The 60,948-nt window shown below is 43.8% G+C and overlaps 1 protein-coding gene across 1 annotated transcript; it reads left to right on the top strand.

The window, feature by feature from the left end:
- Positions 1–256: 256 nt before the first annotated feature.
- On the top strand, positions 257–32,472 carry LOC134402965 (lipase member M-like). The gene is made up of 9 exons (XM_063132940.1): positions 257–361; positions 10,045–10,162; positions 13,320–13,518; positions 14,128–14,237; positions 21,179–21,315; positions 23,454–23,600; positions 24,191–24,262; positions 27,012–27,083; positions 32,175–32,472. Exons 1-9 carry the CDS (start codon positions 257–259, stop codon positions 32,406–32,408), a joined length of 1,194 nt encoding a protein of 397 aa, XP_062989010.1. The 3' UTR covers positions 32,409–32,472.
- The last annotated feature ends 28,476 nt before the right edge of the window (positions 32,473–60,948 follow it).

Raw genomic sequence — 60,948 nt, 5'->3', positions numbered from 1 at the left:
CACATGATAGAAATTCCTGGGCTCAATATTCTTTAATTGTAAGTATATGTCTTTTGGACCAGGTGCCAGTTGGTGGTTCTCTGGGTTCTAATAGAAGTAGTTACTGCAAACCTGAGGTCCACCTAGCTCTGCTTTAAACAGTCACCACTGGAATGGTTCCCTTCTGTACAACTTATTAACATGCAAATTACATTTCATTATGTTGCACAGAACATCATCATTACTTTATCTATATACTATGTTACCGAGGGAGAGGATGTGGCCATTTATTGTTGTGATATGTCTGTTCCAAGGATTGGTCCATTCAAAGGAACCAAGGAAAACAAAAAGAGCTACAACTCCAGAAGCTTTTATGAGTATTGTAAGTTGCCTATTGATGTTTGTTTAAATTACGTGGGACAACTTGTCATTTCATTAGCACAGTTCTTTAACCCCAAAGCGTTTTCACACAAAAGTTTCACAAAAGCATTTTCAAGCCCCCACTCCTAAATTTATTCTATCTCTTAGGTTCTCCAAACCAAATACCACCCACCCATTTTGCACACAAGTGCAAACCCTCATGCACCATTGTGTACAGAGACCTACAAATAAAAGTACAACCGTATTCAAGATTGTTTTGACAGTTGTATCCCTACTATGTTCTATGACCCATCTTTTTTTTTTTGCCTGGCTGAGATAGATGTTTATCTAAGAAATTTGTACCCTGCTTTTCTCCTCCCAAAGAGGCTTACAAAATAGAAAATAGTAAAAACGATAATGCATTAACAAGCAAAATCAGCAAAAACAGAAAAAGCCAAAACTAACCATCAACAAATAAAAATAAGCAACAGCAGAGGTATTTGCTTATTTAAAGGGAATTGTCTTCACTTGTTGGCAGGACACAGATAAAAAGGAAGATGAACCAATCCAGCCTTCCCAGTCTGTACCCTGCCCTCCACCCCCAGCTAGCACAGCCAATGCTGAGGGAGGATTGGACTTGTAGGTCATCACATCTGGAGGACCACTAGTTGCCCACCCCTGGGCTAAGCCAAGCTTGGTGCATCTCATGCATGTTTTTGTTGTTGTTGGCATCAGCAAGTGAAGGTTTTGTACAGCAGGATATATACAAAAAAATGCAGAAGGAAAAACAATAAGCAGGAAAGGAATGTATTCATCTTCTGAAGTGACATGGGCTGGAATGCTTTCATGAGCATATGCAGGTAGTACAAAAAAATGCAGACATTTCTGGGGGCACAAGGAAATGCGGCAAGGATGGCTTGTTTCTTTCTAAGCCAGCAGTAACACATTGCAAACCATCCCTGCAAGGCGGGCGCAAGGAGTGAGCAAAGGATGGCTTGTTTCTTTCTAATATGAAGAAAAAAAAGAAGGCTGTGGTTTGGAAACAATAACAGTATAATAAGAGTGATAACACTCAAACCACAAAAACATCAAAACAACTTTCATAGACGAATAATTCAAAAACTTTACAAATGTACAAAGAACAGGCACATCAACAATATTTCTAGGATGTTCACACCAACATTCACAACTAAGCCTGCAATATAAACTCCTAGTATATATATAATGAACTATTCACATAAAACGTATATATATATATATATATATATATATATATATATATATATAGTAGTCCGGTACAAATAGCTGTTTCGAAGATTCTTCCTCAGTATGACACTGAAAGATAATTCAAAAACACCATACTCAACATTTATAAAACAATCACATACATCATTATGCAATGCAAGTAAAACAGAAAAATTTTGGCCTCACCAACTGGTTTACAAAAGGAGCCACGGCTACACAATTAGAAAGGAACCCACCAGGGTTTATCTAAGAGAAAGATAGTGAGATTTATCATTTGTAAAGAATTCACAAACTCAGTAAATGATGCACAGGTATGCTAAAAAACTATCTAAGCTTACCACCATATCATTCTTACATCCTCCAAACCAACAGAAATGCTCTCAGATCTTTAAAGAGATTTTGAAAAAGCTCCCAGTTCTTATAGTATAGTTAAAATGACTTAATTGGCTAATAAATCACCTCAAGGGAGGAAAGCTTTGAGAGCTAAAGTAGCATTTAATCCAAAAGGTTGAATACAATTAAGTCGATGTATTCACTCAGCTTCTCTTTGGAGAAGCTCCTTATTCAAATCACGATGATTATACTGAAGGGGAAAGATCCTGTCAATAACAAAAACCTGGAACTCGTTATAATGATGATGGTGCTCAATAAAATGTTGAACTAGTGGTGCCTCCTATATACCATTTCTAAGTTAGGAACGATGTTCAATAATTCGTGCCCGTACACTCCGCATAGTGTTGCCCACATAAATTAAACGACAAGGACAGATGATGATATAGACCACCTTCTCTGTAGAACAATTGGAAAAGTATTTTAAATTAGGGGTGTGATCCGCTCCGATTAGGAGCGTAGAAGCAGTAGCGGATTGGCCTGCTCCGCCTTACCCAGAGGCGGAGTAGGAGCGGACCGCGGACCCCTAGAAGCAAGGCGAAGAGAAGCGACCATTTTTTGGAGCTCCTAGTTCAGGCGGAGCGCTCCGGTCGCCATCTTGAAAACATTTCACCATAGGATTGCATTGCGGCAAATAATCGCGCATAACTACGCTCTTTTTGAAGCTATCGTTCTAGAAATTCTTGTGCTCAGAGAGTCGTGGATGGGGGTCATTTTGAGACCACTCTCACCTCTCTGCGTCGTGCGGGTCACGTGCTATATTTTTTTGAAAATCGGGTCAACCGCGCGGCTCAAACGGCGTTTTCGGCTTTTCGCCCATAGGATTGCATTGAGGGAAAGACTCGGGCATAACTGGGTTGGTTTTTAAGCTATCGTTCTGAAAATTCTTGTGCACAGAGAGTCATGGATGGGGGTCATTTTGAGACTGCTCTCAACTTTCTGCGTCGTGCGGGTCGCGCGCTAGAAGTTTTTAAAAAATCAGCGGGAAAAATACCTTTTTCAAAGGGCTGAGGGGCAGAGTCAGCTCCCGGTCATGATCAAATGATCCCAAAGTTAGAGGAGGGCATAGGCAAAACGGGTAACTTGGGATTCTGGGAAACTTCTCTTTCTTCATCTGAACGGGCTTTTCCCAGTGTTTTTTAAAACAGTAGCCCCACCAAATGCACAAACACAACCTGAAATCATATACTAAGCCAAGAATAAGAGATAGAAACACAGCACTGCTACCCACCCTAACTTTGGGGAACAACTGAAAAGATGTGGTGCAAGGGGATGAGCTCCCCTAGGGCATCTCATCGTGGACGTGCCCCCACTCTCTCCTGCACTGGAAGGCCATTAGAGCCTTCCAAAGAGAGTAAAACGGTGGAGCAATGCCTATTATGAGTCGAAGTGAGCGTTTACTTCTTAGTGGTGGAGCGATGCCTGTTATGAGTTGAAGTGAGCGTTTACTTCTTAATCTCAGAGCTGTTGGTGGCTGTCTTGAGTTGAACTGGCAGCTGCTTCCCCTTCCCCCGGGCACGTCCCCCTATTGCTGGTAAAAGACAGATATAGCCTTTTTAAAAAAGTTCTTCTTTCTGTTTATTGAGCAACACTGCTGCTTTTAATTCCACCCCTCCTTTGTTTATTTATTGATTTATTCCATTTTATATGCATTACTGGCTTATCCTTGGCTCACTTCCTTATGCCCCCAGAAATGCCAGCTGCATGCCTGCCTGCCTTCCCTCCCTCCTCCCCTGCCCACCTCGCAGGGATGTTGTGTGTGTGTGGCTTTGACTCAGGGGAGAAGTCCTTCCTGCGCTCACTTGGAGTTTTGGAAGTTCCAAATTTTGCAGGTTTAAGCCCCGCCAAAAAACAGGGGATGATGGGACTGCCTTGGATAAGCTGTCATGGTGGTGAGTTTGAGGGTTTTTTTTAACGTGCAAAATTGACGGAGCTATGGAAAGGGGTGTTGGATTTTCATAAATTCCCCAAAAATCAGGGGATGATGGGACTGCCTTGAGTCTCGGCGTGCGTATGTATCCCTGGATAAGCTTTCATGGTGGCGTGTTTGAGGTTTCTAACGTGCAAATTGACGGAGCTATGGAAAGGGGTGTAAATGGGGTGCCCGATTTTCAAAAATTCCCCAAAAATCAGGGGATGATGGGATTGCTTTGAAACTTGGCGTGCGTGTGTATACCCCCATGAGGTGTCATGGTGCCAAACGTGAGGTTTCTAACTTGAACCAAAAAAAAGTTGTATAATTTTTTAGCTTTCAATGCAAGCCTATGGGGGGGGAAAACGGAGCTCCGGATCCGGATCCGGAGCTTCGAGCGGAGCGGAGCGGAAGTGGGTGGGGCGGGGGCGGGGCGGAGCGGCCCGATCCGGAAAATGGCGGATCTGCAAGTGAAGCGGAGCGGGGGGTCCATGCACACCCCTTTTTTAAATCAAAGGTGCGATTTTCTGTAGGATGTTGAAAGTTCTTAATTTGTAATGCCAAATCGCATACTGAACAGCCCCCACACCTATAATGTCCTTTTATACTATGTGTGATGTTCCTTGGTGGATCTATAACTGAACGTATTAAATAATCTTTAAGATTCTTAGTTCTTTTTCAACCAATCCGTGGTGGTACCGCACATCCTGGAAGATGGTTAATAATATGCCAATGACTATTAATAATTCTCATAATAACATTTGCGGATGGTGAATACTCAAATGCACATGATAGTCGGTCAGTGATTGCACGTGGAGATCTGGTCAAAAGAGAGTTCCTGGAAATGGCATTCACGCGTCGTTCAGCCTCATTAATCACCCTATGAGGGTATCCCCTATCTCGTAGTGATTGGCGAAATGTTACTTTTTGATCATTGAAATTTGAGTGATCCGTTGAAATGCGTTTAAAGCGAAAAAGTTGACCCACCAGAAGATTATTTCGTAAATGACGAGGATGGAAAGATGAAAAATTAAGGAGAGAATTTCTATCCGTAGGTTTTACAAAGGTCTTAAAGCATAACGCATTATTTTTCCGATATGTAATTGTATCCAAAAAAGATATTGACCTAATATCACTCTGAAAGGTAAATTTAATATGATCATGTAGGCTTCAAACGAGTTTGGGTTTTTATAAATCAAAAAGATATCATCTATAAAACGTTTATAGACAATTATCTCTTTATAGAAGGGATTTGTTGTAGGATGGCAGATATATAATTCCTCCAAATTAGCCATAAATAAATTTGCAATGTGAGGTGCAAATGGGCTCCCCATCGCTGCTCCCTTTACTTGGAAGAAAAATTTATCAGCAAACCTGAAATAGTTTTTTTCCAAAATGATGTCAATTAATTGTAACAAGAATTAAGTCAGTGGAACATTATTACTGCGCTTATTTAGATAAATTTCTGCAACAACGCAGGCTTCATCATATGGGATGCTGGTATACAAAGCTTGCATGTCCATGGTGACCAATAAAGATTGAGATGGAACATGTAGTCCCTCGAGCTTATTGATAAAGTCAGTAGTATCTCTTAAGAATGTAGGCGTAGCTGCCACCAAAGGGTTATTGTCATTGCCAAACTTATAGTCAAGATACGGCTGATGATTTGACTGGCACTTCTGGTGATGAGGGTCCGGCAAGAGTCTTAAGGAACAGACCTACACGGACCAGAAGGGATCATTTTTCCTCATTCCGCCCCCAATGCAGGGGACAAAACAGGACCTAGTTGTTAACCTTTCAGATAGGATATTAACACGTGATGAAAGAAGGGTTCTGAATTTGGGTTTGAACTTTGTGCCCACCCCTAGGTATAATACCTTTCGAACAAAGATTAACTTTTTTCGCCTCATACGTCTTATCAAATTAAAAGATAAGTTTGGCAATGACAATCCTGGCATACTGCACATTTTCCATCCCCCTTCGACTTATGTTCTGGCCATCCATAATCCTAATATTCTAGTATTTGAAAGATTAGTTCTGAAAGATTTGGACAGGTTATCATCTAATCCTTCTAAATCTATAAACAAATAAGAGATATTGCTTTCTACGTACCAATTAGGTCTGACCCAACAAACCATATTTCCTTTATTATAAAAACAGTTGTTGAAGAGGCTGTCTTAGCAGGCCATATTGATGATAAAACGGCTGAGTTTCTTCAGAATCGGTTCCCCTGTGTTCCTGTTTTCTACATCCTTCCTAAAATACATAAGCCCATGTTTCCTCCACCTGGACGCCCAATATTGTCAGGGTTAAATTCAATACTTGAACCACTTTCGAAATATGTTGACTCTTTTTTACGACCTTTGGTGGCAGCTACGCCTACATTCTTAAGAGATACTACGGACTTTATCAATAAGCTCGAGGGACTACATGTTCCATCTCAATCTTTATTTATTTATGGCCAATTTGGAGGAATTATATATCTGCCATCCTACAACAAATCCCTTCTATGAAGAGATAATTGTCTATAAACGTTTTATAGATATCTTTTTGATTTATGAAAACCCAAACTCGTTTGAAGCCTTTAAAAATTGGATGAATACACTACATGATCATATTAAATTTACCTTTCAGAGTGATATTAGGTCAATATCTTTTTTGGATACAATTACATATCGGAAAAATAATGCGTTATGCTTTAAGACCTTTGTAAAACCTACGGATAGAAATTCTCTCCTTAATTTTTCATCTTTCCATCCTCGTCATTTACGAAATAATCTTCTGGTGGGTCAACTTTTTCGCTTTAAACACATTTCAACGGATCACTCAAATTTCAATGATCAAAAAGTAACATTTCGCCAATCACTACGAGATAGGGGATACCCTCATAGGGTGATTAATGAGGCTGAATGACGCGTGAATGCCATTTCCAGGAACTCTTTTTTGACCAGATCTCCACGTGCAATCACTGACCGACTATCATGTGCATTTGAGTATTCACCATCTGCAAATGTTATTATGAGAATTATTAATAGTCATTGGCATATTATTAACCATCTTCCAGGATGTGCGGCACCACCACGGATTGGTTGAAAAAGAACTAAGAATCTTAAAGATTATTTAATACGTTCAGTTATAGATCCACCAAGGAACCCCACACATAGTATAAAAGGACATTATAGGTGTGGGGGCTGTTCAGTATGCGATTTGGCATTACAAATTAAGAACTTTCAACATCCTACAGAAAATTGCACCTTTGATTTAAAATACTTTTCCAATTGTTCTACAGAGAAGGTGGTATATCATCATCTGTCCTTGTCGTTTAATTTATGTGGGCAAATTTATGTGGGGAGCCGAGTGGATACATCGACTTAATTGTATTCAACCTTTTGGATTAAACGCTACTTTAGCTCTCACAGCTTTCCTCCCTTGAGGTGATTTATTAGCCAATTAAGTCATTTTAACTATACTATAAGAACTGGGAGCTTTTTCAAAATCTCTTTAAAGATCTGAGAGCATTTCTGTCGGCTTGGAGGACGTAAGAATGATATGGTGGTAAGCTTAGATAGGTTTTTTTTAGCATACCTGTGCATCATTTACTGAGTTTGTGAATTCTTTACAAATGATAAATCTCACTATCTTTCTCTTAGATAAACCCTGGTGGGTTCCTTTCTAATTGTGTAGCTGTGGCTCCTTTTGTAAACCAGTTGGTGAGGCCAAAATTTTTCTGTTTTATTTGCATTGCAAAACAATGTGTGTGATTGGTTTATAAATGTTGAGTATGGTGTTTTTGAATTATCTTTCAGCATCATACTGAGGAAGAATCTTCGAAACAGCTATTTGTACCGGACTACTGTATATATATATGTATAGATGCTTTATGTGAATAGTTCATAATATATATACTAGGAGTTTATATTGCAGGTTTAGTTGTGAATGTTGGTGTGAACATCCTAGAAATATTGTTGATGTGCCTGTTCTTTGTACATTTGTAAAGTTTTTGAATTATTCATCTATGAAAGTTGTTTTGATGTTTTTGTGGTTTGAGTGTTGTTTCTTTCTAAGCCAGCAGTAACGCATTGCAAACCATCCCTGCGAGGCAGGCGTAAGGAGTGAGCAAAGGATGGCTTGTTTCTTTCTAAGCCAGCAGTAACACATTGCAAACCAACCCTGTGAGGCGGGTGCAAGGAGTGAGCAAAGGATGGCTTGTTTCTTTCTAAGCCAGCAGTAACGCATTGCAAACCATCCCTGCGAGGCAGTTACAGAGGAGGAGGACGTGCGGGCAGAGAGCCAGGCACAGTTATGTCATAGATCTAGTATGGGGGAGTCAGTCCAGGCAGATGCCCCACCACAGCAGCACCCTGGGGGGAAGGCAGGCAGCAGACATTGCTGGGGGCACAAGGAAGTGAGCCAAGGATAGTTTCAAAGCCAGTAATGCAAACCATCCCTGTGAGGTGGGAGCAGCATGGAGAGATGCCTTTTCTTTTGCATCCCAGAACTAGGAGGATAAGAGTAAAGCTTTGTGATCTTTGCTTCAGAGTTGATTGACTGCACTGTGATCACAGCCATTATTAAACAACAACAACAACAATAGTAACATCAATAATAGCAGTGCTAATTAATATTAATAGCAATAATAATAATAACAACAACAATGAGGAGTTGAACCACAATGAAAGCCTGCCTGACTTCACTGAAGAGGAAAAGCCAGGAGAGCTTGGGCTATGGGGTGTAAATATAAAATGGAATAAATAAACAAACAAACAAACAAAGGAGGGGTGGAATTAAAAGCAGCAGTGTTGCTGAATAAACAACAAGAAGATTTTTTTAAAAAAAGGCTATGTCTGTCTTTTACCAGTAAGAGGAAAGTGGACGTGCCCAGGGGGAGAGGGATATGCCAATTTTTGACTGGCCCTAAGTAAGTACCAGTCTTAAGAAGCTACCTGTCACTTCAACTCATGATAGGCATTAGTTTCCACTGGTTACTCTTTGGATGGCTCTGATGACCCTCCAAGGGCAGGACACAGTGTGTGTGCACTGGGCACATCCACCTGCCCTAGGGGACCTCATCCCCTTGCACCACATCTATTCAGTTGTTCACCAAGGTTAGGGTGGGTAGCAGTGCTGTGTTTCCTATCTGTTATTTATTTGCTTAGTATATGATTTCAGGTTGTGTTTGTGCATTTGGTGGGGCTACTGTTTTGAAAAACACTGGGAAAAGTCCGTTCAGACTAAGAAAGAGAAGTTTCCCAGTATCCCAAGTTACTAGTATCCTGTTTTGCCTGTCCCCTCCTCCAACTTTGGGATCATGAATCTGCCTCTCAGCACTTCAAAAAGGTACCTCTCCCGCTTTTTTTACCCGATTTAAAAAATATATATAGCAAGCGAACCGCACCACGCAGAGTGCTGAGAGTAGGCTCAAAATGACCCCCAGCCAAAACTCTCTAAGCACAAGAAATTTTAGAAAGATAGCTTTAAAAACAACACAGTTATGCCTTAATCTTTTCCTCAATGCAATCCTATGGGCGAAATTATTCAAAATGGCGGGCGGATCGCACCTCAAAAAAAGAAGCGCTTCTCCTATGGCCGCTTCTCTTTGACATGCTTCTAAGGGTCCGTGGTCCGTTTCTACTCTGCCTCTGGGCAAGGTGGAGCAGGCCAATTCGCTTCTGATTCTCTGATTCTAATCGGAGCGGAGCACGTCCCTACTTTCTATAACACCTGTAGCACCATTCAAAAAAAATACTGCACTTCCCTCAATCTAAAATAAAATACAGTAATCATTGCAAGGAGTGGGAGAAGCCCTGGAGGAGCATGACATCATGTAAAGGACCCACAAACTATCATGAGTGAGCAATCATGAGTGCAAATAAAAGCCTCATGTAGAAAAGATTAGAGTGGGAGTGGCAAACTGTTGCATTTTCTTTAACTAAACATTTCTGGACTGGGGTATAGGAGGAGATGTGGAGCAGTGGTGGCTATTCATTTATGCTAATAGGTAGTGCAGCTCTTATAACCCCAAACTTGCTATTGGTTTTCTTAGACTGTGCCTTTTTCTTTGTCACTATTCAGTACTCAGTCACTTCTGAAGTTGAGATGAAATAGTAACGCTATATAAATCCTTCTGGAAAAACAATTCACTTTTCTCTCTTTTGCAGAATGAACTTATTATCCACAAAGGCTATCCTAGTGAGGAGTATAAAGTGGTAACAGAAGATGGCTATATTCTCAGCATTAACAGAATACCATTTGGTATTAAGAATCAGGGGAATTCAGGTATGATTACTTAACATGATGTAAAATAGAAGGAGGGTACGTGAAATATAAAAATTGAGCTCAGGACACACATTCTCCAAGCCCACCTTCACAGCTGCTGAACTGATGTGCAATGAAACCATGGTTGAAACTCATTGCTCTTGATCCTTTCCAGTAGGGGTATGCACGGACCCCCCGCTCCGCTTCTCTTCCAGATCTGTGATTTGCGGATCGGGCCGCTTCGCTCCACCCCTGCTCCGCCTATGTCCGCTCTGCTCCGCTGCGGAGCTCCGGATCCGGATCAGAGCTCCGTTTCCCCCCCCATAGGCTTGCATTGAAAGCTAAAAAAAATATACAACTTTTTTCTGTTAAAGTTAGAAACCTCAAGTTTGGCACCATGACACTTTATGGAGGTATACACACGCACACCAAGTTTCAAGCCAATCGCATCATCCCCAGATTTTTTGGGAATTTTTGAAAATCGGGCACCCCATTCACACCCCTTTCGATAGCTCCGTCAATTTGCATGTTAGAAACCTCAAACTTGGCACCATGATAGCTTATCTAGGGATACACATGCACGCCAAGACTCAAGGCAATCCCATCATCCCCTGATTTTTGGCGGGGCTCTAACCTCCAACGCACCACCCATAACCCCAATTCACACCCCTTTCGATAGCTCTGTCAATTTGCACGTTAGAAACCTCAAAATCACTACCATGATAGCTTATCCATGTATCCACATGGATGCCAAGTTTCAAGCCAATCCCATCATCCCCTGATTTTTGGGGAATTTTTGAAAATCGGGCACCCCATTCACACCCCTTTCGATAGCTCCGTCAATTTGCATGTTAGAAACCTCAAACTCGGCACCATGATATCTTATCCAGGAATACACATGCACGCCAAGACTCAAGGCAATCCCATCATCCTCTGATTTTTGGCGGGGCTCTAACCTTTTAACTCACCCCAAATCAAGTCCCATTTTACAACTACATCAATTTGCATGTCAGAAACCTCAACTTCAGTCCCATGACAGCTTACCCATGTGTCCACATGGACACCAAGTTTCAAGCCAATCCCATCATCTCCGGATTTTTGGGGAATTTATGAAAGTCGGACACCCCAGTATCTGCAGACAGCTCAATGGGCCCATTTCAAAGGAAATCCCAACATGCCATGAATTGGGGAGTAGAGATAAACCTAAAGATGAATCTTCTTCCACACTTGAAAAATTGATTTGGAATTTGAGCACAGGAAGGACTTCTCCCCTGAGTCAAAGCAAGACACACAAAAACCATCCCTGCGAGGTGTGAAGGGGAGGAGGGAGGGAAGGCAGGCAGGCAGCAGACATTTCTGGGGGCACAAGGAAGTGAGCCAAGGATAGTTTCAAAGCCAGTAATGCATATAAAATGGAATAAATAAATAAATAAACAAAGGAGGGGTGGAATTAAAAGCAGCAGTGCTGCTGAATAAACAAGAAGAATTTTTTAAAAAGGCTATATCTGTCTTTTACCAGTAAGAGGGGAGTGGACGTGCCCAAGGGGAAGGGGAATCATCTGCCAATTTGACTGGTCCTGTCTAGGTACCAGTCTTTAAGAAGCAAACGATCACTTCAACTCATGATAGGCATTCTCTCCAGTGATTTACCTTCGGAGGGCTCTGATGGCCCTCCAAGGACAGGAGAGTGCACAGGGCACGTCCACATGCCCTAGGGGAGCTCATCCCCTTGCACCACATCTATTCAGTTGTTCCCCAAAGTTAGGGTGGGTAGCAGTGCTGTGTTTCTATCTCTTATTATTGGCTTAGTATATGATTTCACAGGTTGTGTTTGTGCATTTGGTGGGGCTACTGTTTTAAAAAACACTGGGAAAAGTCCGTTCAGACTAAGAAAGAGAAGTTCCAAGAATCCCAAGTTACCCATTTTGCCTATCCCTTCCTCCAACTTTGGGATCATGTGATCATGACCGGGAGTTGACTCTGCCCCTCAGCCCTTCAAAGAAGGTACATTTTCCCTCTGTTTTACCCGATTTTTCCAAAAATTCTAGCAAGCGAACCGCAGTACGCAGAGAGCTGAGAGTAGGCTCAAAATGACCCCCAGCCACGACTCTCTAAGCACAAGAAGTTTCAGAAAGATAGCTTAAAAACAACACAGTTATCTCCTATTCTTTTCCGCAATGCAATCCTATGGGCGAAATTTTTCAAAATGGCGATTGGATCGGTCCGCGAAAAGAGAAGCGCGCCGCTTATGGGCGCTTCTCTTCGTCGTGCTTCTACGGGTCCCCGTTCTGCTTCTACTCTGCCTCTGGGCAAGGCGGAGCAGGCCAATTCGCTTCTGATTCTCCGCTTCTAATCGGAGCGGAGCACATCCCTACTTTCCAGGCCTGGAGTCTGCACCTGACAACCTTGGCCAAGCTCCCAGTAAGGCCCTTTCACTCAAGGCCAGAATCAAGGGTTGGGCAGAAGGAAGGAGGGAGGGAAGGGCTTGATAGGGAAGGATCAAGATTTGATGGGCTTCAACCAGAGTTTGATTTCTTGACATGCTTGCCTATCATCTACTTGTAAAGCTGGGCTCAAAGGGTTGTGTGAACACACCTAGGACCAATCTGTTACTCTTTTCTCCCTAGCAGAAATTGGAGCATATTTAAATGTCTAGATGAAATTTACAAAGATATGTCACAAAATGATGACAAAATTAAATTTTAACGCAATTGTAATTTTGATTCTATTCTTAATAGTGCTAGGAGAATCATTTTCTCAGTAAGGTAACAAGTTGGCCAGTACAAAACTTGATCTGGAGGTGGCAGGGAGAGAGAGGAATCACAGAAATCTGAATTCCAGTGTACTTTCAAATGCCAAGTTATTTGATATCAGTATGTAGTATTTCCACATGTAAAATCAATGAGCACAAACCAGCTGAAGTGCCTAACGAAACAATCCTATACACGTATAAACAGAAGTGAAGCCTTTTGAGTTCAATAGAGCAGATTCCAAGGGAAGATGGTGTAGGACTGCAGCTTTTAGCTCCTTTTATTTCAACATTTCAGAATCTGGATTACCTTGGACCAAGTTCCCTCCCCCTTTTTGTCATTTATTTTTGGTATGGCATACTCACAGCCCTAGCTAAATGTTACCCATGAGTTTAATAACTAAAGAAAATACTCTCTTCCTTCTTCAGTTTTGAAACCCGTGGTGTTTCTCCAGCATGGTCTTCTGGGAAATGGAATCAACTGGGTCACTAACTTGGCCCACAACAGTTTGGGCTTCATCCTTGCAGATGCTGGCTATGATGTTTGGATTGGAAACAGCAGAGGAAACACCTGGTCAAGAAGCCATCAGAATCTGTCTATAAACCAAGAAGAATTTTGGGCTTTCAGGTGTAATTTGCAACAAGAATTACAAGTTATTAAGCAGCTCAAGATATTACATGTGCAATACTTAGGGGCTTAAAAATGTGTTTATCTAACAAGCACATTGTTTATCTCATTGGTTCCAATTCAGTATAGGTTGAAAATGTCAATGTTTAATAAGGCTAGTTAGTTTCTATCCCTTTGTTTTTAAGAAGTACTTAATTCACTCCTGATGGAATTTAATACATTTATATTCAAGACATTTATATTATACAGTTCAGAATATGGAATTGACATTCTTGTAATGTGTGCCCCAATAGTTCTTGTCAACCTTAAATCATACTCTACACCAGCAAAGGACTCCCTACCACTCTCCTAATTATTTAACAGTGCCTACTGTAGTTGGTGTGTGGGAGAGGGAGAGGGAGAGGGAAAGGGAGAGATTTCCATTTACCAAAGCAAGAAACAAATGTAAATGACTGAAAATGGCTTCAGAGTTAAAATCAGATCTCACCATGTCATGAAAATGCAAATTCATGTACCATGTATTAGATGGCACCTGTTCTGTATGATGTACATCTTCTAATTAACTTTTCGTGCTTCTGTACTCAGTGTATTTGTTTCTTCCCTCTCTAGTTTTGATGAGATGGCCAAGTACGATCTTCCAGCTGTGCTCAACTTCATTCTGCAGAAAACTGGACAACAACAGTTATACTATGTTGGCTATTCACAGGGTACTACCATAGGTATGTTCCTTGGAATAATGCTCTTATGTAATGATGTTGTTTTGTAATACTAATGACAGTGTAAACGAAAGGCAGAATCCTATGGATGTTTAGGCAAAAAAAAAGTCCTACAACTCCTAGCATTTCTCAGCAAGCATGTCTGGATGGAGCATATAGGGAGAGGTAAGCCTTTTTTCTGCCTAAACATCCATCAGATTGCACTCTAAAGGACTTTGAATAATTATTTTATGTCGAAAGGTTTAAAAAATGGACTTCTTTTATGATACCAAGGGAAAAGATACCAAATTCAGAAACTGCATTTATGCTGGGTTGAGCTTTGTCTGAGGAGTTTGATAGCTTTTACTTGGAGATCAAGAACACCAACAGAAATCTGGAAGAATATAGGAGACACTATAACAGTCCAGGTATGCTCCTAGATTTGAGTTCTGGATTTAAGATTAGCTACAGTCTTTTGGCATCCTTCACCTACAGTGGCTGTGGTTTGGACCCTGGTTTCCAGCTCTGGCTTGTCAAGGGAGAGACAAGGGCTCTTTCTACACCATATGGCTGTAGAGGGAGGGGGGGACGATCCTGGACTTACCTTCTTACAGGATCGTCCCATGTGTCCAAATGGCCAACGTGACATTTGTGTAGGGTTATTGTGCCAGAACTTTTCTCTCTCTGGAACTCTGTTTGTGCTCAGAAACAAACACACATCACGCAGGTCTTACACAGCAGAGCTGGTTTATTTCCTTCAGGCTTCTGTGCAGTTCAGTTCAGATCAGCACACTGAGGCATACACAGAAAGCAGTGATCGTAGAGCAGTGATCAGTAAGCAGTGATCAGTTCCATTTTACAAAGTGAGAAACTATATACACATCTTACACAATTCTTATCTACATTACATACAGCTGTGATGAGGCTAACTTAGAATCTTGGCAAGGTTCCCAGAACAGCCTCTATCTCAAGGTAATTACCCACAGATAGTCTTTCTCTGTTTAACCCTGAGATAGCCATACACACACAATTTTAATGACTAAGCAAGTATTTCTTTCATATACTTAACAGTCCTCCTCTTGCGCATGTTGTTTAAATTGTGTTACAATCTGAGACCCAGCTTTAAAACATCTCTTTGTGTTTTACCATTGAACGTTCCACCTGTCCTTTCTCATTTTGTTTTACTTTGAATACCCATTTACAGGTAATGGCTTTACGACCTTCAGGTAAAGGTACTAGCTCCCACGTTTCATTTTTTTCCATTGCTCTGATTTCCTCTGACATTGCTTCATGCCAGCCCTGAGCTTCTGTAGGTTCCATTTCCTGAATTTCCTCAAATGAAGTAGGTTCATAAGCTATTAGTAAAGCTCTATGAGAAACCTGTTTGCTTTGGTATTCATCTGAATAACGAATTGGAGCTTTGTGTTCCCTTTCTGATCGCTTTGGCATAGTTACAGGCACAGTTTCCTCCTTTACAGTTTCTTCCCCCTCCCTCTCTTGCTGAGATTGTTCAGGAATTTCTTCTGTTTCTACAGCTTTCTGTTCTACAGGCAAACTTACATACTGTTTTGTTTCCTGCATTTGTTCATGAAAAACTACATCTCTGCTCACAATTACACTTTTGTGATATGGAGACCACAAACGATAGCCTTTTGTTTGTGTATCATATCCCAACAGTTTACATTCCAAACCTCTTTGAGCTAGCTTTCCTGGTCTGTTTTCTTTCTGAACATGAGCAAAACATTTACTTCCAAAAACCCTTATATGTGACACTCTAGGTTTTCTTTTGTAAAACATTTCATATGGGTTTTTTTCATGTACAGAGTGGTAAAGCCTGTTTAACAAATAATTTGAGGTGGACAAAGCTTCTGCCCAGAACAGGTTAGACAATCCTGACTCTCTCAATAGAGCTCTTAACATGTTCTGCAAGGTTCTGTTTTTCCTTTCTGCAACTCCATTTTGAAATGGTGAATATGGAGCAGTAAGGTCATGTTTTATACCCTCATCACTGAGGAATTTTTTAAATTGGTTGCTAAGAAATTCACCTCCCCGGTCCGTTCTTAGATTAGCTATAGGTTCTTTAAATCTATTTTTACTCCACTTAACAAAGGCTTTAAACTTTCCAAAAGTTTCACTCTTCTGTTTTAACACATACACAAATCCGAATCTACTGTAATCATCAACAATAGACAAGAAAAATCTGTTTCCTCCTTGACTTGTCTCAAAAGGACCTGCAAGATCTGCATGTATTAATTCAAAAATTCTTTTTGTTATTCTCTCACTATGTTTTGGAATGTTTGACTTATGACACTTGGTTTCACTGCATACATTACATTCTAGATAGTTAGAACATGGTTTGATTTTCACCCCTTCACACAATTCTGGAATCTTAGAAATTGTTTTATAGTTAGCATGACCAAACCTTTTATGAGTTAAATGGATACACTCTTGGTGTGGTTTGCAATTGGCTATTGTTTTTGTTGTGACTTTGCTGGCTACAACTTCATTTTCTGTACAAGTATTAATCACATACAAAGAATCTTTCATTATTCCCTGCACACACACCTTGTTTCCCTGTTTTATAGTACAATTTTCTTCAGTAAAACAAACCTCATACCCCATTTCTGTTAACTGAAACACACTTAGAAGGTTTGTTTCCAATTCTGGTACATATAAAACACTTTGTAGTTCAACTCCCAGACAATCAAAATATACATTACCCACACCACAAATCTGGATTTTTGTTCCATTTGCAAGGGTAACACATTTTTGCTCTGAAGTAGAAGTTTCCAAGGTTACAAATGAAAGTTTGTCTTTTGCCATACTTATTGAAGCCCCAGAGTCCAAAAACCAAGGATTCATTGTCTCTTTGACTCTTGCTAGAAGACACTTCTTTTTTGATTCAGCTTCATTCATGTTGTTTTCTTCTCTCCACTTTGCTGATGACTGCTTTTTCTTCTTGTTGTTGCAATCCCGCCTTAAGTGTCCTGTGGAACCACAGTTAAAGCATTTCCTTTCCTTTAATGCAGCCACCACGTCAGAAGATTTATGGCTTTGTTGAAATTCAGCCACAGGATGTTTAAAACTCTGTTGTTTTGAAGCTTGTCTTCTTTCATAGGTTTCCAGTAGTTTTCCCGCTACATACTCGAGGGTTAAATTTTTCTCCTCTTGACTTTCCATCATGGTGACAACCGCGTCGTACGATGAATCAAGACTTGACAAAATCACATAGACTTGGTGTATAGTTGTAAACTCCATCCCTCGTGCCCTGAGTTGATTGAAGATTTCTCTCATGCTTTTCAAATGGTTTGACATAGACTCCCCTGGTTTCAGCTTCATTCCATACAGTTTCCGGGTTAGAATTACTTTACTGCCCGCTGTTTCTCTTTGATATACAGCTTGTAGCGCATTCCAGCACTCTTTTGATGTATTCAAAAACTGAATGAAGGAAATTTGAGAGTCTTCCACAGCTAATGCAATAACTGCCATTGCTTTTGCATCGTCCTTAAACCATTTAGCATTCTGTAGATCTGCTCTATCTGGTGGATCCTCTGTGACTACATACCACAGTTCAGCCTGAATCAGATACATTTGCATTTTGTAAGACCATAATGCATAGTTAGAGTCATTCAGCTTTTCCAACAATTGATGCAAACCAGACATATTAGCTCCTGCCATTCCCTCTGCTTTAGGAATTGGTATCTCACCGTCCTCCTGCTCAGAGTCCTCCTCAGAGTCAGCCGACTGAGATTTTTCCTCACTTTGCAGCACTGGCTTTAGCTTGATGTCTTCCTTCATCAACAGTTTTCTGTTTTAGCAGACTCCTGGTTCTGGTTCTGATACTGCACCATTCCCATCAAGTTCTGGTTCTTCTGCCTGGGTTAAGCTGGCGTAGGCTTCCTGGACTGGACTGGGCCCATAACCTTTGTTGGGTTATTGTGCCAGAACTTTTCTCTCTCTGGAACTCTGTTTGTGCTCAGAAACAAACACACATCACGCAGGTCTTACACAGCAGAGCTGGTTTATTTCCTTCAGGCTTCTGTGCAGTTCAGTTCAGATCAGCACACTGAGGCATACACAGAAAGCAGTGATCGTAGAGCAGTGATCAGTAAGCAGTGATCAGTTCCATTTTACAAAGTGAGAAACTATATACACATCTTACACAATTCTTATCTACATTACATACAGCTGTGATGAGGCTAACTTAGAATCTTGGCAAGGTTCCCAGAACAGCCTCTATCTCAAGGTAATTACCCACAGATAGTCTTTCTCTGTTTAACCCTGAGATAGCCATACACACACAATTTTAATGACTAAGCAAGTATTTCTTTCATATACTTAACAATTTGGGTGGGAAGAGGAATGTTGCACGAGTCGAAGCAGCCATTTTTTTTAATGGTATAGGAGCTGGAGTGTGCTTGCACACCATCAAAAGGTACGTGAAAGAACAAAACAAAACAAAAACCCGCTCCCCCCCACCCCGATTCCTCCTGGCCCAGCTCCTTCCCTCTACTGATCCCTGCTACTCGTGGGGAGGAGGGAAAAAGCTGGGATGGGTGCCCACACACCTCCAGTGGTCTCGGGTTGGCCTCAAGACTGCAGGAGGAATTGGATTTTCCCAGGGATTATTTATCCTTGGGAAAACCCATGCTTGTCCCTCCTGCCCCTGGGAGTCCGTGTCATTTGGACGCACAGGGACTCGGCCACAACCAGCCCAGATTTTTGGGTTGGTGTAGAAACTAGGGGTGTGCACGGACCCCCCAATCCGCTTCATGGCCCGATCCGGAAAATCCGGATCAGGCCTGATCCTCTTCGCGCCGCTCCGCCCGCCTCCCGCTCCGCTCCGTGGAGCAAGATCCGGCTTTGCCACCGTCACTACATGGATGGCGGCGGCAGCGGCACAAGAGAAACCACCCACCCACCCCGCCCCCTTACCTTCCTCCATCGCGGGATTCAATTGAGGCCCCGGTTGAAGCTGGAAGAGGCCTCGGCCTTCACTTCCAGCTTCAACTGGGGCCTCAATTGAAGCCGGCGACGGAGGAAGGTAAGCGTCCCTCCTCCCTGCTCCTTACCTGGCGCCGCCGCCACTGCATGGATGGCGGCTCCGGCGGTGCCAGGTAAGCCAGCCCCCCGCCCCGGCCCCTGCCCCAGCCCCTGCCCCCTTACCTTCCTCCGTCGCGGGATTCAATTGAGGCCCCGGTTGAAGCTGGAAGAGGCCTTGGCCTTCACTTCCGGCTTCAAACGGGGCCTCAATTGAAGCCGGCGATGGAGGAAGGTAAGCATCCCTCCTCCCTGCTCCCTTACCTGGTGCTGCCGCCGCCGCATGGATGGCGGCGCCAGCAGCGCCAGATTAGTCCCCTCCCCCCACTTACCTTCAGGCGAAGCTCCGGATTGAGGCGATCCTCTTCGCCTCGATCCACAGCCCCCCTAACTCTCTTTGTCTCCACCTTAAGGGTAGGCGAAGCCCCCCGCTCCGCTCCTGCTTCTCCGGTTCGAGGAGAAGTGGAGCACATCCCTAGTAGAAACGGGGAAGGTAGAGCTCTGAGTTTCATGCTCTGATGTCATGCTATACAACCCAGGATAGAGCATCCCTGAGTTCTTTAGCTGTTCCTGCTGGCATGGGAGCTAAGGGGAAAAGATTGAGCAGTGTGAAATAGCATGCTCGCTTGTTCAAGACAACCCTCTGTGTGTGTGTGTGTGTGAGTGTAGCTGGGTTGTCATCATGTGTGAACCAGGCCATATCTTCTCTTTCATAAATTTGTCTAGCCCATTAAAGAAATCAATCTCACTGACTTAATTTACAAGCACACCATAACAATCCATTCATTCAGTATCATCACCAAGTAAAATGGGGAAAGCATTAACCTTTCCCCCTCCCACTGTAGCCCCTTTCTGGAGCCCCCTCCCACACCTACAACATTTGTTGCCAAAACCTATTTGGCAGTATAAATTGCAGGCAAGCCCTCACCCAATCTGAACCCAGTGCAGGGCAAGGGTTAAAGGGTTCCTACCCGCCACCCCACTACACTTACTCTAGAGACATAGTTCTTCACTATGCCTTTAAAGTAATGTATTGAACTTATTTGTTGAATTAGATTGTAAGCCTATGCGGCAGAGTCTTGCTATTTACTGTTTTACTCTGTACAGCACCATGTACATTGATGGTGCTATATAAATAATAATAATAATAATAATAATAATAATAATAATAATAATAAATATGAATTTGAAGCATAAGGAGCTAATCTCTCATCTTTTGTTTGCTGCCATGAAAGTAATAGCATTGCATTGGAAGGATTTAAAATTCACAGATTTAAATGAGTGGTATAAATTGGTGTGGAAGGCAGTAATAATGGGAAAAATTGTCATATAAATTACAGGTCATGAGAGGTCAATGGAAGTATGATTCTTTTGCGACTGTTTGGTTACCATTTATTGAATATACTAATATGGCAAAACATGGCTGGATGGTACCTTCATGTTATAAATCAATATGGTTGTTGTAAATGATTTGATTATTTTCAAAAGTTGAATAAGCTTCCTGAGAGATTCTGTATTTTTGTACTTTGTAATTCAATCTGGGGTGGCGAGGGGAGGGTGGGAAGTGTTGTATGGTATAGTATTTTGTAAAAACACAATAAAAGGCATAATATCTAGACCTCCTACTGTCTTTATTGCATGGTTCTGTGTTGCACCCAAAGGATATCTCCCTATGCATGGAAATGACTGCCGGGACCAGAGAACCCCAACAGCCTATGGAAAATGAGAAAGCATAAAACATGCAGTGGTACAAATAATGACATGGTGTTCCCTAATAAATGACATGTTGAACTAGTTATAATGCATGTGGCCAACATTAAATGTTTGAATGCTGCTATGTAAGTTAAAGGTTGAAGGGAGACAAGGCTCCTGGCCTGTTTTGATTACTGTATTTAACCCTTTTTGTCTCTTTAATTTTTCCTCAGCATTCATAGCATTTTCAACAATGCCAGAGTTGGCTCAAAAGATCAAAATGTATTTTGCCTTAGCTCCTGTGACGAGACTTAAATATGCCAAAAGCCCTGCAATAAAGCTCTTTAGCCTTCCAGAAGGACTCCTCAGGGTATGTTCACCTGCATATTTTGTTGGGTTTATTTATTTATTTATTTATTTATTTATTTAATAATTTTTATTTTCATAGGCCTCTATCGTACCATACGTAATTAAGTTTGCAACCCTATTACACTTCCTGGAGTAAGTCCCATGGAATCTAACAGTTCTTAATTTAGAGTTGACATGTATAGGATTTGTAGTATCACTAGGCTAACCATATGAAAAGGAGGACAGGGCTCCTGTATCTTTAACAGTTGTATTGAAAAGGGAATTTCCGCAGGTGTCATTTATATGCATGCAGAACCTGGTGAAATTCCATTTTCATCGCAACTGTTAAAGCTGCAGGAGCCCTGCCTAGCGTGACCAGATACAAAAGAGGGCAGGGCTCCTACAGCTTTAATGGTTGTGATAAAGAAGGAATTTCACCAGGTTCTGCATGCATATAAATGACACTTGCTGAAATTCCCTTTTCAATACAACTGTTAAAGATACAGGAGCTGTGTCCTCCTCTTCATATGGTCAGCCTAACCTATCTCTATTCTCAGTACTCATATTTGTGCTTAGGGACGTCAGTGGGCATTACAGGCTTATTTAAAGTAATTGTGTATTTATATATTATCTGCAGTATTTTTAGAATGTGATAAAAATCAATTATTATTATTATTATTATTATTATTATTATTATTATTATTAAATTATAAATCAAGACACTTAATTGTATTTTTTGTTGAAAGGGTGGCCATTTAAACATAGCCGAAAAAGAGGACACAAGAGGATACCAATTCATATAAAATATGCATATGATAATTTATAGAATAAATGCACATTTAGAAATACTGTAATTTAAATAGAAATGCAATACATCTCACTCTAGAGGGGAAGACTGTGACCAGATAGCCTGTGTACCTGACAATATTCTGCTGTTCGAGTGCTAGTGGTAGTTGTACATCTTCAAAGCCCCTGCCTTCCCTTGCTAGGGTTCTTTATCATTAAACTGGCATTGGAACTGGACAGTCCTTCAAAAAGAAGGCAGTCCTCTGTAAAGTAGGGCACATGGCCACCCTATGTCCAATGAAAAGAGATTAAATGTAGTTTCAAATGGGTTCATTCTCTGTGCTCAACCACTGCTTTACCAGGCCTAGCATATGAGTTGGTGTAGTGTAGTTGTTAAAAGAGTAAGGCTATAATCCTATATGCACTTATGTGGGAGGAAGCCCCATGGAACACAATCAGATGTATTTTTGAGTAGACATATATTGTCTGGAAGACTCCAGTTAAAACTCACCTAAAATCATGAATTTACTGGTTGGCTTTGAGCAAGTTTTGTTCTTTCAGCCTCAGGTCTCAACTCCATCCTGCTCCAGCTGTTTTATGGGAAAAGTACTTACCCAGTTTAGAACAGCCCACCCAACCTTAGGGTGACCATATGGAAAGGAGGACCGGGCTCCTGTATCTTTAACAGTTGTATTGAAAAAGGAATTTCAGCAGGTGTCATTTGTATATATGGAGAACCTGGTGAAATTTCCTCTTCATCACAACAGTTAAAGCTGCAGGTGCCCTGCCCTCTTTTAAAATGGTCACTCTAGTATAGCTACTGCATCTTTAACTGTTGTGATGAAGAGGGAATTTCACCAGCTTCTCCATATATACAAATGACACCTGCTGAAATTCCCTTTTCTATGCAACTGTTAAAGATACAGGAGCCCTGTCCTCCTTTTCATATGGTCACCCTACCCAACCTGACATGCTGGCTAGGGATGATAGTGGCTGAAATCCAACCGATCTACAGGACATCAAGTAGGGGAAGGCTGTTTTAGAGATGTGATAATGTAGGAAATCTATATTATAAAGAGGACTGTGATTTGTCTGCTAGCAAAAGCTGCAGAGAAGAACAAGTTGGTAATAGCAAAAGTTGCAGAATTTGCTATTATTATTATTTATCTACTGTATTTCTATACCACCCAACAGCTGAAGATCTCTGGGTGGTTCACAAAAAATAGAACAGGTTAAAAGATTAGGATTGAAAAATGTTAAAATACTGCAAAAATAAAAAGGCCCTCACTTTGCATCAGAAAGAATACAATGCAGAACAAGAAACAAGGGAAAGGTCATATAGCTCCAACTGTCAAATCTCTTTGTACTTTACAGGCTATGCTTGGCAAAAGGGAATTCCTTCCCCAGAATCGATTCCTCAAAAAGGTTATTTTTGCCTTCTGCAGCCAACGACTCTTTACTAGCGTTTGTGGAAATGCCTTCTTCTTCCTTAGTGGATATAATACAGAAAATATAAATATGGTAAGCACTGAGTTCAGTTCAGATGTATTGCTAAAGTCATCACAACATAAAACAGGGAAGGTGAACATTATATAACAAGCAAAGAAAAAGAAACAAAAGTGGTCAAACTTAAATGGATAAGAAACCACTTTAGTTAAAACAAGACAGTCAACTTAACACATTAAAATAATGACTGAATCCAGCACTAGAAGTTGTGCTCCTAAATTCAGAATTCGATTTTACCAGGGTGACTTTTGGAGGGTAGGAGCTCTCCACACTGACATCTGTGCATGCAGAGAGCTTACTCTCATGAACATCCATTGGAGGGGCATCAGGGGAAAACTGTGCCCAGCCCCATTACTAGTGGGAAAGAAGGGATGACCTGGGAGCGGCACCCACACTGCCCGCACTCCTCGGGATGGTCCCAGGACCATGGAAAGATCAGGAAATCTACAGTCCCAGATATCCTGGGGAAAGTCCCTGGTCATCCTGGGTTGCCCTGGGATCCCCTGTGCATCATATGGACACACAGGGACAGCCTAGAGATGACTCCAAGATATCTGGCAGGTGTAGACATGCCCTGGCCTGGGTCTCTTCCTTCCTTTTTTCAGAGCCGAGTAAAATTGTATGCCACTCGATCACCAGCTGGAGCATCAACTCAAAATCTATTACATTGGAGCCAGGTATATTTGCTCTTTGTCATGTTATTATTAAGTATTAAAGGGCGATAATTTGGAACAGTGTTATATGTTTGTGCCATTAAGGTATCATCCCCTGATAAGGCAATTATAACAAAGTAAAGTAGCATGTACAGATATGAGGGAAATGGCAATTACCCATTAATATCTATTATGTTAAGCAGTTCACTTTTCACTTTCTGGGACAAGGAGGTGTCCAGGGCTACACTATATGATCCAGCGTCCCTTGGATGAGAGAACACTGTAGATGCCTGGTATCTTTCTAGGATCTAAATGTTTATTTACAAATATGCAAGCAAAACATAGAGGAAGCAAACAGGATGCTAGAAGAGGCAGCACAACCACTGACTGGTGAAGAGCTATTTTATTACAAAGGTGTTTCAGTTTTAGCCAGCTCACTTAAACACACACACACACACACACACTGCTGTGTCTGTTTGTCCACAAGCTGCATTTCTTGTTGTGTTTACCAAATTCTGATAGATGTCCCATCCTAAAGGCTAGATGGAGAATCCAGGTTATTAAAGTTCATCTTCCTATAAGTTGCTACGGGGTTGTCTTCATGGCGCTGAGTTGGCACCGCCCCATCACCAAACCCTGCAGAATCAGTGCTGCAGGGTGGCGGCAAGTTATTTACATGAAGGGAGGCAGCGCAGGCTTTCCGGTGGCAGTTAGGCTCACCAGGCCCACCCCCTCCTCCTCTCATGGCTTCCAGCAACCAATGAGATGTTGCCTTCTGCCTGGGAACGCCCCCGCAGTGCAACGTCCAAGTGAGGACAGATGGAGAACAGCTGTGCTGACCTCATTTGGCCAGGAAAAGCTGGGGTAAGTCCTCAACTTCTCTGCTACATGACTTTGGCTCTTTGGCGTTGGGTGGTCCAAATCAGCAGCAGTGTCATATAACCAATGCAGCACAGATTCAGAACCACCCCGGGGCAAAGACGACGTTAAGACAGCCACTAGGTTGGCAAAAGCTTTCACTATAACCCATAATTCATAGCAATATATGTTGCAACTACTAAATAAATAGAGATGTCATGGGGTTCATCTACGTCAGGCTGGTTTTTGAACCTTGGGAGGCCAGTTTTCCAACTTGGCAATATCCTCTCCCCACTTGGATCAAAACCAGGGTGCTCGGGAGAAGAGACCCAGCACACCCTGCCTGTCTCCACTACCTCAGAGCCATCTCTTCTGCCTTACCAGCATTTGCTAAGAAGTTCAGAACTCCAGGTTTATAGCTCTTTAGTAGGCCGCTTCTTTTCTTTTTTTAACCACTGAACTCAGGAAACATTAATCAAATAAAGGTTTCTTTCAACAGAAATAGCTAAGCAGTTCTGAAGTCTAACTTGAGAGTTGAAGGAATCCTTCTCCAAACAAATTCTGTTTGGCAGACCCTATATTATTTACTTTCAACAAGTCCTAATTGTGTGTTGAGCAAATAATGCTTTCTTCCAAGCAAGCTATCTCTGTATCTCCTGGTCAGAAATCCAGGTAAGAGACTTAGGGCCTTCCTAGACCTGCCGGCTTATGCCGGCAGGGAGGCGGGGCCGAGGCACGCTAATGTTAGCGCGTCTCCCCCACGCTTCCAGACGGTGGAGCCGCAGGGAGGACGCAAGCCCTGCGGCGTCCGCCTTTTTTGTTGTTGTTTAAAGGGGCCGCGGGTGGCCCGAAGACTCCGGGAAGGTAAGGGTCTTTTTTAAAAAAAACGGGGGGGGGGAAGGATGGCAGGGTGGGTGGCAAGGGGGGCGGTGGGTGACAGAGGGAGCACCGCGCACCGCCGCCGCTTGCAAGCAGGCGAGCGGTGCTTGCCCGGGCACTGGGCATTGCCCGGGCAAGCGCCGCTCGCCTGTTTGTGAGTGGTGGCGGCGGCGCGTGGCGCTCCCTCTGTCACCCGCCGCCCCCCTTGCCACCCACCCTGCCATCCTTCCCCCTCCCCTCTCTTTCCCCCCTGCCCCCGGGCCGATGGGCACAACGCTCATACGAGTGCTGTGCCAGGCTGGTCTGCGGCTTTTCGTGGCTCCTCGCGAGTAAGCGAGGAGCCGCGAAACGCTGCGGAAGTCTCCACACTTCCCCCAGCCCCAGCCTGAGGCTGGAGCTGGGGAAAAAGCGCACCATAAGTGACTTTGCTTATGGTGCGCTAGACCAGGCCTCACTGCGGCCTGCCGCTGGATTCCCCTGTGCGTCATCTGGACGCACAGCAGGTAAACCGGGTTGGAAGGCGCGCTAAGGCCTGGTCTAGCAAGGCCCTTATAGTACACAATCCCATACATGTAGACTAAGAAGACCAGTTTGTTTGAGGGATTTATTCTCAGGTAAATTTGTAGGATTACAGACATAATCCAAGTGATGTGAATATAAAGTGTGGGATAAAAATCCAAACCCATGTTCCTACTAATACAGTATTGTAGCATTAACTAGTTTTAATGGAAGAAAGAGTATATAAAGCTTCATCCAACGAGCGTCAACAAGCGGCTCCTGTCGTTTCTTCTGTTGCCGCTGCAACATCTCTTCCTGAAAACAGGAAGTAATTAGCACCATTAGTCAGGTAGGGGAGAGCTCCAACTGGACTTTTACTCGTTCTTTTTGCTGCACGTCTTCCGCCAGAAGGGGCTCAAGATGCGCGAGAGGCGGACGACATCCTGGAAGTATTTTGTGAGTGCCCAATAACAAGCTTGCATTAAAACGCTCGTCAGATGAAGCAATGTAGTCTTTCATTTTTTGTCTTTGCTATTAGGTTTTCCACTGTAGGCTATTTAAAGGTTATGACTGGGGTGACGAGAGCAAAAATAAGGAAAAGCACAACCAGGTAGGGTAATGACTGTACACTTATTGAAAAGCATCGTCTTTGAAAAAGAAAAGCAAGGGGGAAAGGCAGGGAGCAAGGTTCACGTACAGAACTGTGAAATGGAGTTTTAAAAGGATCTCTTGGCACTGATGACCAGTTCACAAGCAACATTCTCAGTGCATATCTCCAAATTCCAATAATCTCATCTGAATCCTGAAACATCCCTGGTGTTACCAAATTGGGTTTAAATTAAACTGGGTTTTTTAAAATATGGTATCTGTAGCAGCTATGGAGTACCAGTATGGAATGCCATTATGGAGCACTATTTACACCATTTTATATCATCACCATCATTCTCATTGTTGTTGTTGCTGCTGCTGCTGCTGTTATTTCCCATCAGGAGGTGTGTGGCCTGTGGAGGAGGGGTGCAGCCCGAGGGAGGGCAACAGTGGGCAATAATTGCTTTTGGATCTCCCACCCCTCTATATGTGATAACGGCTGGAGAACATTTCTTGAAGCACTCGTATGTCTCTTTCCATTCCTTGGCCCCTGGGGAGAAAAGAATCCCCACCACTTCCCGTGTAGGTATTCATAGCAGTTCTTTGTTTTCAGGATGAAATGAATCCAGGAGGTATTGCCTGGACTCATTCCTTGCTTACTATCTCTAGTGCTGTAGTTGTCTTCTTAAAGCGCAGCAATGAGAACTGGGCGCTGCACTTTAGGAAGGATGTAGACAAATGTTGATGTAGTCTCAGAGGAGGACAACAAAGATGGTGAGGTGTATGGAAAAACAAGTCCTATGAGGAAAGGCTGAAGGGTGTTGGGCTTCCAATAATCATTCAGTTCCTGCCACTCTAATGAAAACAAGCAGTACATTGCTTTGTCTGGGGGAGGGAGTCTAAAGCAGGGGTGTGTGTCATGTATATACAATCAGGGCAATAATTTGCATGGGGAGCCTATGTGCATACCAAACAATCAGTGGTTGGGGTTGGGCTGGGAGGAGGCATACAGTACATACATGGCTGAATTGTGGCCCTCTCAGGGGTTGGAGGATGACCATGGGCCTACACTTCCCCATCCCTGATGTGGGGTTGGAGAATTTATCACCAAAAATTAATGGGATCAGAACAGGCATGGAGAGGAAAAAAGTTTTCTAACATAGAAATTGTTTTGATTGCTATATGCTATTTGCTTTTATTGCGCTCCAAGCATGCTTTGTTTCTCATATAGCTAAACAGCAAAACAAGAGAAGTGACGTTAGAGCCTTAATTTAAAGTCGTGGTCAAGATAAAATGCCCAAAAGGAGAGAGTTGTTGAGGAATTGTGTGAATGGGCTGTTTTGTCTGTGCCCACCCTGTTTTGATGTAAGCCCTTTCTATTAGAAATTAAGTTCTATAGCAATTTGATGCAAACTGTAGCTGAAAATATATTGAGCAACACTTGCTCAACCAACAAGAAGTGTTGACACATTAGTCAGAGTGTGAGCCTCCCAGTGAAGACAGGAAGAGTAGTAACCACAAAGGACCAGATGTTCCAGGATTGCAATACCCATCTACGTATTGGTTTTCTAGTCTTAGAATTATCTGCACTTTGCACATGCATAAATGCCATATCACAGGACGGTGTCAACACCAGCAGTTAGAGGGTGGAGTAAGATGTCTGCAAAGCAAGATAACCAAAAAAACCGAAACAGATAGAGATGTATTTCCTGTAACTATTGCAATATCCATATATGTATGGTATTCTAGTCAGAGAAGTTCTTAAACTCTGAACTAGGGGTGTGCATGGACCCCCTGATCCGCTTCTCTTCCAGATCCGCAACTTCCAGATCGGGTCCGCTCTGCTCCACTCCGCCTATAGTCCACTCCGCTTCGCTGCAAAGCTCCGGATCCAGATCGGAGCTCCGCTTTTCCTCCATAGGCTTGCATTGAAATCCAAAAAACCCTACAACTTTTTTTCTGTTAAAGCTAGAAACCTCAAATTCAGCACCATGACACCTCATGGATGTATACACACGCATGCCAAGACTCAAGCATATCCAAGCCTCCCCTGATTTTGGGAGAATTTTTGAAAATCGGACACCTCATTTTCAGACATGGACTTTTCTCCGACATTTTGACAGATAAAAACTTGGAAGCAGGCACATCCACATTCATGGCAAATTTCAAGCAGATTCCATCACCCCCTGATTTGGGGGGGCTTTAACCTCCAACGCAGCACCCCTAACCCCAATTCCAACACCCCTTTCTATATCTCTGTCAATTTTCACATTAGAAACTTCAAGTTCGGCACCATGACACCTCATGGACGTATAAAAACACATGCCAAGACTCAAGCCAATCCAAGCCTCCCCTGATTTTTGGGGAATTTTTGAAAACCGGACATTCCAGTATCTCAGGGATTTAAATCTGTAGACAGTTCAATGGGGCCATTTCAAAGGAAATCTCAACATGCCATGAATTGGGGAGTAGATAAACTTATATGAATCTTTTTCCACACTTGAAAAAATTATTTGGAACTTCAAAAAGTCTAAGTGAGAGCAGGAAGGACTTCTCCCCTAAGTCAAAGCAAAACATACACAAACCATCCCTGCGAGGCGGGCAGGGGAGGAGGGAGGGAAGGCAGGCAGGCAGCAGACATTTCTGGGGGCACAAGGAAGTGCAGCAAGGATGGCTTGTTTCTTTCTAAGCCAGCAGTAACACATTGCAAACCAACCCTGCAAGGCAGGCGCAAGGAGTGAGCAAAGGATGGCTTGTTTCTTTCTAAGCCAGCTGTAACACATTGTAAACCAACCCTGCGAGGCTGGCGCAAGGAGTGAGCAAAGGATGGCTTGTTTCTTCTAAGCCAGCAGTAACGCATTGCAAACCAACCCTTGGAGGCGGGTGCAAGGAGTGAGCAAAGGATGGCTTGCTTCTTTCTAAGCCAGTAGTAATGCATTGCAAACCAACCCTGTGAGGCGGGCGCAAGGAGTGAGCAAAGGTTGACTTGTTTCTTTCTAAGCCAGCAGTAATGCATTGCAAACCATCCCTGCGAGGCGGTCACAGAGGAGGAGGACAGGCGGGCAGAGAGCCAGGCAGAGATACACCATAGATCTAGTATGGGGGAGTCAGTCCCGGCAGATGCCCCACCACGGACTTGCCCGTTTGATTTTCACAGCAGGAGAGGCGGCCTGCTTACTGCCTGAGCCTTCCCTTGACCACCACTGCTTTCAGCACGCCTAGCCAGATGTGTGCCTGCTCCCTCTTCTCATGATGATAATAATATAATACTACTAATAATACTACTAATAATATGTATTTGGGGAAATGGGACAAGTGTGTATGCTTTGACCAAACTGGATTTGAAATGCTCAAACTGTATTGGCTTTTTTTTTTGCACTTCACAAGCAGTGCACACAGCACACTCACACAATAACACACAGTCACACACACAGTCCAAGTAACACACACACACACACACACACACACACACACACACACACAGAATATTTTTTTTGTATTTTTTTGTATTTTTTTTAAATATATATATAGCAGAAAGAAGGAAGATGAAACACAGTCAGGCTTTAAGAGGGGGAAGGGGGGGGGAACCAACCAACCAAACAAACACTCCAAAATTTAAAAATAAAGTTTATATAAAATCAAAGTAAGGGAAAAACACAGAGCAAACTAAGCAAACAGTTAGAAACAAGCAAACAAACACACACACAACCCAAACTAAATCCTAATCTAATCTCCAATTCCAAACACAGCAGCAGCACCTATAACTAACTCCTTTCTCCATGAATGCCAACCCACAAAGTGACACAAAGCAGAAAGCTCTCAGGGTGGCTCTGCCTTAGTCCCCCCTCCAACGCTGGGATTGGAGGATGCTTCATGAGGCCATCACTTCTCATCAGGATTGGGAGTTGAATCTGCCTCTCAGCACTTCAAAAAGGTACCTCTCCCGCTTTTTTTACCCTATTTTTTAGAAAATTATAGCAAGCGAACCGCACCACGCAGAGTGCTGAGAGTAGGCTCAAAATGACCCCCAGCCACGACTCTCTAAGCACATGAACTTTCAGAAAGATAGCTTTAAAAACAACACAGTTATCCCCTATTCTTTTCAGCAATGGAATCCTATGGGCGAAATTATCCAAAATGGCAGGCGGATCGCACCTCAAAAAAGAAGCGCTTCTCCTATGGCCGCTTCTCTTTGCCATGCTTCTAAGGGTCCGTGGTCCGCTTCTACTCTGCCTCTGGGCAAGGCGGAGGAGGCCAATTCGCTTCTGATTCTCTGATTCTAATCGGAGCGGAGCACATCCCTACTCTGTACATGCCTAAATGCTTTGCTTCTCATTGGTTATTGCATTGCAGAGCTGTATTATGATTGGTGAGAAAGTTCTGCCATTGTATCTGAGGAGAACTCACCCTATAGATATGTTAACCTTTCTTGAAATTGTTGGGCAGTTCCTCAAGTCTTTTGGGACTGTCACCTTGCAGCACTGCAGGCTGCTCATAATAAACCTTCTAAAGAGAGAGAAATTGTGTCTTGAGAGTCTGTGACCACCACTCAGTGAACCACGGGAACCCGCCCTTTTGAGTTCCACCGCACCCCCCCCCCCAAGCTAAGCTGATGATATTTGTATTTAAAAATAACAGCAGCAGCAGCAACAACAACAACAACACTGCACATTAAATGCAATCATTCATCTCAGCTGACTTCACTTGTAGTTTGACCCGCTGTCTCAGAGTGTAGCATACCGAAGTATACTCAGTCACAGCAGGAGGATGGGCCAAATGGCACAACTGAAGCTTCTCATTGGCTATACATCTGCAGCCTGAGGGGCATCGTACATCTGATGCCTAGTCCTGTGAAATTTGTTCCCAACATTATTCTGTTTTGGAAAAAAGAGTAATGTCAGGAACAAATTACACCATTGAGCCAGGATAAATTTGCATCCAGGCCTTAGTAAAGATGGAGAATGATATGAGATCAATTCAAAAGAGGTAAGAGATTATTATAATTCAAAAGGGAAAGTATGTGTTAAATATATATCCATTTATTTAAGTTTTTAATTTAAGAACAGGCAATGTCTTCACTAATTTCTTTTCTTTTAATATATGTGTTTTCTAGATCACCCCTCCTTTATATAAAGTGGAAGACATGACTGTACCAACTGCAGTGTGGTCTGGAGGAAATGACCTGTTTTCAGACCCAAAAGATGTTTCTCTATTACTCCCTCAAATCAAAAATCTGGTTTCGTATAAATTAGTCCCAGAATGGGCTCACTTAGATTTCATCTGGGGTCTGGATGCCCCTCAGCGCATGTATAATGAAATAATCTATCTGATGAAGCAACATGCATAATCCAGCACAAAAAGGTGGCAGAATTGAACAGCAGCTGAGTGATCTGCCATACTAGCAGAAGTTTGTTGATTTTTTTTCTTTTTAAAACTATACACGTTTAGGCAGAAAAAAATCCTACGACTCCCAGCATTCCTCGGCTAGCACGGCTGACTGGATAATGCTTGGAGTTGTAGGAATTGCACTCTTACAGCCCAGACTGATCCATGTTTACTTGACTGTATGGCCAATTAAATTCCATGGGACTAAATTGCAAATAAGTCTGCATATGGCTGCAGCCTTAGACATGGGATGGATAAGGAGATTCATTGCTATATACTGCATATTGCTTTGTGGTATTTGTTTTTGAACTGTATTTCCACCATGGTGACAAATTTCTGCAACAACTAAAGAACAATATAAGCAAATGTAAAGCATACCCTTTGGAATAATTGCAAACAAATCTGCTAACTTTTAGAGGTCTAGAATTTCTCCAAAAAATGCAGCTGGTGTTAACTTGTTTCTAAATCATAGAATCATAGAATAGCGGAGTTGGAAGGGACCTACAAGGCCATCAAGTCCAACCCCCTGCTCAATGCAGGAATCCACCCTAAAGCATCCCTGACAGATGGTTGTCCAGCTGCCTCTTGAATGCCTCTAGTGTGGGAGAGCCCACAACCTCCCTAGGTAACTGGTTCCATTGTCGTACTGCTCTAACAGTCAGGAAGTTTTTCCTGATGTCCAGCTGGAATCTGGCTTCCTTTAACTTGAGCCCGTTATTCTGTGTCCTGAACTCTGGGAGGACTGAGAAGAGATCCTTGCCCTCCTCTGTGTGACAACCTTTTAAGTATTTGAAGAGTGCTATCATGTCTCCCATAAATCTTCTCTTCTCCAGGCTAAATATGCCCAGTTCTTTCAGTCTCTCTTCATAAGGCTTTGTTTCCAGACCCCTGATCATCCTGGTTGCCCTCCTCTGAACACGTTCCAGCTTGTCTGAATCCTTCTTGAATTGTGGAGCCCAGAACTGGACGCAATACTCAAGATGAGGCCTAACCAGGGCTGAATGGAGAGGAACCAGTACCTCACGTGATTTGGAAGCTATACTTCTATTAATGCAGCCCAAAATAGCATTTGCCTGTCTTGCAACCATATCGCACTGTTGGCTCATATTCAGTTTGTGATCTACAACAATTCCAAGATCCTTCTCATTTGTAGTATTGCTGAGCCAGGTATCCCCCATCTTGTAACTGTGCATTTCGTTTCTATTTCCTAGATGTAGAACTTGGCATTTATCCCTATTAAATTTCATTCTGTTGTTTACAGCCCAGCACTCCAGCCTATCAAGATCACTTTGAAGTTTGTTTCTGTCTTCCAGGGTATTAGCTATCCCACCCAATTTTGTGTCATCTGCAAATTTGATACGCATTCCCTGCACCTCCTCATCCAAATCATTAATAAAAATGTTGAAGAGCACTGGGCCCAGGACTGATATATGACATCCACAGCATTCCCACAGTCCACAAGGGAGGTTACCCGATCAAAAAATGAGATCAAATTAGTCTGACAGGATTTGTTCCTGACAAATTCATATTGGCTTCTAATAATCACTGCATTGATTTCAAGGTGTTTACAGATTGACTTCTCTATAATCTGCTCCAGAATTTTCCCAGGGATGGATGTCAGACTGACTGGTCTGTAGTTCCCAGGTTCCTCCTTTTTGCCCTTTTTGAAGATGGGGACAACGTTAGCCCTCCTCCAGTTGTCCGGCACCTCCCCCATCTTCCACACCCTTTTCCTGCTTTTAAAACACAATTAAGTTTCAAGATGTTTGAAGACATTAGAGATGTCCATAGTGTTAGACTAGGGTGGGCATCATGCAGCCTGCAAGCTGAATTCAGACCCTGGGGGCAAATTAATCTGACGTATTCTATGGCCCCTGGGACACCCGTGCAGGGCCAGTACAGCAGCTTACTGGATCCAACTCTCTGTAAATACTAAGGCCTTAGCTAGACCTAAGGTTTATCCCAGGATCATCCCGGGGTCATCCCTGTTCATGTAAATGACACACAGGGGATCCCGGGAGCAGGCAGGGATGACCCCGGGAAGATCCCGGGATAAACCTTAGGTTTAGCTAAGGCCTAAGTATCAGTATCATTGACAATAACATTATTCTTCAGTTCTATAACTATGCACTACTTAATTATAGATACATATTGGAAAGGTGTTCTGAGCATATTACCATGGCTCGGAGGAAAAGAATATGGGGAAGGGTGAAGTACAATTGGGTAGGACAGTAAAATAGTTACATTATGTGATCTACACTTGTACGTTTGAAATCAGAATGGCTTTTATGATTGGTGTAATGTCCATGAAAACATTTTTGCTGCCTTATACCAAATCAGACAAATTTTCTTTTCAAAGCCATGACTCTAAAGTCTCAGACGTATTATAATGCCATAACATTAATTGGTATGAAATCACAGTTCCAGGGATGTTTTACCCCTGGGTCAGTGGTCTGGAATGTGTTTGTGGTCTTCTTAAATGTGAGTCTGGGAACTTTTAAATGTGAGTCTGGGGACTTTCTTGAAAGTCTCCCCAAAACCCTCATTCAGACCATTCAATCATTCTAAATCAAATTTGCTATCGGCAGTTTAAAGTAGCTTCTTCAGTCTCTTCTAAGCAAGATTATTTAACACTTCCAGTGCCAAGCTAACAACCATATTGAATTTCTTCAGTTTCCTGGCCAATAGGAAGTTAGGAGCATCCTTTGCAAGACCATGAGTATCATCAGATGAGCGTTTTATAGCACACTCATTACTGATCACTTAGGGATGTTCACTGGTCCTTTTGACGATGCTGTTCGCCATCCACCTCTCACGTCTCCTGCTCCTTCTGCTCTATTTTCCATGACAAAATGAGACCTAGAAAATCCTTTTTTAAAATTGAACTGGAATTTGCTGCCATCTCCTGCTGTGTGCAGGAAAAGTAGCACATTAAAAAAAAAAAAAAAACACTTAATGGGCCATGTGGTCATTGCTGCTTCCTCTTTCTTTCCGATGTGAAGAAAAGAAATCTGTTCATCCCTATTGTGGGACAGAAAAGCGACTGTAGCGAAATGCAATTTCCCCCCATCTGATGACGCTCCATATTTATTGGTAGGAAAGATCTCTGGAGTCTTGAAACACAAATATTACTGTCTGACATTATACCGGACAGCTGGACAGATGCACAAGAAGGTCACTTGCCCACCAAAGTAAAGATTTCCTGCAGATATCTATGGATTTTATATATTGTTCCCAGAGACAGTGAGGCAGCCCATGTTGCAAAGGGATACTTGACTCAGAATGCAAGTTCAGAGCATTGTTTATTCACAGCAAACTTAAGATAAAACGGCGTACACATGATTTATTTATTTATTTATTTATTTATTTATTTATTACATTTATAGACCGCCCCATAGCCAAAGCTCTCTGGCCAGTTTACAAAAGTTGTTTAATGATTCCTAATTATGATATCTTATGGTATCTTACCAATTTCCCAGTTCTTGGTAAGAGAATAGTTGTCTCTCAAAAGCAAGTTGATGGTCTGGTCAGGAACAGACTGATGGGGCCTTGGTTCCCCTCTGACTTATTCTTTTTCTGACTGCCTTTAGAGCAATCATCCAGTGACCAGTTGTTGACCAGACCAGTTCTTTCTTACTAACGAATCAGATGATGTTTCCATTCTGGTACAATGAGGTTGTGGATTCAGTTTGACTTTTGAATTCTCCAACCCACATCTCCACCCATCTGGAAATTCTTCACCCCTGAAAGGCCATCAGGTGGAGCCCAAGTCATGTCATACATTTCAAATGATTAGGATCTGCCCAACTCTCTGATGCAACTTAACTTGTGTGTGTGTGTGTGCGCGTGTGTGTGCGTGCACACATGTATTTCTAACACACAGGATTATTTATATGTGTTCACACTACAGTAAGCTATCATTGTTGTGGATCAGCAGAAACCTAAACCAAGCACAGAGATCTTTCAGTACACAACAAATAATCAATGTTTTCAAATTAAATAGAATGGTGGCCCCCTTTGTTAACCACCCTTTTTACCGTTATAAATCAATCTGGCAAAATCCCTGACAGTTGGAGACATGCAATTGTGGTTCCGATATAGAAAAAGGGACACCCAAAGGACCCTGTGAATTTTAGACCTATTAGCCTGCTCTCAATAATAGGCAAGCTCTATGCTCGATTTCTATCTAATAGACTAACTGACATCCTCGAGGCCAATAATGTTGTCACGGAGGCCCAAGCTGCCTTTAGAAAGAATCACTCCACCTCTGATCATGGTCTGATTCTTTTTAACTTAGAAGAGGAATATCTTAAATTTCTATGTAGCAAACTGTTTGTTGCCTTCATGGATCTGAAGTCCGCTTTCGACTCCATCCCTAGAACCAAACTATGGGAGAAATTAGATAAGATCCTGGTGGACAAAAGACTTCTTAATCTTATAATGGTTCTATACAGCGACAGCAGGATGCGAGTTAGATGTGGCACACAGGGACAGCTTTCAATTGAAATTCTTATGTCTAGAGTAGTAAGGCAGGGCTGTATCCTCGCACCCATGTTATTTAATTTATACATAAACGATATTGAGGAGGCCCTGCCTGACCATGAAGGACACTTTCCCAAACTTGGCACAAAGAAAATTCCTATTTTACTTTACGCAAACGATGCTGTTATTCTCTCCCGTTCTAGACCTGGTTTGAAACATCTTTTAATGAAATTCTCCAACTTTTGCTTGACTAACGATCTGAAAATTAATTTTGAGAAATCTAAAGTCATGGTTTTGAAAATAGATTTTCTCAATGCCGGTAGTCCCTTGATGGGCATATCCTGGAACAGGTGAAAAAAATTATCTTACGGGGGCGGAGCTTGGCAGCCATGGAGTCGGCGAGTTTCTTCTGATGCTCTAACCAGCGTAGCCGGGAAAAACAATTATCTCCTTTTTAATGGGCATAAATCTTTAATCAAATGATGGAAAAGGATTATGAATGCTAATTGTCTAACTTGCCGGTGTTGGAAAAGCTGGGAGAGATAAGGTGAGAGCGTACGGAATGTTTGTATAAGCATCTGTGGAAAGCGAAAGTAAAGTAAAGCTGCCTGCTGCTGTGGCGCAGTGAAGCAGAGAAAGCTTGTTTTTGTTAGATGCTGACTTGATTTATAGCGAATCTCACCTCTTATCTTCTATTTCAAAGTGGAAAAGACTGAAATACTGGCTTTATAAAGAGGAAAGCAGTTTGTTGTAGTTATCGTCGGCTGGCGAGAAGGGGGGTGAGCGGTGGTGGAGAAATAGCAGCGTTCGGTGAGGGGGCGAAGTGCGGCATTGATAGACTGTGTATGGCTAGTTTTGGTCCCCTCTAGTGAATGCTGTTGTGAATCTGATGTATTTCCCCCCCCCCGAGAAGAAGAAAGAGTGTTTAACACACAGAAGATAAGCTAATAAATAAACTGCCAAGAAAGGGAGCTGGACTCAAAGATTTATGCCCTGCCCAGAAGTGTCCTATGTCTAACATTAAAAGGAGAATTAGGTAGGAGTGGAAAAGGTTAAATACACAAAAAAAGAAACCAAGTAACCATAATCTCTCCAACCTGGAAAATCCAGTCCCTGAAGGAGAACAGGAGGACGAAGATACAGGCCCAGTTTTCTTAGATACAGTGCCAAAAAAAGAAAAAAAAATGGCTGAAGGGGGAAAAGCAATTGGCAGCCAGCCACCCTCTTTAGTGGAAATTAAAATGGCAATTGCAGAGAACAATATTGTTATTTTTAAAAAAATGGATCAGCAAATGGATGTTTTTAGGCAACAAATGCTTGTCCTGGCTGATCAGACAGCTGACAACTCAAAAAATATCAAAGATTTGGAGATAAAAGCTGATTTGAACCAGAAGAAGCAAGAGGCTTTTGAAAAATCAACAAATATTCAATTTAATGATAATGAATTAAGACTGATAGCCTTGGAGGATCAATCTCGTCGATCATCGATTCGAATAAAACAGCTAAAGCAGACACAAGGAGAAGATCTAAGAGAAATCATCCTGAATTGGTTCAAGGAGCTGATGCCTGACCTACCAATAGATGGATCGGATTTGGATCGAGTTCACCGTGTGGGGGGGCAAAACTACAAAGGGACTAGAGACATTTTGGTGAAATTTGGTAATTATTACAAAAAAGAGCAAGTTATGAAAGAATTGAGATCTATGGCCCAGTTGCAGTACAAAGGCAAAGCAGTGCAAATTTATAATGATCTCTCTCAACACACATTAAATTGGAGACGAAGTATTAAACCAATAACTGAAACACTAATGAAGAACAAAATCACATACTCGTGGGGTTATCCTGTTTTTCTAAGATTTACACATGGAGGGGGGGAACACAGAGTAACCTCACTGGATCAAGGTAAAGAGTTGCTGAAGAGGCTGGGTCTATATGGGGAAGCAAGTGGGACTGGAATGGATGGGGGGAATGAGGCTGGGACATCTGGGGTGTAATAGAATTGTTAATCATATTTTGAGATAATTGCAGATAGAAATGCTAAACATAGAAACTTTGCCGGCCAGGCGCAGCACTGCCTCCCCCCCTCCCTTTAAAGTAGATGGCTGGAGTACTAGACTCACGGGGATTTGGGGGGGGATCAGAGTGGGGGGTGGGGAGGGGGGGAAGGTAGGAGGGAAGGGGTTGGGGTAAGGGGGGTGGGGGGTAGTTGTATGGAGTTTGTGTTTTTATGTAAGTAAATTTGAGTTGCAGAGCACAAGGGATCGGAAGAGACTTCAAAAGGCTGAATATGGATAAAAAGATAAAAGTATCAACACTCAATGTTAAAGGTTTGGGGGCAGTCGTGAAAAGGAGGAGAATAGAACAAATGTTTAATAAAGAAGGATCGGATATTATAATGGTCCAAGAAACACACCAAGGCTCCGAGAATTCGAATATGATAAAATTAAAGTGGTTAGCCTATTATGAAAAGTCATTAGGGACATCAAAAAAAAAAATGGAGTGGCCACTTTGATCTCAAAAAAAAAGTGGGTTTATATTAGAAGAAACAAAAAAGGATGATAATGGCAGATATCTTATGTTAAAAGGTAAAATTGAAGGAAAGGTATATACGCTAATTAATGTGTATGCCCCAAATGAGAGACATAGAGAGTTTTTTATAAAGTTATTTAAAGAAATAGAAGAATTCAAGGAGGGGTATGTTATATTAGCTGGGGACTTTAATATGGTTATGGATAATAGATGGGACAGGTCAAATCCCACTAATGTTGAAAAGAGGAATAATATAACTATATTGAATAAACTAGTAAAAGAAAATGATTATTCAGATTCGTGGCGTTTACTCAATGGGATTAAGCCTGGATTCTCATATTTTTCCCCAGTTCATCATACATACTCCAGGATAGATTATATATTTGTCTCAAAAGATTTTGCAACGAAGATTTGTAAAATGGAAATGGGGGTAATAAAAGTAACTGATCATGCCTTGTTAAGTTTAGAATTTACAGTCAAGAAGAATTATAAAGAGGCATATAGATGGAAGTTGAATACAAAAATATTGAAATATAATAAAGTGGTAGAGAAAATTCAGAAGGAATTGTCGGAGTCATGGGAAATTAATGAAAAGGGAGGAACAGCTGGGTCAGTCGTTTGGGACACCATGAAGGCTGTAGCAAGAGGAATTTGTATTAGAGAGATGTGTAGCTTAAAAAGACAACAACGTGCAGAGCAGGAAAAGTTAGAGATAGAAATTAGAAATCTTGAGGAAGAATATTGGCGAGGTAAAAATAAATATAAATTAGTAGAAATACAAGCTAAGAAGAAACAATTAGAAAATTTAAATTTAGAGGAGGTTTAAAAGAATTTAATTTATATGAAAAGGGAATATTTCGAAAACAGTAATAAGAATTCTAGGTTGCTTGCCAGACTCACACAAAAAGAAAAAGGGAGGAATGGGATAGAAGCATTGAAGGATAATCAAGGGAATTATTGTCACATAATGAAAGATAAAATAAAAATTTTCCAGGAATTTTATCAGGAACTATATAAGGGTAAAGAAACTCAACAAGAAAAGGTGGAGGAATATATTGGAAGGTTTATAAAGAATGGAATAAAACCAGAATATAAAGAGTTAATGGAGAAGGTAATAACTCAAAGAGAAGTTGAAGATGTCATTGATAATTTGAAACTTGGTAAATCACCGGGAGCAGATGGTTTAGGATCAGAATATTATAAGGTTTTTAAAGAATTTTTAGTTCCAAAGTTATTGAAACTTTATAATAGGATATTATTAGGAGAGAAGATACCTGAATCATGGGAACACTCATTGATAATTCTAATTCCAAAACCAGATAAAGACCTGACTAGTCCTGATTCTTACAGACCTATCTCGTTAATAAATCAGGATGCCAAAATTTTCTCATCTATTATGGCTAAACGGTTAAATAAATTTATATCAGAATATATAGGAGAAGATCAATGTGGGTTTGTGGCAGGAAGGCAGATGCATAGTCTAGTGGGAAGAGTTTTAAATGTAATAAATGTAATAAAAAAATCAAATATCAAGGTAGGAATTATGGCATTGGATATTTTTAAGGCTTTTGACTGTGTGAGCTGGCAGGCATTAAAGATTATTGTAGATAAATTGGGATTTGGAAATAAATTTAAAAACATAATAGAACAGTTATATTCCCAAAATACAGCTGCAGTGGTCGTAAATGATGGACTCACTGAAAAGATACGACTAGCCAGAGGTACAAGACAATATTAAGTGGAGAAAAGGCGTAACTAAAATAAATGAGTTTGAAGGAATCTGGAAACAGTTCCTAATATTTGTGTTTACTAAGGGAAGTGGGAAACCGCCAGCAGAAGAAACGATTAGATTTTGGACTCAGGAATAGATCCCGAGGTGGGGGGTGCACTTTTATGTTAAGAATGAATATGTTGTAGTATGATAATGTATAGGTAATACTTATTCAACATATATGTACTCAACATTTATTCAATATGTATGTAGCAGTTGTTTGATGTTTTTCTTTTTATTATTATTACTATTGTAATGTTGTATGTTTATATAGTGTAGAAAACAAATAAAAATTATTAAAAAAAAAAAGAAAAGAAAAAATTATCTTACCTGGGGCTGTTATTCCATCATACCTTGTCCTGGAGTGCCTATAGATCAGCCACCCTTAATAAAGTTTCAGTCAGTTCAGCCGCAATAACACATTTTTTCTTTACTAAAGGGGGAATGTTTATACTGTCTGCCATCAAAGTGTTTAATGCCAAGCCTGCAGCCCAGCTTTTATATGCCTCCAACATCTGGATAGGGGGATTAACATCTGAGATAGATAGGCTACAGACAAGGTTTTTGAGGACCCTTCTTCAACTCCCAAAGTGTGTCCCTAATTCTGTACTTTTGTGGGAAACCGGGGAAAGCTCTCTTTCGCTTAGGGCTTGGTGGTCTGCCTTAAAATTTTGGATGGAAGTTAGTCTTTTTGGGAGGGGCTCAGGTCTGCTTCCGTGTCTGGCTCAGGACAACTATGTGAACAGCTGGTCCAGGCTTCTTGTCAGGAAGGCAGCTTCAATCGGTCTCTCCTCTTCCCTCCTCCTTAATCTGGGCTTGAATTTTGCTTTTAAATCTGTTAAACAAAGACTGTGGGACATAGCCTTCTGCGACTTACACACTTGCTCTTATGTTTCTTGCTCTCCCAGTGCATTGCATGTTCATTACGTTGGGCCTCTTCAGCTGGCTGACTATTTAAAGAACCTGTCAGTGGCTAAATATCGTATTGCTTTCTCCAAGGCCAGATGCAATGTTTATTCTATTGAATTACTTCGGGGCAGATATGCTGATGTCCCTTATCAGGAACGATGGTGCCCCTGTAGGAATATGGAAGTGGAGCATATCCTTCTGTCCTGTAGCTTTTATAATCAGGCCCATCATCTTATGATCACCCCATTGTTGAGTAAACTGCCCAGAAGTTCAGACAAATTTTATGTTAAGTTTCTATTGGAAGATAAGTCCTCAAAAGTAACTTTGGCTGTTGCTAAATTTCTTACAGTGGTGGCCAGGATTAGAGCTCTCTGTGTATTAGACAAAAGTTGACAATAGCTCTAACTGTCTGATGTTTCATGTTTGATTCTTGTTTTCTCATGGATCTTTGGATCACAATAAAGATGTATGGTATGGTATAATTAAAAAGAATAACTATTATTATTATTATTATTATTATTATTATTATTGCACAATCAATTATTTATTTATATAGTACCAACTTCTAATGCTACAACTTCTCTTCCCCCCCCTTTTTTTTTAAAGTCAGCTCCAGACATTTCTATCAGGAATAATAAAAACTCATGTGAAAATTCCTACATTATCCATTTGCAAATTGAGCATTCTCAACTCTTTTTGTTGTCCCCAGACAACTCCTCCAGTGTACAAGATGGAATATATCTATATCTATATCTATATCTATATCTATATCTATATCTATATCTATATCTATATCTATATCTATATATATATATATCTCCTATTGCTTACTGAACTGGAGAGAGAATCTTTTTTCTGCACCTGAAAGAAGTTGCAATGTTACAGCCATGGATTAGGAATCTCATTTATGAAAACCATATTCCTGAACGGCAACACCAAGACTTCGTTTTGGGGCTTGATGCAACTGAGCGCATGTCCATGAAAATGATTGAGGAAATGAAGAATATTTCATTCTATTAGGATGTGTTTAGAAGTCTTGATTAATGTGTTACATGGGTAGGATTGGAAATCATTTATATAACTGAGTGCTCCTTAGAAGTCTTACTGCAACTGAGCTGATGATTTAAACAAAGAGAATTTCATAAGGCTTCTTTAATGCAACCAAACCCCCCCCCCCCCACACACGGAGATAATGATGAGTATCTGTCATCCAGAAAGTGCTGCTGCTTTGAAGATGAAGAACTGGATCTCTTTTCTGCTGCCTGTTTCTTTTCTACTTTGCAATTGAGTTGTCCTTGTAAGTTTGTTGGTATTTAATAAAGCTATGGATTGGGAAAGGCCCTGTGTGGCATCTTTCATTTTGGGATTTCTTTCTAACTTTCTGTGGTCCCACTGATCAGAAACAGATCTAAAATAACAGCATCCTTGGTTCCTTCTCCAAACTCATTGTGTGGGAGGAGAAAACCAATCACAGATAGGACAGCAAACATTTTTCTAATAGGAAAATATCTACAATAAGAAATATTTAAGACAGGGCTTCTGCCTGTGTTGGATTCCACCATTATAACCAGAAACAGGGACTTAGGTACGATGGCTTATTCTGAGAAAAGAGTTCAATGAACTGACCTGCAACTTGGCAGTGTGTGGTTAATAGACTTTGTGCTATCCGTCAGTACTTTGGGAGCATTTAGCCGCCAGTTTAGCACCTATAGCAGATAGGAATTCAGCTTGTACTGGATGGGGTTACACTCCCCCTGAAGACACAGGTTCGCAGCTTGGGTGTACTTCTGGATTCAGCCCTGAGCCTGGATGTCCAGGTCTTGGCGGTGGCCAAGAGTGCATTTGCACAGATAAAGCGTGTGTGCCTGTACGGCCTAGAGGCTTGCAAACCATGGCTGCCCGCAAAGGCTTCTGGGTGAGTGGCTGCTTCTGCTTCTAAGCTAGCAAACTGTTATTTCAGTCTGTACCAGTCAGCAACATTCCTTTGTGGTATGGGAAAGATGGGTCAAAAGCACAATTACAGTGATCACATCTATGTAGCCTGGTACTGTATGTCTCTGACAAGCTGACTTTCAAGTCTTTCCATCCAATTAACCTGGATTAAGGGGATGCTTATGTGAGCCAAAGAAATGCTAAGTAGTGCCTTGTTTATCATTAGCAATGTAGATTTATGCTATTTGTTCTTATGATGAGAAGAACTGCTTTGTTATTAATCCCATGCAATTAGTCACTTGCTTAACTTGGCAGCAATGCCAAGTTCAGTTATAGTATAATTGTTTTTGTGCCCAGGGGTGGGGGTTCAGACTGCTCGAAGGGTCTTCTGTGCAGAGAGAGCTTTCGCAGTCTGGTCCACTTTATTGGGATATGCTTGAATGTGCTGAAATATGCCAGTAAGCTAGTCTCCTTGTAAGCAAACCTATGAGTCTGGCTACTTTTGTCTCCTTGGTAACCCTGAAAAAAACTGAAAGCCCACTGCCAGGGCATACACTGCCAGCTGCATCCTGACCCACATCTGAAAGGCAGACCAGGCGACATAGAGTGCCCTACTGCTGTTTGCTCTTCCCTGGTGACTTTCCACTGTTGTATGTGGAGTATTCTGTTTAAATTTTAAATGTATTTGTTTCAAGTTTAAAATATTTTCTACAAACAATATGATTTTATTGTAATAAGTGTAGTTATACCAAAATTTGATATATTGTCTTTATCAGTTTCCTTAAAGTTATTTTGTTTTCACGTTTGGTTTTGGTTAGGGTTTGGTTTTTCACATTTCTGTTGATTTTCCACTGCCACCGGGTATAAATCTTTTTTCCCCTTGGCAGATAAGCACCCTCCCAAAATGAAAGCCAGATGTTAATCGGTAATGGACAGGGCCATGGCCAGACTATTTTGCACACACACACACCCAAATTGCGCGGAAGTCCGAACGTGTGTGCTGAGTGGAGAGCTGGGACTGGCTCACTTCGATTTGGGACAGAGCAGTCTGGAATTCACCGAGACTTACTTCTGTGCGAACGCAACCCACTATGCAGCCGAGCATCCTGATCCCCTCCACACGTTTACTCGGGGGAATAAGTAGGGGTGTGCACAGACCACCCACTCCGGTTCACTTTCAGATCCGCCATTTTCGGATCGGGCCGCTCCGCCCCGCCCCCACTCCGCCTGTGTCCACTCCGCTCCGCTCAGAGCTCCGGATCCGGATCAGAGCTCTGTTCCCCCCCCATAGGGGGGGTTACCGGGACCTGCCGCCATCGCCGCCCATGCGGCGACGGCGGCAGAGCCCGGTAAGGGACCAAGGGAGAGGGGGACCTTACCTGCCTCCGTCCGCGGTCCGTCGCCGTCTTCAATTGAGCCCACGGTTCCAAAAGGAAGTCTGGCGGCCCAGACTTCCTGCTGGAACCACGGGCTCAATTGAAGACGCTGATGGACCGTGGACGGAGGCAGGTAAGGGAGAGGAGGGCGGGGGGGGTTACCGGGCCCTGCCGCCATCGCCACCCATGCAGCGATGGCGGCAGAGCCCGGTAAGGGACCAAGGGAGAGGGGGACCTTACTTGCCTCCGTCCGCGGTCCGTCGCCGTCTTCAATTGAGCCCGCGGTTCCACCAGGAAGTCTGGGCCACAAGCGGCCCAGACTTCCTGCTGGAACCACGGGCTCAATTAAAGACGCTGACGGACCGCGGACGGAGGCAGGTAAGGGAGAGGAGGGCGGGGGGGGGGGTTTACCGGGCCCTGCCACCGTCGCCGCATGGGCGACAGCGGCAGGGCCCGGTAAACCCCACTTACCTTTCCGGCGGAGCTCCGAATCGAGGCGAAGGATCTGCCTTCACCTCGATCCTCTTCGCCAAGCTCCGCCGGCCCCCCAATCCTCTTTGCCTCCACCTTAAGGGCAGGCGAAGCCCCCCGCTCCGCTCCTGCTTCTATGGTCCGATTAGAAGCGGAGCACATCCCTAGGAATAAGGCTTCCGAGTAAGAAGGCATAGGCAGATTGGGCCACACTGGTGCCTCCTGGTGCAACGCTTTCTCAGATGCAAGTCCTGTTGATCCACGCGCACAGGATCAGGAAGCAGGAGAGTTTGCCTTGCGAGGAGTCCACAAGTCCCTAGCTTTCCTGGGGAAGGGAGAGGGAGTCCTGCTTGCCCACTTGCCTGGACATCGCGGCCTGTTTGAGGAGAGAGGCGAGGTGACCCAGTGCCCTTTCCTCGGGAGTAAGGCAGAGGCTGGCTTGGGCCAGGGTCGAGCTTGCCACGTGCTTTTTCTTCTTCTGGCGGTGGCAGCCTCCCGGCTCTGGGAGGGCAGCTTATGGGCAGCTAGAGTGGCTCTGGGAGGGCGGCTTCCAGGCGGAAGTCCAAACGTGGAGCCGCCGTCCCCACCCCAGTGTCCCTGGCTTCGCTTCGGCTGGGCGGGAGCAGGGCGCCATCTCGCCCACCCAGGCCCAGCTGAATCCTCAGGCCAGGCTGGGCCAGCTCACAGCCAACAACACGCATGAGTGCTGCATGGCGCCCAGTGCCCCTCTTAGCTTGGTGCTCTAGGCGCTCGCCTGAGTGGCCTCTATGGTAGCACCAGCCCTGGTAATGGAGGAGGGACTTCTCTGCTGGCCTTGGTCCTCTCTCAGTGCAGGAATAGGCACTAAGCCATTAGATGGTTTGGAATGTCCCTACCTGCTCTTCTGGCTACTGCGGTTTCCTGTGGTTGGTTACTGGGATGCATTGGGCTGGGCATATATAATGTTTCTGGTGCAATAGCAACTGATGCCACAGACCAAAAGCCACAGGCTAAGAGTTGAAAGCCTCTTGCTCTTTAGTACCTGCCAAAGGTTTTCATTTCTGCCAAGATGCAGTAAATACCTGGAGGGATGTGGAGAGAGACGAACAGTTTCAACTGGTTTGCCCAGATGGAAAACAGGCCCTTCTCCCAGCAAGAGGATCCATCCCAAACAGCTTGCTGGGACGCTGCCAAGGCAAACTTGCATAGCTCTGTCTCTCCTCAAGGCTGAGGGGCTGTCTTCATCATGACACATTGGCACCACAAGCCCCCAAAACACCTTGCTTGTGCTCCTGTGGGTTGTCCCCATGCTAAGGAGCGAGCATGAGGTTTGCATCAGAGGAGCCACCCCTGTGCCATGCATGGGCGTGCAACTGCACATTACCACACAGGCGCCACTGAGCATCTGCGCGGACCTCCATGTTTTCTTTCTTTTTCTCTTTTTCCCCCTCCTTCTCCCATTTCCATCTCTTTGGCTTTCATCCTGTCACATTGCATTCCTTTTCTCATCCTAACTAAACCCAGGGAGTACCAACAGATCAGGCCAAGCCTTTTCCCCGCATGTATAACTGATACAATTGGCTCGCTTCCTGGTCATTGGTGATTAACAGGTTTGGGAGCCAATGATCAGACAGCAAGAGAGGGGGTGCAAAGCTGGGGTACCATGGTCTACTCAACCACCTCACTCCTAGTAGAAGACCTCCATTTGTTCATGCAATGCCCATTGTTTATGCTGCAACCAGAAGAAGGGGAGATGGAGAAAAGAAAACCTCTCCTTCTCCCCATGCCGGCATGGGGAGTGTGGAAGTGTTCCAGCGACCATTCATCTCATTGGCTCGCCCCCTCCCCCCTGTCCGGGCAGATGGTGATCAATCAGGGGTCACCATCTGCTCAGCCACACCCCTGCCACAAGTACAGAATGGCAACAGATGGCAGATGTGCCATCATCGCTTCAGTGCAGAGGGAAAAGGTCAGGTTAAGTCCCTGAGTTTTTGATTTTGGATCTTCGGGTGGGGTGGGGTGGAGCCAGTGGATGACCCTGCAATGGTTTCTGTGTCTTAGAAACAACACAGCGTCACTGCGGCGCCACCCTGGGGTTTTCCCCTCATATAGATACACCCTGAGACAGTCTGAGAGGGGGGATTAAACCTTTGTCTCATTCTCCCATCCCCCCCCCATTTTTTGTTTTTGCAAAATTCTACATTGTACATACAGAACCACCCAGAGAGCTTTGGCTATTGGATGGTATAAAAATGCAATAAATAAACAAATGAATAATAAAGTTCAGTTTGGCCCTCAGCCTCTGAAATGGAGATTTGCTGTGCATGCACCTAGCCTAAGTTGACAATATAATTTACCTGTGTCAGCCTATAAGCTATCAGAATCCTCTTGTGTGCTATAAGACCTCTAGCACCAGACATGGGAGTCCAATAAATATGTCTGAATAATAAGCTCTATTGTACAGGGGATTATCTTGAAACAGAGTCAGCAATATAGCAAATATGGGTACACTGGCACCTGCCAACACCCAAGCTCCTTTAGTAGAGATGGAGAAAGGTTGACCAGCCAAAAAAAAAAGGCTGAAGGAGGGGGCTGGGAGAAGCACACCAGCACTAACGTCCCATAGGGCAAAAGGGACTGTGACAGTGGTGGGTTTCCTTCTTCCTCCAGCCATTGTTTGACAGCCAATGGAGTGATATTGCTGCATTGACTTTAATAAAGCTGTGAACAGGTGTCTCTTGCCAAAATCTAGCTGAGGAAGGCAAGTCAACAGAGAATCTAGAGAAGGGTGTGGCAAGAAAAGAGAATCCAAGGCATGGGGTAGTTATAATACTTTACTTTGCACTGCAATTTGTGATGGTGCTTGCTATTATCCTGAGAAGCTCAGGATAATAGCGGGCTGAACATAATACAAGTCTCCCTGGCTAGGTCGTTCTCAACCTTTACTATGCCTGAACCTCCTCAGCCCTCTGCGGCTAAACAGCATGCAAAAAAAGTCAAGAAGACCAAGCATCTCGACCCTCAAAAGAAAAAGAGACGTAAGGAGCAGAAATCTCCGTACCGTAGAGAGATAACCCCGGTGCCCTCCACGCCACCGGTGGAGAAAGATGTTAGGAACTGTGAGGTATCTGATGAGGAGGAGTCTGGGGATGAAGAGCCGCAGGCTGGACCCAGTACCAGCATGGCTGGGCAGCAGCCAGCAGAGGCTCCCTCCAGCTCAGCCTTAGAGGAAGAGCAAACAAACATCTTACCGGTGCCATTGTTCAAACAACAAAGGGCGGAGAAGGAGGCGTTACGCAGATCCAAGCGTATTGCTACTAAACGCCAGATAAACAGGGAACAGCTGTGATTCTGGGCCTGGGTATTTAAGTAACAGTGTGCAGGCCAGGATCTTGTCAGACTTAATCTGGTTTGCCTGAGAAAGCTCTGGACCTTGAAACCTTGGCCTTGTCGTGTTTCTGCTATACCGGTTGGACTACGGACTTCGTGGACTCTGTGACTCTCTCCTGCCCTTTGGAACTCGGACTGGCTTTGTGGACTTTCGTGACCCTCTCTCCCGGACCCTTTATGACAACTGGATGGATTTATGGACTGGCTTTGACTTCGGCGTAAGCACAGAAAGACTGTTCTGTTTCTTTATGTTTTGAACTGTGTGAGAAATACAAATTAAGTGTTATCTCTTCATTTGGTGTGTTTGCTGGTACCTGGCGGTCTTCCCAGTCTGGGCACACAGCCCATGTAGATAAGTTTAAAAGTGGCTGGTTGCAAAGCCACTTCCTCAGGACAGAATTAAGTCTGACCAACGATAACCAGCACTTTTTGCTGTTAAGCAAAGTAATAATGGAAAACCTTCTTGAACAGCAGAATCAATTAGCTGCCCAAGTGACCCAACTCACCCAATTAGTAATTACGCTCCAAGCTCAAGTGAATCAGGCAACTACTGTGGCTTCTCAGCCTCCGCCGTTGCCTCCTCGTAGGAGTAAATATTTTGCAGCAATGCCAGAGAGATTTTCAGGAGAAAGGGGAATGCTGGACAGTTTCATTGCAACCTGTAACCTGCATTTCAAAGTCAGACCTGAGGATTTTGCTATAGATGGGCATAAAGTAGCCTTTATTGTTTCCTTGCTGTCTCTGTCTGCGAGCAAATGTGTTACGCCTTAACTCAACCAGGATAGCCCTTTGCTTAGCAATTTAGACAATTTTCTTAAGGAAATGACAGCCATCTGGGGAGACCCTGTGAAAGCAGAGACAGCTGAGCACTGCATTAGAGAGATGCGTCAGGGAAAGGGGTCTGTGGCAGAATATGCTACTCACTTTCATCTCCTTGCGCAAGACCTGACCTGGAATGACAGTGCGCTCCAGTCCCAGTTTCGTTATGGCCTCGCTGAGAAGCTATTGGATGAATTGGCTCGCTCAGCACCACCTACGTCGCTTGCTTTGCTCATAGAACAGGCTACCCAGATGGACGCTCGGCTGTCGGCTCGTCGTTTGGCATGGAGAGGAGCAACAGGGTGGAAGGTGGAGCCAGTGGTGGAGTCATCATCAGCACCTGCGGTCGTGGTCTCTCCCTGTACTGGAGAGGAGCCCATGCAGCTGGGAGCTGTGCGAGCACGCCTCTCTGTGGCAGAAAAGCAGCGAAGGAGAGCAGCAGGCTTGTGTTTATATTGTGGGCTTGGGGGGCATTTTGCTCGAGTATGCCCTGCCAAGGGACAGAAGGGGTCTATGTCGGGAAACGGGACTTCCCAGGCTTAGGAGGGATCGCTAGCCTGGGAATATTTGTGGCAGAGGCGGGTTTGCCTCATGCAGAATCCAGAAAAGACCTTCTCTTGGTCTCAGCAACTCTGTCATGAGAGCATGCTCAGGGGTGTTCAGTTGGAGTTATGATTGACTCTGGAGCATCCAGCAATTTTATGGACTGGGCATTTGCTTGTCAAAACAACATCTCGCTAGAGCCGCTTGCAGAGCCAAGGCAGGTGGAGACAATTGATGGGCGGCTTTTGAAATCAGGTGCCGTGACTCATCAGACTACTGTGTTGAGGTTGGAGATCCAGGGGCATGTGGAGCGACTACGTTTTTATGTGGCAGCTGTTCCGCATTTTGCAGTAGTCTTGGGGATGCCCTGGCTAACTCAGCATGATCCCCATATCTCTTGGGGTCGGCGGGAAGTACTTTTTGCCTCTCCCTATTGTCAGGAATATTGTTGGCCGGAGCGTGTGCAGGCAGCCGTGGCATCGTCTCCAATATCTGCGGCTGTAGCTCTCCCGGCTAAGTACACAGACTTTGCAGATGTTTTTGACAAGAAGGAGGCGGATAGGCTTCCACCGCATAGACCATATGATTGTACTATTGACTTGTTACCAGGGGCTTCTATACCAGCGGGGCGCCTTTATTCTCTTTCAGAACCGGAGTTGGCGGTTTTGCAGGAATTTTTGGAAACCAACCTACAGAAGGGGTTTATTCACCCTTCTAAGTCTCCTGCGGGCGCTCCAGTGTTCTTTGTACGCAAGAAGACAGGAGATTTGCGTCTCTGTAATGATTATAGAGGCTTGAACCACCTCATGGTGCGTAACCGCTACCCCTTACCTTTGATTCCAGAACTTTTGGAGCATCTGCGACATGCGAAGATTTTTACCAAATTAGATCTTCGCGGGGCCTATAATTTGGTGAGAATAAAGGAAGGGGACGAGTGGAAGACTGCTTTCCAGACCAGATATGGTCACTATGAATATACCGTGATGTCGTTCGGGTTGTGTAATGCTCCAGCCGTGTTCCAGCATTTTGTCAATGACGTTTTCAGGGACTACCTGGATCGTTTTGTGATTATTTATCTAGATGACTTTTTGATCTATTCCCCTAATCAGGTGGTGCATGATGCTCATGTCAAGGCTGTTTTGCAGAGACTTCGTGAGCACAGATTATATGCAAAATTGGACAAATGTGCGTTTGATCTCACAGAAGTGGACTTCTTGGGGTATACGATCTCTGCAAAGGGGGTGGCGATGGATCACTCCAAGGTTGAGGCGGTTCTGTCCTGGCAGCCTCCTAGGACTCGAAAGGAGGTGCAGCGCTTTCTGGGTTTCGCGAACTTCTACCGTCGCTTTATTCCAGAGTTCAAGACTCTGGCGGAACCAATCACTCAGTTGCTGAGGGGCAAGCTGGTTTTTCAGTGGACGCCAGTGGCGCAGTCTGCTTTTGAGCAGCTGAAGCAGCGTTTTACGGCAGCCCCAATTTTGCAGCATCCAGATCCGCATAAACCTTTTGTGGTGGAGACTGATGCTTCTGATGTCGCCGTGGGTGCAGTTCTTCTGCAGGCAAGTACAGCAGGCTCTTTTTGCTTGTCTTGTGCTTTTTTTTCCAGGCAGCTTACTCCTCCAGAATGGAACTACACTATCTGGGAGAAGGAACTCTTGGCAGTTAAGGCGGCCTTCGAGGTTTGGCAACATCTGTTGGAGGGGGCGGCTTATCCTGTGGAAGTTCATACCGATCATCAGAACCTGGAATACCTGCAGACGGCCCGAAAGCTGACACAATGGCAGAAGAATTGGTCTTTGTTTTTTGGGTGCTTCAACTTTCAGTTGAAGTACATTCCTCATGCTCAAAATCACCAGGCATACACCTTGTCCCGCAAGCCTGAGTATGCAGCGCAGACAGAGGGGGAGGTTCTTTCAACGATTCTGCGACCTGAACATTTTGCTGCGGTGCAGGTGTCCCCAACGTTGCGGGAGCAGATTCGCCAGTTGCAGGGCAGGACGCTTTTGTGCGGGACCACGCAGCAGAGGAGGCAACTTCACCTTTCCGCATGAGAGAGGGGCTCCTATATCACCGTGGCTGGTTGTATGTGCCAGCAGGTGTATGTAGGGACTCTGTGTTACAGCTGTGCCATGACAGCCGGCCAGCCGGACATTTTGGCCTGTACAAGACTTTGCACCTGCTTTCTAGAGACTTTTGGTGGCCTAGGGTACAAGCGGATGTTGCTCGGTACGTCCAGAGCTGTCCGGTGTGCCACCGGGCAAAGGATACAAGGGGGCAGCCTGCAGGTTTGCTGCATCCGTTGCCTACTCCTGATGGACCGTGGCGGGTGATTTCGATGGACTTTATTACGGACTTGCCACTTTCTGCGGGACACACCACTATATTTGTGGTGGTCGATCTTTTCTCTAAGATGGCACATTTTGTCCCATGTCCAGGTTTGCCTACTGTGCAGGAGACTGCTCGTTTGTTTGTAAATAATGTCTTTCATTTGCATGGACTGCCTGAGGGGATTGTTTCTGATAGGGGAGCACAGTTTACGGCACTTTTTTGGAAGGCTGTGATGCAGGTTTTGGATATCAAGGCACACGTGTCTTCAGCCTTTCATCCGCAGACAGATGGCCAGACGGAGTGGACAAATGGCATGCTTGAGCAATACCTGCGCTGCTACTCTAATTACCAACAGGACAATTGGGCGGGGTTGCTTCCCTTGGCGGAGTTCGCCTATAATAACTCGGTGCACGCCTCGACACAGTGAACACCTTTCTTTGCAACCGGTGGTTTCCATCCACGTTGGATCCCTGCAGTGGTGCCCTCCACCAAAGTTCCTGCAGCAGACCAGTGGTTGCAGGAATTACAGGCGGTGCAATCTATTGTGCAGGAGCAGCTGCAGGTTGCCAAGGAAGCCTACAAGGTGGGGGCAGATCGGAAAAGGCAGGAGGGTCCGGCAATCGCGGTTGGTGATCAGGTGTGGTTGTCAATGCGGAATCTTCCACGGCATCGACCTTGCAGGAAGTTGGACGCCTGCTTCATCGGCCCTTTTTTAGTGACAACACAGGTCAATTCAGTGGCTTTCCGGTTGCAGCTGCCTCGGACTTTCCGTATTCACCCAGTGTTTCATCGCTCCCTATTGGTCCCAGCAGCAGGGGTGAGGCCAGATGCTGGCTCAAAGGCTCCTCCAGTCCTGGTTTTAGTGGATGGGGAGGAGGAGTATGAAGTTGCACAGGTCCTAGACTCTCGGAGACATCAGGGGTGGTTGCAGTATTTGATAGACTGGCTGGGGTATGGGCCGGAGGAGCGCTCCTGGGAGAATGTTGGGGATGTTCATGCTCCTCTCTTGGTACAGGACTGTCACAATAACTACCCTTCAAAGCCTGGCCCGACTAGGGCGGCAGGAGGGGATTATGGAGAGGGGAGTAGTGTTAGGAACTGTGAGGTATCTGATGATGAGGAGTCTGGGGATGAAGAGCCGCAGGCTGGACCCAGTACCAGCATGGCTGGGCAGCAGCCAGCAGAGGCTCCCTCCAGCTCAGCCTTAGAGGAAGAGCAAACAAACATCTTACTGGTGCCATCGTTCGAACAACAAAGGGCGGAGAAGGAGGCGTTACGCAGATCCAAGCATATTGCTACTAAATGCCAGATAAACAGGGAACAGCTGTGATTCTGGGCTTGGGTATTTAAGTAACAGTGTGCAGGCCAGGATCTTGTCAGACTTAATCTGGTTTGCCTGAGAAAGCTCTGGACCTTGAAACCTTGGCCTTGTCGTGTTTCTGCTATACCGGTTGGACTATGGACTTCTTGGACTCTGTGACTCTCTCCTGCCCTTTGGAACTTACACCTCCTCGGTTATCCACCCCGGTACCGACATCACTACCGACAGCTTCGGTCTCTAAAGAAGAGTTGGTGGAACCATCACTGCCTATTATGGCAGAACAGGCTACCTTACCAGCCTCACCTAGCCATTTAGAGCCTCTGGTCTCGATCCCAGCAGAAACAGGAATCGACCAAGCTCGATATCGGAGAGACAGATCCAGATCCCCTCATTGGGATAGATCATTTCAGTACTCCCAGAGCAGGAGACCAGAGTATTCAGAGTGGGAATACTATTGCCCACCTCGCTACGAGCATGACTCACATCGATACCAGGACTACCATTCCACTCCGTACTGACCCAGGTCTTCCTCGCCACCAAGGCACAAACGCCGATCTGACCCCGCCCCGTATTGACGTCAATCACTGGAGACAGGAAAGACAAAGGGATTACAGAAGGCAACCATCGGTACCGATACGGCATGGAGGCACGCTATCGATACTGAGCCGCCCACTGTCACCAGCAACAGATACTAACCTTGTTCTACGACGACCGGAAATTCAGTCACATGAATCCCCCACTGATGACTATCAGTCTGACTCCTCCTCCGTACCATCCGTAGCGCCGTCCACTCCATCGCCGGATGCCGCAGTCGGGTCACAGCAGCCTCCTTCTCCACCTGAGGATATAGCGAGTTTTTCAGAACACATTCTGTGAATGGCTGGAACATTAGGCTTAGAGACACAACAGCAAGAACGTCCAAAAGACCCCATTTTCGACACGGTGACGACAGAGAGCCCAACATCATTCTCCATACTGTACTTTTGCAAACTTTTGCAAACAGCAGAACAAGCATGGAACAACCCATCCTCAATGATTCCAGCCTCTAAATGCCTGGATAATATGTATAAAGTCCAAGAAGGAGAAGTGGTGTTTCTCTCAAAACACCCAGCCCCTAACTCGGTGATAGTAGAGTCATCTCAGGGAAGATCTCGGAAAGTGCATGCGTCCCCTGTAGACAAGGAGGGACGATGACTCGACCTCATGGAGCATAGAGTTTATACCTCAGCCTCTCTCACTATGAGAGTAGCTAATTACCAAGTCACAATGGCTCGGTATCAGCTCTTTTTATCGGAGAAGATAGGGGCATTGTGTGACGAACTCCCCGATGATCATAGAGACTTAGCTAGGATCTTTCAAGCTGAAGCATCGAAGATTGCTAAACAGCAAATACATTCAGCCAGACACCAAACTGATTGTGGAACCGGGACAATGATGGCTGCAATTGCCCTAAGAAGGCATGCCTGGCTCCGTTCCACAGGCTTGTCACAGGAGGCAAAGACAAGAATAGAAGATCTTCCCTTTGATGGCATCGGGTTATTTCACTCAAAAACAGATGACACCATGGACTCCGTTCAGAAAGCTAGAGCTAATGCTAAAAAGATGGGCTTAATGCCACTTCAACAACCTTTCAGACAAAGATGCTGGTACCGACAGCAGTACCAGCCACCTAACCACTTTCAAGCGGACCGTCCTTTTCGCCATCAACAACAACAACAATCTCAAGCTAAACGCACCCAATATGGCTCAGGGAAGTTCCAAACTTACCGTAATCGCCAGGATCCCTCAAAAAATAAGCGCCTTTGACTACCATCATCGTCTACACAATGCAACCACCATCTTCTTCGACGGCCACCTATCCAGATTTTTGCATGCATGGGAAAGCATAACAACAGACAAGTGGGTACTCAGCATAATCCAGAGTGGTTATGCAATAGAGTTCGACAGCCTTCCACCCTTTTCTGGACTGAAATTAACAACCCCTTCTGCTGTACTGAAAAACGAGGTAGAATCCCTGCTACAAAAAGGGGCCATTCAGCCGCTATACTAGCACAAAATACTCAGAGGGTTTTACTCCCAGTACTTCACAGTTCCCAAAAAGGATGGAGGCCTCAGACCCATTTTAGATCTCAGGGATCTGAACCAATTTATAACAACACACAAATTCAGGATGGTAACCCTCGCAGCTATCGCCCCCCTTCTGATGCAAGGTGATTGGTTCACCACAATAGACCTCAAGGACGCATATTTTCACATCTCCATATGACAGAAATGCCAACAATATCTCCGCTTTGCGATTGGGAACCAGTTTGACCAATTCTCAGTACTTCCATTCAGCCTAGCGACCGCACCACGGGTATTCACAAAATGTATGGCCGTTGGATGCGCTCATCTAAGAACTCTAGGCATACAAGTGTACCCATATATCGACGACTGGCTTTTAGTAGCAGAGTCCTACCAACAACTCCAAGACCATCTTTCTGTTGCTCTAGAGACATTGTACAACCTCGGTCTGTGCGTAAACGCAGAAAAGTCAGTATTGCAGCCTACCCATGTCATCAGGTTCATAGGAATAGACATAAATTCTAGGGGTGTGCACGGACCCCCCGCTCCGCTTCACTTGCAGATCCGCCATTTTTCGGATTGGGCCACTCCGCCCCGCCCCCGCTCCGCCCACTTCCGCTCCGCTCCGCTCGGAGCTCCGTATCCGTATCCGGAGCTCCGTTTTTGCCCCCCATAGGGTTGCATTGAAAGCTAAAAAAGTATACAACTTTTTTTCTGTTCAAGTTAGAAACCTCATGTTTGGCACCATGACACCTCATGGGGGTATACACACGCACGCCAAGTATCAAAGAAATCCCATCATCCCCTGATTTTTGGGGAATTTTTGAAAATCGGGCACCCCATTCACACCCCTTGGGATAGCTCCGTCAATTTGCATGTTAGAAACCTCAAACTCGGCACCATGAAAGCTTACCCATGTGTCCACATGGACGCCCAGACTCAAAGCAATCCCATCATCCCCTGATTTTTGGCGCGGCTCTAACCTCTAACGCACCACCCATAACCCTAATTCACACCCCTTTCGATAGCTCCGTCAATTTGCACGTTAGAAACCTCAAACTCGGCACCATGATAGCTTATCCACGTGTCCACATGGATGCCAAGTTTCAACCAAATCCCATCATCCCCTGATTTTTGGGGATTTTTTGAAAATCGGGCACCTCATTCACACCCCTTGGGATAGCTCCGTCAATTTGCATGTTAGAAACCTCAAACTCAGCACCATGAAAGCTTCTCCATGTGTCCACATGGACGCCCAGACTCAAGGCAATCCCATCATCCCCTGATTTTTGGCGTGGCTTAACTCACCCCAAATTGTCCCATTCTACAACTACGTCAATTTGCATGTTAGAAACTTCAAACTTGGCACCATGATAGCTTATCCACGTGTCCACATGGACGCCAAGTTTCAAGGCAATCCCATCATCCCCTGATTTTTGGGGAATTTATGAAAATCGGGCACCCTATTCACACCCCTTGGGATAGCTCCGTCAATTTGCATGTTAGAAACCTCAAACTCGGCACCATGATAGCTTATCCATGTGTCCACATGGGCGCCCAGACTCAAGGCAATCCCATCATCCCCTGATTTTTGGCGCGGCTTAAACTTTTTAACTCACCCCAAATCAAGTCCCATTCTACAACTACGTCAATTTGCACGTCAGAAACCTATCCTTTGGTCCCATGACAGCTTACCCATGTGTCCCCATGGACACCAAGTTTCAAGGCAATCCCATCATCCCCTGATGTTAGGGGAACTTTTGAAAATCGGGCACTCCAGTATGTCAGGGATTTAAAGTTGCAATGCAGACAGCTCAATGGGGCCAGTTCCAAGGAAATCCCAACATGCCACGAGATAACCCTAAATCTTCTGGCACATTTGAAAAAGGGATTATTGAACTTGATAAAGTCTAAGTGAGCGCAGGAAGGACTTCTCCCCTGAGTCAAAGCAAGACACATACACCATCCCTGCAAGGCGGGAAGGGGAGAAGGGAGGGAAGGCAGGCAGGCAGGCAGGCAGGCAGGGGACAAGAAGTGTGTATGCTGTATAAAAAGAATAAAATATTATACTACTAAGAATATACTAATATATATACTACTAAGAATATCTAATAATATGTTTAAGAATATTACTAATAAATGTAGGGAAATGGGACAAGAAGTGTATATGCTGTATAAAAAGAATAAAATATTATACTACTAAGAATATACTAATATATATACTACTAAGAATATCTAATAATATGTTTAAGAATATTACTAATAAATGTAGGGAAATGGGACAAGAAGTGTGTATGCTGTATAAAAAGAATAAAATATTATACTACTAAGAATATACTAATATATATACTACTAAGAATATCTAATAATATGTTTAAGAATATTACTAATAAATGTAGGGAAATGGGACAAGAAGTGTGTGTATGCTTTCCCCAAAATGCTCAATCTGTGGCTGCCTGTTGCACTTCACAAAAGCAGCCCACTCAGTCCAAGTTACACAGAGAAGAAAAAGAGAATAATTTTTTTTGGTATTTTTTGGTATTTTTTGGTATATAGAAGATAGAAGGAAACACAATCAGGATTTAAGAGAGGGGATGGGGGGAAAGAACCAACCAAACACTACTACTAATATGTATAAGAAGAATAAAATATGAATACTACTAATAATATGTATGAGATACTAATATACTACTAAGACTATGTAAAAGAATATAATAAAATATGTTTAAGAATATTACTAATAAATGTAGGGAAATGGGACAAGAAGTGTGTGTATGCTTTCAAAAGAAAGCTTTCACAAAAGCAGAACAGTCGGGGGGGGGGCAACCAACCCAACCCACCAAACACACACTCCAAAATTTAAAAATAAAGTTTATATTAAATCAAAGTAAGGGAAAAACACAGGGCAAACTAAGCTATAAGTCAGAAAGAAGCAAACAAACACACACACACGCCAAACTAAATCTATCCTAATCTATCTCCAAAGTCCAAAACAGGAGCACTAACTAACTAAGTGTTCCCTCCACGAACGCCAACCCACAAAGAGACACAAAACAGAAAGTTCTCAGGGTGGGTCTGCCTTAGTCCCCCCTCCAACGCTGGGATTGGAGGATGATGCTTTCTGAGGAGATCAATTCTCATCAGGATTGGGAGTTGAATGTGCCTGTCATCGCTTCCAAAAAAACCCAAAAAAACCCAAACCCCGATTTTTAAAAAAATATTGCACAAGAACCACAGGACGCAGAAAGTTGAGAGTAGTCTCAAAATGACCCCCATCCACGACTCTCTGTGCACAAGAATTTTCAGAACGATAGCTTAACCCCCCCCCCAGTTATCCCCGATTCTTTCCCTCAATGCAATCCTATGGGCGAAAAGCCGAAAACGCCGTTTGAGCCGCGCGGTTGACCCGATTTTCAAAAAAATATAGCACGCGACCCGCACAACGCAGAGAGGTGAGAGTGGTCTCAAAATGACCCCCATCCACGACTCTCTGAGCACAAGAATTTCCAGAACGATAGCTTCAAAAACAACCTAGTTATGCGCGATTATTTGCCGCAATGCAATCCTATGGCGAAATGTTTTCAAGATGGCGACCGGAGCGCTCCGCCTGAACTAGGAGCTCCGAAAAATGGCCGCTTCTCTTTGCCTTGCTTCTAGGGGTCCGCGGTCCGCTCCTACTCTGCCTCTGGGTAAGGCGGAGCAGGCCAATCCGCTACTGCTTCTACGCTCCTAATCGGAGCGGATCACACCCCTAATAAATTCCATACAAAACAGAGCATTTCTTCCCCTTCAAAGAGCACTTGTGCTATCCTTCCTGGCCAGGAAAGTGCAAAATCGCAATTCAGTCTCTGCTCATACCATTCAAAGACTATTGGGTTACATGGCAGTGACCACGGCTGCAGTCGCCTATGCGAGACTGTACATGAGAGACCTTCAAAACTGGTTCATACGGGTCTTCGATGCTCAATCTGACAACCAGCACATCACACTTCGAATACCCGAGAAGGTAAAAACCTCCCTATTATGGTGGGAAAACACATACAACCTCACCAGGGGTGTTCCATTTTGCAAACCACCTTCAACCAGGATGGTGTCAACAGATGCCTTACTTTCTGGCTGGGGAGCACACTGCGGCCCACTCAGAATACAAGCACTTTGGTTGAAAGCAGAAGCTGCCAACCACATCAATTACTTGGAACTTCTCACGATAGAGAAAGCGCTAAGATCATTAGCTACTACCCTTCGGCATCGACACATCACAGTGGCATCGGACAATACCACAGCAGTGTTTTATCTGAACAAGCAAGGAGGAACACGTTCCAACCGCCTCATTTGCCTCACCAAGACGATATGGAAATGTTGCATTATGCACTATATACATCTGACAGCAATACACGTGGCTGGCCAAGACAATACTGTCGCCAACCTACTGAGCCGCACTATGCGAAACATACACAAGTGGAAACTGCATCATCAAGTCATCACCCGTCTATTTACTCGATGGGGATCACCAATGATAGATCTGTTCGCTACACAACTCAACACGGCATGCCCTCGCTTTTGCAGCTGAGCAGGCAACAGTCCGGGT

Source organism: Elgaria multicarinata, chromosome 8, assembly GCF_023053635.1.
Source record: "Elgaria multicarinata webbii isolate HBS135686 ecotype San Diego chromosome 8, rElgMul1.1.pri, whole genome shotgun sequence".
Lineage (NCBI taxonomy): Eukaryota > Metazoa > Chordata > Lepidosauria > Squamata > Anguidae > Elgaria > Elgaria multicarinata.
Note: the sequence above shows the minus strand (reverse complement) of the source record. Positions and strands in the feature narration are given on the sequence as shown.

Coding starts and splice junctions, on each gene's coding strand:
- LOC134402965 (XM_063132940.1), top strand. CDS start 257: ATGTGGCCATTTATTGTTGTGATATGTCTGTTCCAAGGATTGGTCCAT. Junction 362..10,044: donor CAGAAGCTTTTATGAGTATT/GTAAGTTGCCTA, acceptor TCTCTTTTGCAG/AATGAACTTATTATCCACAA. Junction 21,316..23,453: donor TTCCAGAAGGACTCCTCAGG/GTATGTTCACCT, acceptor TGTACTTTACAG/GCTATGCTTGGCAAAAGGGA.